This window comes from Triticum urartu, chromosome 7, assembly GCF_003073215.2.
Source record: "Triticum urartu cultivar G1812 chromosome 7, Tu2.1, whole genome shotgun sequence".
Classification (NCBI taxonomy): Eukaryota; Viridiplantae; Streptophyta; class Magnoliopsida; order Poales; family Poaceae; genus Triticum; species Triticum urartu.
In genome coordinates, this window is record NC_053028.1 from 513,730,948 (window position 1) to 513,803,036 (window position 72,089).

General features: G+C 44.6%; 2 protein-coding genes across 10 annotated transcripts; one reads left to right on the plus strand and one right to left on the minus strand.

Annotated features, from left to right (window-relative positions):
* Positions 1 to 12,825: 12,825 nt before the first annotated feature.
* On the minus strand, positions 12,826 to 17,118 carry LOC125524758 (amino acid permease 1-like). The gene is made up of 5 exons (XM_048689787.1): positions 16,812 to 17,118; positions 14,298 to 14,531; positions 14,132 to 14,225; positions 13,690 to 14,047; positions 12,826 to 13,597 (listed from the first exon to the last, which is right to left on the minus strand). The coding sequence occupies exons 1-5, from the start codon at positions 16,879 to 16,881 to the stop codon at positions 12,986 to 12,988; spliced, it is 1,368 nt and encodes a 455-aa protein (XP_048545744.1). The 5' UTR covers positions 16,882 to 17,118; the 3' UTR covers positions 12,826 to 12,985.
* Positions 17,119 to 37,624: 20,506 nt separating this feature from the next.
* LOC125522564 lies at positions 37,625 to 54,278 on the plus strand. Of its 9 annotated transcripts, none has more exons than XR_007289829.1 (6): positions 37,626 to 38,168; positions 38,821 to 38,956; positions 39,618 to 39,675; positions 53,185 to 53,317; positions 53,400 to 53,505; positions 53,578 to 54,278. XR_007289829.1 is itself a non-coding variant. In XM_048687616.1 (5 exons), exons 2-5 carry the CDS (start codon positions 39,248 to 39,250, stop codon positions 53,830 to 53,832), a joined length of 636 nt encoding a protein of 211 aa, XP_048543573.1. In that variant the 5' UTR covers positions 37,625 to 38,168; positions 38,821 to 39,247; the 3' UTR covers positions 53,833 to 54,278. The 9 variants fall into 9 exon arrangements, 3 of the variants coding, with proteins under 3 accessions (XP_048543573.1, XP_048543571.1, XP_048543572.1); XR_007289828.1 differs by having other exon boundaries at positions 37,627 to 38,168; positions 39,655 to 39,675; XR_007289827.1 differs by having other exon boundaries at positions 37,625 to 38,168; positions 38,821 to 39,675.
* The last annotated feature ends 17,811 nt before the right edge of the window (positions 54,279 to 72,089 follow it).

Here is a 72,089-nt window from a genome sequence, read left to right on the forward strand (position 1 = left end):
TGAAGCGACGCTTGATGTGCCTTGTCTTCTTGTGAAACCTGGGCTCTTTGGCAAGTGCAATAGCTCTAGTGTTTTCACAGAAGTGTTTGATTGGCCCCGACGCATTGGGTATGACTCCTAGGTCGGTGATGAACTCCTTCACCCATATTGCTTCATGTGCTGCCTCCGAGGCTGCCATGTACTCCGCTTCACATGTAGATCCCGCCATGACGCTCTGCTTGCAACTGCACCAGCTTACTGCCCCACCATTCAAAATATACACGTATCCGGTCTGTGACTTAGAGTCATCCAGATCTATGTCGAAGCTAGCGTCGACGTAACCCTTTACGACGAGCTCTTCGTCACCTCCATAAACGAGAAACATTTCCTTAGTCCTTTTCAGGTACTTCAGGACATTCTTGACCGCTGTCCAGTGTTCCTTGCCGGGATTACTTTGGTACCTTCCTACCAAACTTACGACAAGGTTTACATCAGGTCTGGTACACAGCATGGCATACATAATAGAACCTATGGCTGAGGCATAGGGGATGACGCTCATCTCTTCTATATCTTCTGTCGTGGTCGGACATTGAGCTGAGCTCAATTTCACACCTTGCAACACAGGCAAGAACCCCTTCTTAGACTGATCCATATTGAACTTCTTCAATATCTTATCAAGGTATGTGCTTTGTGAAAGACCTATGAGGCATCTTGATCTATCTCTATAGATCTTGATGCCTAATATATAAGCAGCTTCTCCGAGGTCCTTCATTGAAAAACTCTTATTCAAGTAGGCCTTAATGCTATCCAAGAGTTCTATATCATTTCCCATCAAAAGTATGTCATCTACATATAGTATGAGAAATGCTACAGAGCTCCCACTCACTTTCTTGTAAACGCAGGCTTCTCCATAAGTCTGCGTAAACCCAAACGCTTTGATCATCTCATCAAAGCGAATGTTCCAACTCCGAGATGCTTGCACCAGCCCATAAATCGAGCGTTGGAGCTTGCACACCTTGTTAGCATTCTTAGGATCGACAAAACCTTCCGGCTGCATCATATACAATTCTTCCTTAAGGAAACCATTAAGGAATGCCGTTTTTACGTCCATTTGCCATATCTCATAATCGTAGAATGCGGCAATTGCTAACATGATTCGGACGGACTTTAGCTTCGCTACCGGTGAGAAAGTCTCATCGTAGTCAACCCCTTGAACTTGTCGATAACCCTTAGCGACAAGCCGAGCTTTATAGATGGTCACATTACCATCCGCGTCTATCTTCTTCTTAAAGATCCATTTATTTTCTATGGCTCGCCGTTCAACGGGCAAGTCAGTCAAAGTCCATCGCTTCTTCATAGTTCGAAGGTTCACCGTTGTCTAACAACATGATTTCCAAGACAGGGTTGCCGTACCAGAACGTGTCCTTGTGGAACTTCGAATTTTAGTAGGAGCTTGATCAGAAGTATCTTGATCATTATCATTAACTTCCTCTCTAGTCGGTGCAGGCACCTCAGGAACATTTTCTTGAGTTGCGCCATTTTCCGGTTCAAGAGGTAATACTTCATCAAGTTCTACTTTCCTCCCACTTACTTCTTTCGAGAGAAACTCCTTCTCTAAAAAGAATCCATTCTTGGCAACAAAGATCTTGCCTTCGGATCTGAGGTAGAAGGTATACCCAACAGTTTCTTTAGGGTATCCTATGAAGACGCATTTTTCTGACTTGGGTTCGAGCTTTTCAGGTTGAAGTTTCTTGACATAAGCATCGCATCCCCAAACTTTTAGAAACGACAACTTAGGTTTCTTACCAAACCATAATTCAAACGGTGTCGTCTCAACGGATTTCGACGGAGCCCTATTTAAAGTGAATGCGGCAGTCTCTAAAGCATAGCCCCAAAAAGATAGCGGTAAATCGGTAAGAGACATCATAGATCATACCATATCTAATAGAGTGCGATTACGACGTTCGGACACACCATTACGCTGAGGTGTTCCAGGCGGCGTGAGTTGTGAAACTATTCCACATTTTCTTAAGTGTGTGCCAAATTCGTGACTCAAGTATTCTCCTCCACGATCTGATCGTAGAAACTTGATTTTCCTGTCAAGTTGATTCTCAACCTCACTCTGAAATTCCTTGAACTTTTCAAAGGTTTCAGACTTGTGTTTCATTAAGTAGATATACCCATATCTACTCAAATCATCAGTGAGGGTGAGAACATAACGATAGCCACCGCGAGCCTCAACACTCATTGGACCGCACACATCAGTATGTTTGATTTCCAATAAGTTGGTTGCTCGCTCCATTGTTCCTGAGAACGGAGTCTTGGTCATCTTACCCATGAGGCATGGTTCGCACGTGTCAAATGATTCGTAATCAAGAGACTCTAAAAGTCCATCTGCATGGAGCTTCTTCATGCGTTTGACACCTATGTGACCAAGGCGGCAGTGCCACAAGTATGTGGAACTATCATTATCAACTTTACATCTTTTGGTACTCACACTATGAATATGTGTAGCATTACGCTCAAGATTCATTAAGAATAAACCATTCACCATAGGAGCATGACCATAAAACATATCTCTCATATAAATAGAACAACCATTATTCTCGGATTTAAATGAGTAGCCATATCGAATTAAACGAGATCCCGATACAATGTTCATGCTCAAAGCTGGCACTAAATAACAATTATTAAGGTTTAAAACTAATCCCGAAGGTAAATACAGAGGTAGCGTGCCGACGGCGATCACATTGACCTTGGAACCATTCCCGACGCGCATCGTCACCTCGTCCTTTGCCAGTCTCCGCTTATACCGCAGCCCCTGCTTTGAGTTACAAATGTGAGCAACTGCACCGGTATCAAATACCCAGGAGCTACTACGGGTACTAGTAAGGTACACATCAATTACATGTATATCATATATACCTTTTGTTTTGCCGGCCTTCTTGTCTGCTAAGTATTTGGGGCAGTTCCGCTTCCAGTGACCACTTCCCTTGCAATAAAAGCACTCAGTCTCGGGCTTGGGTCCATTCTTTGGCTTCTTCCCAGCAGCTTGCTTGCTGGGCGCGGCAACTCCTTTGCCGTCCTTCTTGAAGTTCTTTTTGCCCTTGCCCTTCTTGAACTTAGTGGTTTTATTGACCATCATGTTCCTTCTTGACTTCTACCTCTGCTGATTTCAGCATAGCAAATACTTCAGGAATGGTCTTTTCCATCCCCTGCATATTGAAGTTCATCACAAAGCTCTTGTAGCTTGGTGGAAGCGACTGGAGGATTCTGTCAATGACCGCATCATCCGGGAGATTAACTCCCAGCTGAGTCAAGCGGTTATGTAACCCAGACATAGTGAGTATGTGCTCACTGACAGAACTATTTTCCTCCATCTTACAGCTGAAGAATTTGTCGGAGACTTCATATCTCTCGACCCGGGCATGAGCTTGGAAAACCATTTTCAGCTCTTCGAACATCTCATATGCTCCATGTCTCTCAAAACGCTTTTGGAGCCCCGGCTCTAGGCTGTAAAGCATGCCGCACTGAACGAGGGAGTAGTCATCGGCACGTGTCTGCCAAGCGTTCATAACGTCTTGGTTCTGTGGGACGGGTGGATCACCTAGCGGTGCTTGTAGGACATAATCTTTCTTGGCAGCTATGAGGATGATCCTCAGGTTCCGGACCCAGTCCGTATAGTTGCTGCCATCGTCCTTCAGCTTGGTTTTCTCTAGGAACGCGTTGAAGTTGAGGACTACGTTGGCCATTTGATCTACAAGACATATTGTAAAGACTTTAGACTAAGTTCATGATAATTAAGTTCATCTAATCAAATTATTCAATGAACTCCCACTTAGATAGACATCCCTCTTCTAGTCATCTAAGTATAACATGATCCGAGTCAACTAGGCCGTGTCCGATCATCACGTGAGACAGACTAGTCAACGTCGGTGAACATCTTCATGTTGATCGTATCTTCTATACGACTCATGCTCGACCTTTCGGTCTTCTATGTTCCGAGGCCATGTCTATACACATGCTAGGCTCGTCAAGTCAACCTAAGTGTTTGCATGTGTAAATCTGTCTTACACCCGTTGTATGTGAACATTTTGAATCAAACACCCGATCATCACGTGGTGCATTGAAACAACGAACTGTCGCAACGGTGCACAGTTAGGGGGGACACTTTCTTGAAATTATTATGAGGGATCATCTTATTTACTACCGTCGTTCTAAGTAAACAAGATGCAAAACATGATAAACATCAAATGCAATCAAATAATAATAGTGACATGATATGGCCAATATCACATAGCTCCTTTGATCTCCATCTTGGGGCTCCATGATCATTTTGTCACTGGCTTGACACCATGATCTCCATCATCATGATCCCCATCATCGTGTCTCCATGAAGTTGCTCGCCAACTATTACTTCTACTACTATGGCTAACGCGTTTAGCAATAAAGTAAAGTAATTTACATGGCGTTTCTCAATGACACGCAGGTCATACAAAAAATAAAGACAACTCCTATGGCTCCCGCCGGTTGTCATACTCATCGACATGCAAGTCGTGATTCCTATTACAATAGCATGAACATCTCATACATCACATATAGATCATTCATCATTCATCACAACTTTGGCCATATCATATCACAAAGCACTTGCTGCAAAAACAAGTTAGACGTCCTCTAATTGTTGTTGCAAGTTTTACGTGGCTGAAGTAGGGTTCTAGCAAGAACGTTTTCTTACCTACGTGAAAGCCACAACGTGATTTGTCAACTTCTATTTACCCTTCATAAGGACCCTTTTCATCGAATCCGCTCCAACTAAAGTAGGAGAGACAGACACCCGCCAGACACCTTATGCAACTAGTGCATGTTAGTCGGTGGAACCGGTCTCACGTAAGCGTACGTGTAAGGTTGGTCCGGGCCGCTTCATCCCACAATACTGTTGAAGCAAGATAAGACTAGTAACGGCAAGAAAGTTGACAACATCTACGCCCACAACAAATTGTGTTCTACTCGCGCAAGAAGAACTACGCATAGACCTAGCTCATGATGCCACTGTTGGGTAACGTGCAGAAAACAAAAATTTTCCTACGGTTTCACCCAAGATCCATCTAGGAGTTCCATCTAGCAACGAGTGATTAGATGCATCTACGTACCTTGTAGATCGGCGAGCGGGAGCGTTTCAAAGAACGTGGATGAGGGAGTCGTACTCGACGTGATTCGAATCACCGAAGATCCTAGCACCGACGGACGGCACCTCCGCGTTAACACACGTACGGAACAGCACGTCTCCTCTTCTTTGATTCCAGCAAGGGGAAGGAGAGGTTGAGGGAGATGGCACCAGCAGGCAGCACGACGGCGTGGTGATGATGGAGCTGCAGTACTCCGGCAGGGCTTCGCCAAGCACTATGGAGGAGGAGGAGGTGTTGGAGAGGGAGAAGGAGGCAACCAAAGGCATGTGATTGAAATCCCTCCTTCCCCCACTATATATAGGAGGGCCAAGGGGGGGGCGCCGGCCCTAGGAGATCCAATCTCCTAGGGGGGTGCGGCCAAGGGGGAGGAATCCTTCCTCCCCAAGGCACCTAGGAGGTGCCTTCCCCTCCTAGGACTCTTCCTCCTTGAAACCCTAGGCGCATGGCCTCTTGGGGCTGGCCTTGGCCCATGTAGCCCCCCCGGGACAGGTGGCCCCACCCGGTGGACCCCCGGGACCCTTCCGGTGGTCCCGGTACAATACCGATGACCCCGAAACTTGTCCCGATGGCTGAAACAGGACTTCCCATATATAAATCTTTACCTCCGGACCATTCCGGAACTCCTCATGACGTCCGGGATCTCATCCGGGACTCCGAACAACATTCGGGTTACTGCATATACATATCCCTACAACCTTAGCGTCACCGAACCTTAAGTGTGTAGACCCTACGGGTTCGGGAGACATGCAGACATGACCGAGACGACTCTCCGGTCAATAACCAACAGCGGGATCTGGATACCCATGTTGGCTCCCACATACTCCACGATGATCTCATCGGATGAACCACGATGTCGAGGATTCAAGCAACCCCGTATGCAATTCCCTTTGTCAATCGATATGTTACTTGCCCGAGATTCGATCGTCGGTATCCCCATACCTCGTTCAATCTCGTTACCGGCAAGTCACTTTACTCGTACCGTAATGCATGATCCCGTGACCAGACACTTGGTCACTCTGAGCTCATTATGATGATGCATTACCGAGTGGGCCCAATGATACCTCTCCGTCATACGGAGTGACAAATCCCAGTCTTGATCCGTGTCAACCCAACAGACACTTTCGGAGATACCCGTAGTATACCTTTATAGTCCCAGTTACGTTGTGACGTTTGGTATACCCAAAGCACTCCTACGGTATCTGGGAGTTACACGATCTCATGGTCTAAGGAAAGGATACTTGACATTTGAAAACTCTAGCAAACGAACTATACGATCTTATGCTATGTTTAGGATTGGGTCTTGTCCATCACATCATTCTCCTAATGATGTGATCTCGTTATCAATGACATCCAATGTCCATAGTCAGGAAACCATGACTATCTGTTGATCAACGAGCTAGTCAACTAGAGGCTTACTAGGGACATGTTGGTGTCTGTTATTCACACATGTATTACGATTTCCGGATAACACAATTATAGCATGAATAAAGACAATTATCATGAACAAGGAAATATAATAATAATGCTTTTATTATTGCCTCTAGGGCATATTTCCAACAAGTTCTTCCCGGGATGTGTCCCTGCCATGAAGACTCCGGCCCAATTCGGCGGCTCAAGAGGGTCCGGAATACTGCTGCCATCGGAACAGCCCCCGAGCATGTCGTCTTGCAGCTGGTACAAAGAGTCCGTCTCGCCCGTTGATGATGCAGTGTCAGAACAGACGGCCGTCTCACCGCACTCCACCGATCCTTCAGAGTATTCACCGTCATGGACACAGCCTACGAAGGCATGCTTCACGACAGATTGAACACGGGTGGTCCTTGCGCGCTAAGCCGTTTCGATGAGGTTGGTGTGGACGTCCGGCTCAGGGCCTGACTCGCCGAAGGGGACCCGGTACCCGTACTCAATTGAGCCGGCCTCGGGGCCCCAACCTTCATCGTCGATGTAGAGCTTGCCGCGACGATTCTTGGTCATCCGGCCCACAGCATATCCCTTGAGCCCTTCGAAGTTACCCTTCAAGAACTCAAATCCAACGTGCGCTAGCCCCACGGTGGGCACCAACTGTCATGGAATTGTCACGACAGATGTCCTAGAGAAAGGACTTAGTCGTAGGGCCATCGCAACTAGGAAGCTTAAAGGAGTTAATCGGGACAAAGGACACGAGAGGTTTTATACTAGTTCGGCCCCTTACAATGAAGGTAAAAGCCTACATCGAGTTGTGTTGGTATTGCTGGGGGTTTTGATCACCAAGAGGCCTAACTCGCCGGCTTGATTATCGATCTCTTGTTTCTTGCCCTAAGCTGCCACCGCGTCGTCCCCTGGTGGCCTACAGAGTCTCGGCCGGCTCATAATCGTATCCGGCTCGGTGACTTCCTTTACATGCCTTTCCTTACAAGTCTTACATACGGCGGTTCATAATATCAGTCCTTAAGCCGCCTCCAGGCCTTTGGGCCTTCTATAAGATTTAATAAACTATCATCTTGAATGTTTACTAGGCTTCTTATGTAACCCGCCATTGGGGCTGACCCGGCCCCTTCTGGGCGGGTCATAACTGATAGTTATATCCCCAACACCATCAGTTACTGCAGTTTGAAGGAGACGAAGAGGAAAGGAATTTACCCACAGATAGTGGAGGAGACCAAGAGGAAGGAATAATGGAGGAGATGAATAGACCGTGGTGCTTGGGATAGGAAGGCGAGACAACACCGTCGGGGAAGGTAATTAGATTTTCTCTGCGTCGCTCGGCAGAACAAAAATAAAAATTAAATTGGAAAATGCATGATGACGAAGCTTGGCTGCATGATGTGGACCAATCAGAAGCTTGCTGATGTGTATAACTTGCATGTGTAGAGAAATAGGTTAGTGGGGATCATCTATTTAGTTATTATAGATAGGTTAGTCCCAAAAATAATATAAAATAGCATATTAATGCATATAAAGCATCCAAAACAGATAATATAATAGCATGGAAAAATAAAAAATTATAGATACATTGGAGACGTATCAGGGACCAACCAGCCCGGAGGGCCACATGGACCCTTAGTGGCGCCCTAGGCCTACATGGGCCAGGATGGCCACACCCCACCAGGACCATGCGGCCAGGGTGGGGGCATCCGCCCCTGGCTTGGAGGAGGGGCATCCGCTCCCTTGGCTTGGAAGGGGGGGGGGCTGATGTCTACTACACAACCTTCTTCTTGTAGACGTTGTTGGGCCTCCAAGTGCAGAGGTTGTAGGACAGTAGCAAATTTCCCTCAAGTGGATGACCTAAGATTTATCAATCCGTGGGAGGCGTATGATGGAGATGATCTGTCTCAAACAACCCTGCAACCAAATAACAAAGAGTCTCTTGTGTCCCCAACACACCCAATACAATGGTAAATTGTATAGGTGCACTAGTTCGGCGAAGGGATGGTGATATAAGTGCAATATGGATGGTAGATATAGGTTTTTGTAATCTGAAAATATAAAAACAGCAAGGGAACTAGTAGTAAAAGTGAGCAAAAACAGCATTGCAATACTTGGAAACAAGGCCTAGGGTTCATACTTTCACTAGTGCAAGTTCTCTCAACAATGATAACATAATTAGATCATATAACAATCCCTCAACATGCAACAAAGAGTCACTCTAAAGTCACTAATAGCGGGAAGAGATTATTGTAGGGTACGAAACCACCTCAAAGTTTTTCTTTCTGATCGATCTATTGGGCTATTCCTATAAGTGTCACAAACAACCCTAGAGTTCGTACTAAAATAACACCTTAAGACACACATCAACCAAAACCCTAATGTCACCGAGATACTCCAATGTCACCATAAGTATTCGCGGGTTTGATTATACTATTTGCATCACACAATCTCATATTCATCTATTCAAACCAACACAAAAAACTTCAAAGAGTGCCCCAAAGTTTCTACCGAAGAGTCAAGACGAAAACGTGTGCCAACCCCTATGCATAAGTTCACAAGGTCACAGAACCCGCAAGTTGATCACCAAAACATAAATCAAGTAGATCACGTGAATATCCCATTGTCACCACATATAAATACATGCAAGACATACATCAAGTGTTCCCAAATCCTTAAAGACTCAATCCGATAAGATAACTTCAAAGGGAAAACTCAATCCATTACAAGAAGGTAGAGGGGAGAAACATCATAAGTTCCAACTATAATAGCAAAGCTCGCGGTACATCAAGATCGTGCCAAATCAAGAACACGAGAGAGAGAGAGAGAGAGAGAGAGAGAGAGATCAAACACATAGCTACTAGTATATACCATCAACCCTGAGGGTGAACTACTCCCTCCTCGTCATGGAGAGCGCCGGAATGATGAAGATGGCCACCGGTGATGGTTTCCCTCTCCGGCAGGGTGCCGAAACAGGGTCCCGATTGGTTTTTGGTGGCTACAGAGGCTTGCGGCGGCGGAACTCCCGATCTAGGCTTATTTCTGGGGGTTTCTATATTAATAGGAATTTTTGGCGTCGGGACCAAGTCAGGGGGTCCACGAGGCGACGACAAGGACGAAGGGCGCGCCCTCCACCCTTGTGGAGGCCTTATGGCTCTTCTGGCCCAACTCTTTTGCTTCGAGGGCTTCTTCTGGTCCATAAAAAATCACCGTAAATTTTCAGCTCAATTTGAGTCCATTTGATATTTCTTTTCCGCGACACTCAAAAACAAGAAAAAAACATAAACTGACACTGGGCTCTAGGTTAATAGGTTAGTCCCCAAAATCATATAAAATAGCATATAAATGCATATAAACATCCAAGATAGATAATATAATAGCATTGGACAATAAAAAATTATAGATACGTTGGAGACATATCACCGCCCCTGGCTTGGAGGGAGGCATCCCGATACACCCCTATATAAAGAGGGAAGGGGCGCAGGGGGCAGACACACTAAACCCCTTCCCTAGCGCAGCCCCTCCTCGTCTCTCCCATCACCTAGTCCCGCTTTGGCTTGGCGAAGCCCTGCCAGTGCTCCACCACCACCATCACCACCACGCCATCGTGCTGGTTGAGATTCCATCTACTTCTCCCCTTTTGCTTGCTGGATCAAGTAGGAGGAGACGCCATCGAGCCGCATGTGTGCTAAACTCGGAGTGTCGTCCGTTCGGCACTAGATCGGTTGGATTGTGATTGGATCGTGAAGAGTAAGACTACATCGACCGTGTTTTATATGCTTACGCTTTTGGTCTACAAGGGTACCTAGACACACTCTCCTTTCGTTGCTATGCATCTCCTAGATTAGATCTTAGGTGTTTGTAGGATTTTTTTTTATTTTCATGCTTCGCTCCCCATCAGTAACGTAATGGCTAATTGCGCTTCACTCCATCGGAAAGACCCGGGTTCGAATCCTGGGATCTCCTTATGTTCTTCTCTTTTTTCGTTAAATGTGCGCTGACAGGCCGGCCCATTACTTAGACGCCTTCAACGAGAGTTACTATTGTCTCGCTTAATGCGAGATATAGGTCTCGCACAGATTCAGTACCAGTCTTTACTAAATTCCTGTCGGGCTGGGTCGGCCATGACCAGTTTGGCCAGTCGTAGCTCCTCCACACACCGTGGGAAGGGGCTTGCCACACTTATAGCAACACGGAGCATTATATTTTTATACACAAAAGTATACAATGTGTATGGAAAATTAGCTATCAACACTTTATTTGGAAGAAAAAATTTATCAGTATTTTAAATATGTAGGCATATATAAAAAGGTTTTGATGTGCACGAAAAATTTGTAATGTGTATGAAAAACTTAGAAATCAAAACATATATTTCAAAAATAATATTAAATGTATATAAAAAAGCTAATGTATATGAAAAGTGTACCATCTGTATGAACAAAGTAGACGTGTGCTGAAAAAAATAGAAAATATATTAAAAATTAAGAAAAACATCGAAACCCGTTGAAAGCAGACACATAAACTCAAATGAAAGAAAAAAGGAAAAAGAACAGAATAAAACTGGAAAAACCGATAAAAGGAAAAACAAAACCGTTGGAAGCCTCTATAACATGTCCAAATTGCTCGAAAGCTATGTCTCGCTCGTATCGAGACTAGCACCCGTCTCGCCTGAAGATTTTCTTCAGTGCGCAGGCATATGGGCCGGGTCAATAGCGTGTTACTTGTTCGTTCGGTTGTTGGTCTGTGTTCATTGATGCGTTTCGTCCAATTTTTTTGCTTTTTGTTTGATTTTCTTATTTTTTGGGTTTCTTTATTTTTTTTGGCCATCACACTTCGGTTTTTCTTGTTTTTTATTTCGCTTTTATTCGGTGCCTCTTTTTCTTTCTTTCATAGTTTTCTTTGTTTTTTCTTTTCTTTCTCATTTTCTTTATTTTTTCCTTTTGGGTTTCAACAGTTTCCTTTTGTTTTTTTCTCTATTTCTTTATCAGTTTTGGCCGTTATTCATTCTTTTGCACTTTTTTCTTCAGTTTTCTTTTTCTCTTTTGTGTCCATTTAAGGTTTGAATGGTTTTTAGTTTTTCTTTGTTTCTTTTGGTTTTTATTCTACATTTTTTGTATATGTCAAAAATATTTTTCTAATACATGTTTAACATTTTTAATATAAGTTTAATATTTTCGGAGTACACGGTCAACATTCTTTCTATAAACATTTTTTGCATTTTCCGAATTATATCTAACATTTTTTAAATACAAGATTAACATTTGTTAATATATGGTAAATATTTTTTTCTATATATATTTTAAGTTTTTCAAATGATTGATTAATATGTTTCAAATACACATTAACAACTTTTGAATACATGGTCAAAGAACATTCCATACGCATTTTGCATTTTTAAATGCTTGATTAATGTTTCCTAAAACTGTTTTAACGAGCCGGCCCACTGAAAAGGAACGAGGCCTCACGTTAGAGGCGAGAAATAGCACAGTCTGGTATTGCGTCCCCGTCCAGCAACAGAAGGAAGCAAACAACCCCCTTCAAAAAAGAGAGAGAAGGAAACAAACATGGTTCTTCTTTGTTGTGCTTCGTGCTTTGTTTTATCCTCAGATGAGACGCATATATATTGGCCTATCACTCACTTCCTCTTCATCAGCAAATTCGAGCGCACTCTCACCAGTAATAACAATGGTGTAATAAACCCACTGTAGACAATCTGAAATTTGTCCATTACCACTACAATCGAAGTGTTCAAGTGTATCGCGTTATCTACGACCGAACCTTTTCTTATACTCTAATAAGGGCATGTCCAACGCAGGCGCTTAGCCCAAGCGCCAGGGTCTTTTTTCCTGCCGTTTCGTACGATTCCTAGTCAATCTCAGGGTTTCGCGTGGCATCGATGTCGAGTGAGTCGTTGGCTGCCACAACTTGTTTTTTTTCCACACGAGCTCTTTTATCAGCAGGGGACACCAGCAGCAAAGGCCTTTTGCGGTTGAAATTGACCTGTGACTACCGCACACCCGCTACTTTTGCGTCTGGTACTCATAATTTGTTTGGTGCAAAAAAAAAAGGGATTGTCAATGTTTGGCCTTGTGCCAAATATTGACTACTAATTGGTTGATTACCAAGTATACTGTAATAAACCACTGTAAACAGTCTCAAATCTCTGCATGGAGCACCAGTACTAGCGTTACCACTAGGATCGAACTGTATCGCACTGTCTACGATCGAACCACTCCTTACCCTAAGCCATCGCTTACTGGTGAGACAGCGCTGCATCATTCACTCAAAGGCGGAAAAGAGCAGGCAGATTTTTACCACACGGCTAAAGTTATTCCTCGTTCAATCCCGGACTAGTACAAGGCGAGAAAGATGAACACGGTACGGGGCAGCGACAGCATGCAGCATGCAGGCCTTCACGACTTGGTGGTGAAGGGCGTGTAGGTCTTGAGCGAGTCGCGGACGCCCTGGATGGAGGCGGCGCAGGCGGCGACGGTGACGAGGAAGCAGACGAAGCTGAGGCTCTGCAGCGCCACCCACTTGGTGCCGAACCGCGGGATCTGCCGCTGCCGGATGTACATCTCCACGGGGAAGAAGACGGTGAGCGGCCAGAAGGCGATGCTGCCCAGGAAGCCCAGGATGCTGTTGAAGAAGGGCATCAGCATGGCCAGCAGCGTGATCAACCCCACGAACGCCGTCCGCCACACCAGCCGGAACACCACCGCGTGCTTCCGGCCCAGCTCCGGGTACCGCCGCGCCGCGCCGCCCTCCACCGCCGCGAACAGCGGCTGGCAGAAGACCTGGAAGCCGCCCACCAGGTGGAGCACGATGCAGACGTTGGCGAAGTCCACCAGCCAGTAGGGCTCGTAGAAGCCGAACCCCGTCAGGATGTTGCCGTTGGCGTCGTTGCCGAAGGCCGAGTAGCCCAGGCAGCCGCACAGCATGTAGAAGGCCGTCGTCGTCGAGATGCCCATCAGCGTCGCCTTCCGCATCGTCTTGTTCTCGCCCGGAGGTGACCGCAGCGTGTCCTGCGCACATCGTCGTTTGTTCGCCAGCTAGTTAGTCATCACACAATTCATCATCACCTTGCTCTGCTCGAGCTCGAGAGTTATATATATACCTGGATCTCGATGAGGATTATGGAGTAGGAGTAGGCGAAGGCGACGTTGCCGAGGGCCTGGAACGTCATCCAGACCTTCTGCGAGGCGTCGACGTCCACCCCGACCTCCGTGCCGGTCAGCGACGTCCTCCCCCTGGGCCCCGAGATGGTCTGCGCCAGCGAGAGGCCGACGGCGATGGTGGCGTAGGAGAAGGACATGATGGCGGCGACGATGGAGAGCCACGAGAGCTTGTGGAAGTTGGGCACCTGGCAGAAGATGACCTGCACCACCCCGAAGGCGATGATGTAGGCGCTCAGGTACTGGCTGCAGTCCGCCTTGTGCCCGTGCCAGTGGAAGCAGTTGGACTTCTTCAAGGCCCTGCATGCAAAACACACACTCAGACCTTACTGCCATACATTTCCAGGTGGAAGTGGAATGAAATTGGGCTTCGATGGGGCTTACGCGGCGCTGGTGGAGGCGGTGATGGTGTAGCCGATGCCGGTGCCGAACATGTTGACGTACTGGCAGAAGCCGCAGAACCAGACGTGCCACCCGCCTGAACACATGCACATCATCTCAGGTTGCATTTTGATGAGTAAAAACGGGCGAGCTTGAGGCGAGCACGTACCTAGGTAGGCCTGGACGGCCTCGGTGTAGGTGTAGTTGCGCTTGCCCGTGACGGGGTCGCCGACGCGGTAGCAGTCGGCGAGGAGGCCGCAGGTGTAGAAGGTGATGATGGCGAAGAGCACCAGGGTGAGCGGCCCGGCCACCCAGCCCAGCTGCGCCATGGCCCAGGCCAGCGACAGCACGCCGGACCCGATCACCGCCGTTATGATGTGCGCCGCCGCCGTCCATACCGTCCCTGGCGGTACACACAAACACAAACACACAACAAAAACGAGCTGTGAAATCCATCAAAGGAAGATGCGAATCAATTAATTTCCACAAAATTAATACTCCCGTCTCAGTTTGAAATCCTGACATATAGCACGTTGTCTTCCTCTCCCTTTTCCTTGGGCAATTATATTGATTTGCTTGGCGCAAAGTTCTTACAAAAATCTCCTCAAACTGATGTGTTCCAGTAAAGCTCTAATTAAACGAGTTGTCTGAAATTCATGTCCGACGACTCATGTGCAGACAAAGACGTCGATGCCCCGTTTGACGCGTACAGCAAACCGACGGCAGAGAACCAAGGTGAGGAGATGAGACAACTTTCGGCGGTCGCCATGCAGTTGGCAACATATTCGCACTCGATCGGCGGCACTAGCGTCTACAGGGAAAGAAAGCTACGGGAAACCATCGATCGGACGTATGGCACCGCTGCTGGATTTGGCAACATGTCATTCAATTCAAGGCGCATTCTCTCTACCTCGGTGGCCTACGCTGCCATGGCAGCCGTTCTTTTCTCGGTGGCCTCTTTGACCCGTGCCTGTCTCGTCAGGGCCCGTCTAGGACGACGTGCCGGTTTTATGGAGAGAGCCCCAACCAACTGGTTGGGTACGTTGGTAGGGAAAAGATACTACCATCGTGCTAGCTAGCTAGCGCCGAAATATATCTCGAATCAACCTGGCTTCCTTATAGGCAAAAAAGCCTCCCAAAACCTCCACACTACCCATCACACAATCATATATGCTCCCTCGGCCCGGGTTTAAAAGATAATAAGGCATTCGGCGAAGACTCTAATACGAAGTGCGTCTCAAAAACTGCCCGGAAAAGAAAGTAAAATACCCACTCTTTCTGCCTGCCCAAAATATTCGTGCTCAATGTCAAGGAATATTTCCATTTGCAGGGTCATACTATACGTTTTAGCCGCATTTAACTCAACATGGTATCAAAGGTGGATTGGCATAATGTAAAATTGAAAAGGTTCCGTGTTTAGCCTGAATGAGCCACAAATTAGCAGTTATTGAACGACTTTATGGCCCACCCTATCCTGTTGGATTGTATTTTTTGGAAGCACTTGACACTGCTCTAAAGAATGTTCGATACGTGTACTAGCTAGTGGGGAGGGGATGCATCTTCTAAACCTCTCAACAATCAATGGGGTTTTCTACGGCTGCGTTGGAGTGGCCGACATGTAGGCCAACCAACAAGCTGGTCCATATGGCAGCCATCCAAAAGTTCGCTGACTTACGTCCGAGAATATGCGCCCCTGTTCCATGGCGGAGCTCAAATACCAGGCCATCACCAAAGCGGATTACTATTTAGTTTCTACTGTAGTAGATATTCACGCATCACGTCCGTCAACGACACATAATGTGCCTACAATTCTTCAAACTCAACGGCCCGAGACAAACGATGGCGCGCTTGCCCAATTATACTAGGAAGAATTAATACTTATTGTAGTAGTGGTGTTCTGAAAATGCAAAGCTTCTAGAGTACGTTCCAAACATAAGCAGAACAGGTAATTGTTGATTGAATCTGCGAAACAGATCTAGGAAATAGTTGGAGAGTAGCGTGTGCCGGGGCCAACCCAATCGCAAAGAGACCCAGCGATAGTAGTAACCCAGAGATTCGAAGTTGGATACGACATGAATCTGCGCTGGGATCCGCCGATTCGAATCATAAATGGGAACCCTGGCACTACATAGGTTTAGTCACACGCGCCGCAGAGATCCCAGGCGCGCGGTAATTAATGGTTTACAAAAACGCGGGTAAGCAAGCAGCAGCCGAAACTGGAAAGCGATCAATCTTTGATAGCCAGCCAGCCCGGCCCCGGCGTGCGGGACGGAGAGAACTTCGCCGGCAAGCATCCAAAACAAGACGGCGGCCTAGCTACGTGCTACGTGCTACGGCCTACGGGGCCGCCATACTAGGAAGGATCCATATGCATGCATTGTACTACGTATACGTCGGAGTTAATTCCGTGGGAATTCGCGTCGGGCATTAATGCCGTGTACGCCGGCCAGCTACACGTGGCCGGCCGCGCACGGCCCCTGCCCGCGGTTGCTCCCCGGTTCACGAAGCGCGCGCGTGACGGCCTCGGTTTCCCCTTTCCTTTCTTCATTCAATTCAGGGACGGTGAAAATCCAACCGCCGTCCGTCCGCCGGCCGGACGGCCGGAGAACGGGATCGATCGATCTATCTACGGAGAGGCGAATGAATCGCTAAGCAAGAATGGTCGGACGGACGACGGACGTACCTGTTCTCCTCTCCCTGCCGTCGTCGTCGACGTCGCCGTGGGTGCGGGGAAGGTGGCCGTCGACGTCCATGGCCCCGCCTCCGCCGCCGCCGCTCTCGCCGCCTCCCTCCGCCTCGATCAATCTCCTCCTCCCCGGCCTCCCTCCCTCTCTCCCTCTCTCTCTCTCTCTCTCTATACAAGTGATCTGGTGTGTCTCGTGTGTGGGCTATGTATGTGGGAGTGATAGACAGAGGGTTGTTTGCGGTGGTTCCCTCTCCCCCCTCGCAGCTTTGCTCCTCCGGTGGTGGAAGGAAGGAGAAGTGGTGGTGGTGTGGTCAGGAGAGGGAATAGGAGAGGCCAATGAATTGCCATATATATAGGGGCGGGGGCGGGGGCGGGAGGGAGGGCCGGCCCGGCTGCCTGCTCGCTCGCTCGAGTGTGTGCCATACGTGGAAAGAAACCGAGCAACGCCCAGTGGAAACGGTGGTTCGCGCCGGACAGGATGAGTTGATGCTATTCCCTTTTTTTCCTCTCTGGTTCGGGCGCGGGAGGACGGGTTTTTCGTGGGCCTGCTATCTAGCGCGACCGCTGCCGGACCGGTGGCACCGACGTAGGCTGTGACGTCAGATTCAGCAGAGCTAGGAATTTTTTTTTACCTGAGCTAGTAGTTTTTTTTGTGGGATGGTCTGAGCTAGTAGTATCGGTTATGCACGGTAGCCGTGGTGAGCAGCAGTAACAGTATCCACAGTTCGGTCTGCTTGAGAAACGGGGGAAGGCGTTGTGCTGACGTCATGTATGACGCCAGCAGCCCAATGAATATTTTCTTATTTTTGCGGGAATACTAACCGGATAAGAAAGACAACCCCGTTTTTACATATTACTAAACACGGGTAAGAAAAATAGGAAATAAGTAATTTTTTTTTCATGCAAACACGTGGGGTTGCTTTGATGAGAGGGACGTACTGAACGCGGTCCGTGTAAGCTAGGAAAACGGCCTTACTATACAAAATCTTGTTTGGCTCCTCTAACATGGATATAGGAAACTCGTTTCTCAAAAACTCGGAATTCCCGGTATGTGGGAACAAATGCGATTAACAAATACAGATCGCAACAGCCCATCTCCGCACCCCGCCCCCATCGAACCCTTGTTTTATATGGTATCCGTTTAGGTCGATCTACAACTTGCATCCGCCGCCCGATCGCATCCATGACATCGTCGACCGCTGCTACCACCTCTTCCTCCATGGCTCCCTCCTTGTCACATCCCAGATTTTTCTCAAATTTGGTATGTTGAAAAAATTCATGGGGAATTAAAAAAATTCTAAGAAATACCCCAGATTCCGTAGGTTTGAATGTGATTCACATTGATTTGCTTGATTTATTGCCTAGAAGGGATATAAAATCCCAATGCAACTAGTTCAAACCCTATCTAGCCTTGATAGGAACCCAAGCCATTTGAAATATTGTTGGGAAAAAGTATTCTTAATAAGTACCAAGAATATCCAAGCCAAATTAATTCTCCCTAAAAAAGATTTGAGTTGGATTTATTTTGAAATCAATTCAAACCCAAAGGGGAATTATTTTAAAAGGCTTTGCATTTTATTTATTGCAGGAAAGTGAATTCCACAAGCCCAAATAATGACCTAGACCCTCTGCCAATTTTCTAAAATGAACTTGATACATAGTTGGTTCTGAAACCAAATTCAAATTCAAAGGGAAAATATAAGTTGCAGAAAATATATGTCCAAAATGCCCAAGAAAAAAGTGCACAAAGTCACAAATATTCCATTTGAAATTTAGAAAATATTTATGTTGGAAATTCAAAGCCTATTTGAATTTGCAAAGCAAAATAGAAAAGGAAAAAGAAGAAAATGGAAAGAAACCCAAAAGAAATAAAAGAAAAAGAAAAGGCCCACCCGAGCCAGCTAGCCAGGTCGAAGTCCAACTAGCCAGCCCAGCTAGCCCCGCGCGCGTTCTCTCTCCCACCCACTAACGTGCGGCCCCCGCATGTTAGCTCCTTCTTCTCCAACCGCCCACATCACTTGCCCACGCCCCCGTGCATGACCACATGCGTGCACGATCTCCACTCGCCCACTCCGGCCACCCCGAGCCCCACAGCCATGCCCCTTAAAAGCCATCACCCTCCTCTCCATTTTTCCCAATGCCGCGATGCCCAAGCGCCGCCAGGCTGCCCACGCCGAACCCTGATGACCCACAAGTATAGGGGTCAATAGTCCTTTCAATAAGTGAGAGTGTCGAACCCAACGAGGGGCTGAAGGAAACGACAACCGGTTTTCAGCAAGGTATTCTCTGCAAGTGTTGTAAGTAATAGTGATAAATAGTTTTGTAGTAATATAATTCGTAATAAGTAACAAGTAGCAATAGTAACAAAGGTGCAGCAAGATGGACCAATCCTTTTTATAGCAAAGGACAAGCTTGAAAGTTCTCTTACATAAAGCAAAACATTCTCGAGGACACATGGGAACTGTCATCTAGTCACTTTCATCATGTTTAGTTGATTCACGTTTGCTACTTTGATAATTTGATATGTGGGTGTACCGGTGCATGGGTGTTGTTCTTACTTGAACAAGCAACCCACTTATAATTACCCCCTCTCGCAAGCATCCGCAACTACGAAAGAAGAATTAAGATAAATCTAATCATAGCATGAAACATATGGATCCAAATCAGTCCCTTACGGAATAACGTATAAACTAGGGTTTAAAATTTTGTCACTCTAGCAACTCATCATCTACTTATTACTCCACAGTGCCTTCCCTTAGGCCTAGTTATGGTGAAGTGTCATGTAGTCGATGTTCACATGACACCACTAAAGGAATCAGCAACATACATATCATCAAAATATCGAATGAATGCCAACTCCACATGATTACTTATAACAAGACTTCTCCCATGTCCTCAAAAACAAAAGTAACTACTCACAAATCATATTCATGTTCAAGATCAGAGATGTATTGAATGTGCTTGAGAGTCTGAACATTTAATCTTCCACCAAATAAACCAACTAGCATCAACTACAAGGTGTAATCAACACTAGTAACCCACAGGCAGGGGCGAAGCCAGCATGGTGGCGTTGTGTTCACCTAAACCCAACATTTTTCCGTAGCACGTACATGTTTATAGGTCTTCTCGTGTATGAACCCAATGAAAAGCTAATGTTGCACCCATCAGAAGTTGGAATGGACACTTAAAAGCCTTTTAGTCCGTCTAAATCTTTAGTGTGAGAAGCCCAACTAAAGGTCCACAAGTATATTGCTACTTTCTTCGTACCTGCCTCCAGATCCATGAGGCTGTAGGCTCTTGTTTCCCCAGGGCCTCACCACGGTCTTTCATCCCTCTCCCATATCCCATTCGCCCATCGCGGCATCGGCGCACTACCTGGCCGCCAACGGCAAGCCAACAAGGCAATAACAACAGCTCGACATGCAGTCCAAACTCAAGGCAAGTGAGCTCACATCACCATATTTTCTTTCTCCTATGCATATTCTGTAATTCCCTTTGCCCTAATTTTCTGATTGTTTTTCCTGAACTTTGATTGATTTAGACTAGAGATTATGATGTAGACACTTCAAAGCCACATGTTAGATGTAATCAAAGTGCATTTAACATGTTCCCTAAGTAGTCTCCCAAAGCCATCTATACTGAGAAAAAACAATTTGGATGATTTCCCTTACGATCCAGTCAATCAGAAGAATTCTAGAGTACACTAGAAAATCTTAAGTCAAGATATCTAACCAGGGGTCCTTACATGTCACAACATATATTAAAAAAACAGGTCAGAACATATAATTTTATTACCCACAAAGGATCATTTGAAATGAGCCATAAGATTTAATACAAAATAAAATGGTTTAAGGAATATGCTGGTTGGCTTGAATACAGTGGCAAGGTGCATAAGACCTTTTGTTTGTAAAACTACATTGTCACATATTACAAACAAGGGACAAACTTAAGTTGGGTTATAATGTCTGGAATGATCGAAAGAGGAAACTCTAAAATGTGAGTGAATGTACTTGATTGTTTGTTTCGATTAATGGTGCTATAAACTTGTCATTTTTCTAGTGTTTTCAGGAAGAGAGATTTCACCAGAAGCGATGAAGTTATTTTGATACTGCTTTATTAGGTAAACGAATGATTTGATAATTTCATCAAACAAGTATGTCTTGCACTATTTTATTTTAGTATGTACACATATATAAATAATAGGTGATGCTATATTTCTACTTATTATGTTGTATGTTAGTGTGAAACTGGACAGTAGACTTAGTTAGTTGATACTAGACCTCACAAGTCGACGAGTAAACCCATTAACTTAATTTTCTAGCTCTGCCCCTGCTCACATGTACCAATCTGAAGAGTTGAGACAAAGGTTGAGATGAGATTGTGCTGGTGAAGATGTTGTTGAAAATTGGTCCTCCCATGATGAGAGGGTCATTGATGATGTCGATGGCTTCGATCCCTCCTCCCAGAGGGAAGTATCCCCAACGGAATCGCTCCGACATAGAGCAAAAGTGCTCATACCCAGGTTTCGCCTCGAGATGGCGGTGCTTCGCCCTAAAAGTCTTCCTCTTATTTTTTTCTAGGTCAAAACCCCTCAGCCAGCTGTGGGACCCATAAGACATCAGGGCGCACCTGGGGGGTGACGGTGTCCCGGACTAGGGGGTACTCACCACGTCGTCTCCCGACCAGTTGGATCAGGCCGAGGACCCCCATGGAGGTTCACTCATGGGCCACTTCGGGCAGCCCATGCCGCACACGAGGAAGATTTCACAAGACTTGATGATCAAGACAAGGACTCCTCTCCACCAACGTATTCAACTAGGACTCTTGTTATCCTAGGCCTCCGGTACATTATATGAGCCGAGGCCAGGATAGTCGCTAGATTATTATGACATTATTCATCATACCCTCGGGTTTTAGACCACAACATATGATCTCGAGGTAGATCAACTCTGTACTTGATACTCCATCAATATAAACAAGAGCAGGGCGTAGGGTTTTACCTCCATCAAGAGGGTCGGAACCTGGGTAAAACATCGTCTCCTTCGTTCCTGTTACTATTGATCCGAGAATCCATAGCTCGGGACCCCCAACCCCGAGATCTGCCGGTTTTGACACCGACAATGGTGCTGTCATTGAGAGTTCCGCTATGAGATCGACAAAGGATCAATGGCTCGCCTACAGATCAACTGCGACATCGGCGTCTTCGTCGCCGGCTCGACTAGTCACCTTGGCTTGATCAAGGACTATGCCCTGCCTCCAATCTTCATTTTTGGACGAGGGCCTTCATCAAACATCAACTCCGATCTCTATCATGATCATGGAGAAATCATCCTTGGAGCTTAGGGGCTCAACGTCAACATTGCCCTCGGGCGACCGTGCTGTTCTTCCGGACAACAAACTTGTATCCGCTGCCACCACCTCCTCGAGCATCGCTTTGATGATTCCTTCGGTGAAATTGTGCGGAATTGAGTCTACAACAACCCTATAAAATTTCGTCGTGTTCCGATGGACCAATCTCCGCCGATCTCCGATATACGGGAGCCCTGTCGAGTTTGGATGGGAATCAGGATGAGTTTAGAGAGTGGTCTCCAGAGCCTAGGTCGGATGTTATTTGGAAGATCCAACCGTTCATCTGCTGCAGAATTTCCATATCTACCACCTCTCAAAATTTCAGCTCGATCCGACCGTTCAAACTCCGAAAACCTTCCGATTAGTGCATCACTTTTCGGATCTGTTTTCTGCTCGAATATGAATCCGATCTGAGATCATCTCTCTTCATGAATGAGATATTGGACAACCTTTTTGGAAGAATATCTTTCTAGGGTATTGTGTTTTGTTTCCGAACACATGCTCATGAATTTTGCTGTTTTTCGAAGGTAATCTTCACCGTCATGCTGGTGTCAAACCAGTCCGGTAATATTGCTTCACGGCTGCCGACCTGCACTAGACACGTCGTCGCTTTGTTGAGCCGAGCTCAACTTCTTCGGATTATCATCTCGGCAAGCCGAACAAAGAGTTCGGAATCGCAAAGGATAAATCATCACCAACATCGCCACCCTACGGATCACACGGAGCGGGCACACCGGCATCGCCGCATGGTCACTTCATCAAGCCGGCATTGACCGCGTCACAAGTTACGACCTGCGTCGGCATGGCCACACTGTTGTTTCTTCAAGCCGATGTCCATCACGCCGAACTGCTTCAACACCTTGGCTGACACGGTAGCTGCAACGTCTCCTTACCGACCCGCTCCGTCACCTCGGCTGGACCGGGTGCTTCACCATATCTTCATCAAACCTACTCTGGTGACTTCGGCGTCACCAGCCGACCTGCTTCGACTCATCAGCTGACATGAAGGCTTCGACACCTCGGCTGGATCGGGGACTTTGCTATTTTTTCATCAACATCCTCCGATGACTCCGGCATCACCAGCCGACCAGCTTCGTCACGTTAGCTGGACCCGGGGCTTTGCCTCGGCAGCCAACCTTTGCCAGCGTCGCCATGCCATCGCTTTATTTCCCATCAGGCAATAGGTGTGCGGATCGAGTCCCAATTTTGGGAGTCACCTTTCTTTGGATTGCTACAACAAATAAACCAAGTGCTATTAATCCTAATAATTTTTGCTTGCTTGGGTTTATTTTTCCCGAGGAATTATTACTCTGGTTTGTTCCATTATCTGTACACAGGTCTATCAAATGGTGGCCGCATTAATGACGATCGCGCGATGGTTCGGCTTTGCCACGCCTTTACCGCATCACGCCGACGCCCTGCGTCGACATTGACTTCGGCGCCAGGCCACATATCTTTAAATAAATTATTTTACGTAAATTAATTACACGAGGATTTTTTGTATATTTATATTATTATTGTTGGACTACACTTACATGTGTAGGTAATCGACTTCGACTGCGTCACGCCATCACTTCGGCAAGCTGACGTCATCGTCCCAATTGGCCTAAATCGGCTCGTGTGATCACCTTGTTGGTCGAATTGCCATACCGACATGTTCGGCTGCATCGGGACTTCGGCATCGCTGAGGGAGCTCTACCTCATCGAGTGTTCGGCACGCATGCCATATTTCTTTTATTACTCACTTTGCATAAATTATTAATCATGCATCCTTTTAAAAAAATATTATTATTATTACTATTATCTCCGGCTTGCACTATCTTCTATGCACAAGTAAATGATCCGGATTGGGCAGCGCTATCACCTCGGCGTATCGACATACCACGTCACCTCGGCTGGACCGGGGGCTTCGTCATCACTTCATTAACCCACGCTGGGTACTTCGATGTCACACTGCCGGCCTGCATCGGCCGTGCTATGTCGCCACTTTAGAGCGTCGAGCTCTTTGCTCTGCCACCTCAGGACCGACTTGGGGGCTGGGAGCTCATCCAGCCGTAAGCTCAGACGGCGTCATCAATACCGAGCACATTAACCAGCTAAGTCGCTTTCATGCTAAAAAACTTTTAGTTTTTAATTTTGTTCGGTTCGACCAAGCATTATACTTTTTTGGCAAAAAGTTATTTGTGAAAAGCCTCCTTGTCAAAACTTTTTTTGTGACACACAAATTCAAATACCCTATTTACTTGGGGGCTTCCTTTATGAAGCCTTTCCTCTTGCATATGATTATACTTGTATGGCTTCGTTACTTGTTCGTGTATTACGCCACAATATGCACCATGTTGACTTAAGTGTTCCGCAAGCTGGGTTGCCTTGCTCCTGTGTTTACCCCTACGTTCCCGATTGTTCGGCTAGGGAGTAAAGGGAGCACCTCTGCGATTGTCACGATTGGGTCATCCGAACTCGGACCTCAAACTGGGTGAAGTCGAAAGCTAGCGCTCTTATTGTTTTCAATCATGGTCGGCACACAATGGAACTCATGAGTACAAAGATATATTGCACAAGTCTCATAGTAACAATGAACAACTGAAAGTGCAACTATCCCTAGGTGGTTTTGGTAATCCCTAACAACATATAGCTCGTTGAGCTAATGCTATTTCAAGATTAATATTTCAGGAAAGCTCAATGATTGGCATGGCATGGATGAGAAAAGTGGACCCCTCAAAATGCTAAGGACAAAAGGATTGGCTCAAGCTCAAAGCTCAAGACTCTACATTTTCTATTTTAGTGATCCAAGATCACATTGAGTCTATAGGAAAAGCCAATACTATGAAGGAGGGATGAGGTGTTGCTTAATGAGGCTCTTGCTCAAAATGCTTAGTGATATGCTCCAAAGCCCTCAACTACTTTCTCACACCCACATATGACCTAAACCAAAAGTCAAACTCGGCCCCATTGATTCTTTCTATCCGGCGCCACCGAGTTCAGATGTCATAGCCACTGCCACAAACCCTAGGCAAATCGGTCTCACCGATAGGGATCTCGGTCTCATCGAGATGGGATTGTAATCTCTCTGTTTCCCTTCGTAACGTTTCGGTCCCACCGAGATGAGCGATCGGTCCCACCGAGATTGCAATGAAAATTCTCTGTTTCCCTTTCGTAACATTTCCATCTCACCGAAATGAGCGAATCGGTCCCAACGAGTTTACCTGACCAACTCTCTAGTTAGCTTATTACCAAAATCGGTCTCACCAAGTTTGTGTAATCGGTCTCACCGAGTTTGTGTAATCGGTCTCACCGAGATTACGTTATGCCCTAACCCTAACCATATCGGTCCCACCAAAAATCCTAACGGTCACTAGATTTGCTGAATTGGTCCAACCGAGTTTATCAATTCGGTCCCACCGAGATTGGCAAGTTGTGTGTAACGGTTAGATTTTGTGTGGAGGCTATATATACCCCTCCACCTCCTCTTCATTTGTGGAGAGAGCCATCAGAATGAACCTACACTTCCAACTTACCTTTTCTGAGAGAGAACCACCTACACTTGTGTTGAGGCCAAGATATTCCATTCTTATCATATGAATCTTGATCTCTAGCCTTCCCAAGTTGCTTTCCACTCAAATCTTCTTTCCACCAAATCCATATCCTGTGAGAGAGAGTTGAGTGCTGGGGAGACTATCATTTGAAGCACAAGAGCAAGGAGTTCGTCATCAACACACCATTTGTTACTTCTTGGAGAGTGGTGTCTCCTAGATTGGCTAGGTGTCACTTGGGAGCCTCCGACAAGATTGTGGAGTTGAACCAAGGAGTTTGTAAGGGCAAGGAGATCGCCTACTTCGTGAAGATCTACCGCTAGTAAGGCAAGTCCTTCGTGGGCGACGGCCATGGTGGGATAGACAAGGTTGCTTCTTCATGGACCCTTCGTGGGTGGAGCCCTCCGTGGAGTCGCGCAGCCGTTACCCTTCGTGGGTTGAAGTCTCCATCAACGTGGATGTACAATAGCACCACCTATCGGAACCACGACAAAAACATCCGTGTCTCCTATTGTGTTTGAATCCTCCAAACCCTTCCCTTTACATTCTTGCAAGTTGCATGCTTTACTTTCCGTTGCTCATATACTCTTTGCATGCTTGCTTGAATTGTGTTAAGATTGCTTGACTTGTCCAAAGTTGCTAAAATCTGCCAAGAACTAAAATTGGGAAAAAGGATAAGTTTTATTTGGTCAAGTAGTCTAATCACCCCCTCTAGACATACTTTCGATCCTACAAGTGGTATCAGAGCTTTGGTCTCCATTTGCTTTGATTTCCATAGCTTTTGGTAGTCATAGCCTTGGTTTCACAACCTAGGAGAGTATGGCGTCTAGCGAGGAAAATTACCACCGTAGAGGTCCTTACTTTGATGGTACTAATTTTGCTAGTTGGAAGCATAAGATGAAAATGCATATTCTTGGACATAACCCCGCCGTATGGGCTATTGTGTGTATTGTCTTGCAAGGTGAATTCTTTGGTGGGAGAGAACCGAACCATGAAGCTACCGCGGAAGAGTTGAAGATGCTGCAATACAATGCTCAAGCTTGTGATATCATCTTCAACGGATTGTGCCCCGAAAAATTCAACAAAATCAGCTGTCTTGAGAATGCAAAGGAAATTTGGGATACTTTGATTGATATGCATGAAGGTACAGATTTCGTCAAGGAATCCAAGTTGGATGTGCTTCAAAGTCAGCTTGACAAGTTCAAAATGAAGGATGGTGAAGGTGTCGCTGAAATGTACTCTAGGCTTGCTCTTATCACAAATGAGATCGCTGGCTTAGGAAGTGAAGAGATGACCGACAAATTCATCATCAAGAAGACCCTAAGAGCTTTGGACGGAAAATATGATACCGTATGCACATTGATCCAAATGATGCCCAATTACAAAGATCTCAAGCCAACGGAAGTCATTGGAAGAATTGTTGCTCATGAGATGTCACTCAAGGATAAGGAGGAGCTCCATAACAAGTCAAGTGGTGCTTACAAAGCCTCATGTGAAGATCCCACATCATCAAGTGAGAAACAAACCTTCAATGAAGAATTGAGCCTAATGGAGAAGAACTTCAACAAGTTCTACAAGAGTAGAAGCAAAGAGAGAAGTTCCAAGTCAATGTCCTACAATGACAAAAGATCTTCTAGCCGAGAGCGAAATTGCTACAATTGTGGAAGACCTGGACACTATTCCAATGAGTGTACGGCACCCTACAAGAGAAGAGAAGATTCTCCAAAAAGAAGAAGTATAAGAGAAGAATCACCATCAAGAGAGAGAAGGAGTAGAGATGATCGTTATGAACGAAGAACATCTCGGAGAAGCAAGGATTCAGAAAGAAAGGACAAGTCATCAAGGAGCTACACAAAACAAAGACATCAAGCTCATGTTGGTGAATGGGTATCCGGCTCTGACTCTGACAATCACTTCGAGAGAAGTTATCACTCCGACTCCGAATATACTCAAGATGAAGGTGTTACCGGTCTAGCACTTGTGTCAACCAACTCCTACGACATATTTGATTCACCAAATGAAGGACTTGGAAGATGCTTCATGGCTAAAGGCCCAAAGGTATCACACCCCGAGTATGTTGATTTCAATAGTGATGAAGATGACTTGTTAGGTGATGATGATTTACTTGTTGACAACTCTAGTGATGAATACTATGATGAAACGTCAATTAATCATGCTAATCAAGATAAAACGAATGACAATGATAAGGAGAAGATTGAGTTTCTAACTAAAGAACTAAACACTCTTAAGTTAGCTCATGAAACTATCTTAGGAGATCATCGAGAACTTTTAAGGACTCATGATAAATTACGTTTTGAAAAGCTTAACCTTGAGCAAGAGCATGAGTTCTTAAAAGCAATCAATGATGATCTTCGCAAGAAAAGTTCTTCTTACATTGCCAAGCGTTTACTCTTATCCACTTACTTGCCTCAAGTCAAGTCTAGTAACAAGAACAAGAAAGATTCTTCCTCTAGTAGTAACAATAATCATGCTAAATCCAATGTTGTTGCTTCTAGTAGTTCTCTTGATTCCACTAATGATTCTCTTAGCCAAGTTACACTTGAGCAAGAAAAGGGAATTATAGAGAAATGTGTTTACAAGAGCCTTGCCGGGAGTAAGCAATTCGAGAAAATTGTACGCAAGCAAGGAAGGCACCGGAAGAACCAAGGTGTTGGTTTTGAACGAAAGTTCAATGCCAATGGAGTTGAGTGGGAAGAAGATCAATACCCCAAGATGAAGTTTGTTCCTCAACAAAAGAAGTATGATCCTACTTCCTTCAAAGGGACACAAGCTCAAGATGATCTTCCACCACAAGACCACAAGCAAAAAGGCAAGGATAAGCTTCAAGAGGAGATTAATGCATTTGAAGAAGCTTCTAAGGCCTTGGTCAAGTGGGTTCCCAAGACTACATCAAGTTCTACTTCATCAAGTACGACTACAACTCCAAGGATTCCCATCAAGATGATGTGAATCCCGAAGAAGAAGAAGAACTAAAGAGTTCTTGAGGGTGACTCCGCCAACATACTTCACTCTTATCATTTTGGCAAGAACAAGTGCAATCAACTTCCACATCTTGCACTAGTTCAAGGAGTCACAAACCCTCTTGTTGGTAAGACAAGGGACAAGGTAACCTAATGCTATCATAGACATCATCTTGTGTGTGCATCACTCTATGTCTATGGATATCCTTGTTTGTTCCTTGTGGGACTAACCCGTGTAGGTATTGAAAGTGCAACTCACTCCAAAGGATTGCTCCAAATGATCTACATCAACATTGAGCATCCACATCTTCAACACCTACATGAAGTAATCATCGACAAAACCCAAGGTTAGTTCATCCCTCTTAGGGGGGATCTCACATCTAGGGGGAGCTTTACTCTAAGAATTGAGCTAAAGCAACTCTAATGGTGTGAACACAACAACGCTTCATGTAAAAGTGGTAACCCCACTTGTGCTTAAACAATGAGTATGACCTATGATCAAATGTTCTCATTTGACTCCTAAGTCAATATACTCATATATAGATGACCTAGTCATCGCCAATTGCTTGATAGATGCTAGAATTGGTTGTGCATGCTTTGCCACATATTTCATTTGCCATTTTATTGTGTGAGCATGTTGGTTGCATAATTTACTCATTCGAGGACATCCACTTGTTGTTTTGATTGTTTGGTTCATTTTTCTTTTGCCAAGTGGATGGACAAGAATGCCTAAGAACCTTCTCTAGCTATCTATGCTTTTCTTGTCTCAAACTCTATTCATGCTACATCACAAAGTTTGATCAAGTCAGATTCGAACCACTCAGTGTGAGGAGCACTCGGAGTCCCCGATTCGTCATAGACTTAAACTTCCAAAACTTCTTTGTGCGTTTCGGTCTGACCGATTTATCCATTTCGGTTATACTGAGATCACTAAGTCGATCTAGGTTTTCAATCTGGGTGCAGCTAATTTGAACTTTTCGGTCACACCGAGTTGCAGTAACTGCTTGCAGTTATGCATCTCGGTGCCACCGAGTTGTTCCACTCGGTCACACCGACAGGGTCAGGCTATATATATCCCCGGGCCAAAATTTGGAAAATTCTCCGAACCCCTTCGCCCGCGCTCAGTCTGCTCTGCCTCCCTGGGTCTCCGGATTGTCCTCCTCGTCGCCAGCTGCCTCCCGCCGCTGGTCTCCGCCGCCGTCAACGGAAATCGTCTCCGCCGTTGCCGCTGTAGCAGGTCCATCGCCGCACTTAGGGTATGGACTTGATCCTTGTGCTAATCTCACTCCGATTCCTAGCACATTGTTTTGCCATGTATCTTGCCACGATTGAGATCACTCTATCCAGCGAAATCACTCCGTAGTTTAGTTGTGGTTTGAAAATTTAGGGTTAGGTTTCCGCCGAAATCATCTCGGACCAACCGAGTTGTTGAAATCGGTTCCACCGATTTGGCTAAGGCCAGTGCACATGTGATTCTCGGTCTGACCGAGAATTGCAAATCGGTGTGACCGAGTTCAATTCTTTGTGAAACCCTAGCAGTCTCGATGCCACCAAACTGTGACTCGGTTTGACCGAGTTCACTAGTTTAGTTTCCAAAAGCTGCTTCGGTATCATCGAGTTTTCAAATCGGTAGATCCGAAATGCTTTCTATGGAAAACTAAAACTAAGTTTTTGACTCATTCTTTTGCAAAAACCTCTGGACTTTATTATGCGCATCCAATCTATCTCATCTATATCTATCACAGGGTCTGCTGTCAGTGTTTGCATCATGTCAGATCAGAGTGACAGTCAGAACAAGTCTGAGGAGCAAGTTCACATGAGTGAGGGCACTAGTCCCTCTAGCAGCTATGATGATGGAAGCAGGAGTACACCCAGCAACTTGCCTAAGGCAGCCACCAGGACCAGAAAGAAGATAACCTCAGATTCTGAGGATGAGGACTATGTGGCTGTTGAGGAAGAGGCCACCTCAAAGAGGAAAGTTCTGAAAAAGGAATATGGCACAGCTGCTGCAACTAAGCCAGGTCTGAAGACTAAGATGCCAGCAAGAAGAGAACCCATGTCTAAGGCAAGGAAAGTTGCCACAGGAGAAACAATGGAGTTCACTCTTGAACCCAAGGAAATTGGAGATGGTAAGAAGAGGAAAGAAAGGGTCAAGAAGACCATTGCCAGAGTAATTAGGAAGCCCTCAATGATGGAAGATGAAGAGGAAGAGGTTGCTGCACCAGCACCTAAAGCTCAAAAGCTTATGGGTGATGCTATAAGATCAGGGGCTGCTCCATCTAAGCCCAAAGAAGCTCCCAAGGCAGCTGCTCCAAAACCCAAAGCTGCACCCAAGAGGAGTACAAGGAATATTCCAGCTGCAGAGAAGAACAAGGCCCCAGTGCCTAAAGCTGCTATAGAAGAAGAAGATGATGAGTCACATGTCTTGAGGAAGTTGAATCCCAAAATTCCAGATCACAATGATGCTCATCCAGTAGCTGAGGACATGAAGCTCAGGAAGGATGCAGGACTCAGATAGTGGAGATTGACTGATCCCTATGCAGTCAGGAGAAGAACTGCTGTGGACTAGAGGTTCCATACAAAGGAACAACAGGACTTCTATGAGACAGTGTTGCTTGACAAGAAGCCTATAGTCTGTGATATGAGATGGGTGGACTGGGAGTACATCAGGGAAAATGAAGAACACTATCCCGGAGTCTATGATAGTTTCAAGTCTTGTGGAGTAGAGGACTTTGTTGGGCAGAAGCTCACAAAGTGGAATGATGAGCTTATTATGCAGTTCTACTCCACAGCTCACTTCTACCCAGATGGAAGGATTGTTTGGATGTATGAAGGTACTAGGTACCAGTCAACAGTTGAAGAATGGGCAAAATTGATCAATGCTCCTAAGGAGAATGAAGATGACTTGGATGTTTATGCCAAGAAGAAGAAGGATCACAACACCATGGCACATATGTACAGAGAGATCCCAGATGCTGCTCTTGAGACACACAAATTTGGATCAGTACATTACCTTCTGTCAGGTTTGCCAACAATCAACTAGATCCTCAGGCACACTATTGCCAAAGTCAGGTGATCACAAGATGATCAGAGGCCATGCAATTAACCTGCTTCACATATTTGATGTGCCTCAAAAGTTCAAAGTCATGAGCCTAATTGTGGAAACTATAAAGAGAACAACTGCAGATCAGAAGAGAAGTTGTGGGTATGCCCCCACAGATCCATGAGCTAATCAACTCCAAGATGGGCACTGCCACATATCTCTTGGACAAGGATCATATGCCCATCTACCCAGACTTTGAGGACAACACTGTGGTGATGGATGAGAATGAACCATCTTCTGTGCAAGCACAAGCAAAGAGGGAGAAGGCAAGGACTGAAAAGGCTGCAAAGATGCCAACCATTGATGAGGCATCTCAGTATCTTCTGAAGAGCAAGCAAGATCAGCTTGGCTACTTGATTGCCTACACTCTGAGGATTGAGAAGGGATTGGCCACCCTGACTCAAAACCAGGAGAGCTTGGAGAGGATCATGGAGCAAAAGTTCTATGATTTAGATGTGAAGGTCACAGAGATACAGTCAGTTGTTGAGCAACTTCAGGATGAAGTGCATGAGAAGAAGGGCAAGTCTACCACTAATGCTTTTGCTAGAGTGCCCAGAGGACAGAGATCTGCTGCAGTGCCAGTTACAGACACCAGAGCAACTTCATCTGCACCAGCTACAGCTTCAGTGCCACCAACTCCAGCACCCACTCCACCAGCTCCATCTACATCAACTGATGCCTTCGTCTTTGGAGTTTTATCTACACCGCCACCTAAAGACCAAGCCTAAGAGTCGACCTAGCACTATGCATTTTTATGAACTTTTTGGTAACTTAATGCCAAAGGGGGAGAAAATGTATAGATCATAGGCTTCGAGAGAGATTGTTGCTCTTTGTTCTCTCTTGTTGTTTGGTGGTTGAACTTTGTTATTTGCTTGTTTGAGATACTTTATGCTTTTGTGTCATACTTGGATGATCATGTGTTTGATCATATGCTACCTTAATGCTTGTTGGATGACATTATCCTTTTATATCCCCATATGATCATTCACTTTGCTTGGTGATGAGTGCATGTATTTAATTATTATCATTTTGAGCGCTCCACCAAGATGTATGTGATATGGAAGAGTAACCCATGATCCTAACTCATTATGCATTTGCAGTCCAAAGCAAATCTTAAACTATGCACAAATTTAAGGGGAGCTCTTGCTTTTCACATACTTCTCAAAGCGACAATGTTTTTCACTCTTATTATCATTTGTCGAAGCTTTGATCTATATGTTGTTATCAATTACCAAAAAGGGGGAGATTGAAAGTGCAACTATCCCTAGGTGGTTTTGGTAATTCCTAACAACATATAGCTCATTGAGCTAATGCTATTTCAAGATTAATATTTCAGGAAAGCTCAATGATTGGCATGGCATGGATGAGAAAAGTGGACCCCTCAAAATGCTAAGGACAAAAGGATTGGCTCAAGCTCAAAGCTCAAGACTCTACATTTTCTATTTTAGTGATCCAAGATCACATTGAGTCTATAGGAAAAGCCAATACTATGAAGGAGGGATGAGGTGTTGCTTAATGAGGCTCTTGCTCAAAATGTTTAGTGATATGCTCCAAAGCCCTCAACTACTTTCTCACATCCACATATGACCTAAACCAAAAGTCAAACTCGGCCCCACCGATTCTTTCTATCCGGCGCCACCGAGTTCATATGTCATAGCCACTGCCACAAACCTTAGGCAAATCGGTCTCACCGATAGGGATCTCGGTCTCATCGAGATGGGATTGTAATATCTCTGTTTCCCTTCGTAATGTTTCGGTCCCACCGAGATGAGCGATCGATCCCACCGAGATTGCAATGTAAACTCTCTGTTTCCCTTTCGTAACATTTCTGTCTCACCGAAATGAGCGAATCGGTCCCACCGAGTTTACCTGACCAACTCTCTGGTTAGCTTATTACCAAAATCGGTCTCACCGAGTTTGTGTAATCGGTCTCATCGAGATTATGTTATGCCCTAACCCTAACCATATCGGTCCTATCGAGTTGCATGTCGGTCCCACCGAAAATCCTAACGGTCACTAGATTTGCTGAATCGGTCCGACCGAGTTTATCAATTCGGTCCCACCGAGATTGGCAAGTTGTGTGTAACGGTTAGATTTTTTGTGGATGCTATATATACCCCTCCACCTCCTCTTCATTCGTGGAGAGAGCCATCAGAACGAACCTACACTTCCAACTTATCTTTTCTGAGAGAGAACCACCTACACTTGTGTTGAGGCCAAGATATCCCATTCTTACATATGAATCTTGATCTCTAGCCTTCCCAAGTTGCTTTCCACTCAAATCTTCTTTCCACCAAATCCATATCATGTGAGAGAGAGTTGAGTGTTGGGGAGACTATCATTTGAAGCACAAGAGCAAGGAGTTCATCATCAACACACCATTTGTTACTTCTTGAAGAGTGGTGTCTCCTAGATTGGCTATCTGTCACTTGGGAGCCTCCGACAAGATTGTGGAGTTGAACCAAGGAGTTTGTAAGGGCAAGGAGATCGCCTACTTCGTGAAGATCTACCGCTAGTGAGGCAAGTCATTCGTGGGCGATGGCCATGGTGGGATAGACAAGGTTGCTTCTTCGTGGACCCTTCGTGGGTGGAGCCCTCCGTGGACTCGCGCAGCCGTTACCCTTCGTGGGTTGAAGTCTCCATCAACGTGGATGTACAACCTTATGGTCTGATTGCCTGGTTATCGAAAGCACCGTCGATATTATTGACAGGTGGAGTACATAACACTTTTTGGCCCTTGACAAAAGAGGGAGAAGCCGATGGTCGGTTAAGACGCGTTTAAAAGTTCGGGTGAACACATATATGATATAAGTACTTCGGTACATACAATCATTATACATAGAATTCTTTTACCCAAGTTTACTAGGGGCTCTTAAATTTATATGAGCCGTTTTATAGTAAATGTGTTTTCTTCCTAGTCGTTGCAAAATCTTTTTCTATCACTCCTTTTTCGACGCGATTGTGTGGTCAATAGCCGGATAGCCCATTTTCTCTCTAGTGACCGCTCGAGTTTAGTTCGCTAAACTGGTCTAACGAGCAGTACTCCGCCTTCGGGATAGGAGGTTGCAGCAGTAGGTTGACCCACTTGAAGTCTTGAGATTGGATGTGTCATATTAATGCACGACAGAAGCCCAAAAGTAAGACCAATTTTCGGATTGGCACCAAATGACTTGATTTAGTTCGGGCGTAAAGTTTTTACTGAAGTTTTTTAGTTTTTCAAGCCTATGGCACATTTAAACTATTTGTTTGTTTCTAGCATAAGTCTCGTAGTGCAGCACTGGACACTTTTAGAGATTCGACACAAAAATTCTCGGATATTGCTATATATGCATCGGTTTCAAATTGTGTCTTTGGTCAATAGTTGGGTTGCCCGGCTCCTGTGCTTGCCTCCTACGTTCCGCTTTGTTCGGATAGGTGTGCCAAGGGAGAACCACTGCGATTGTGCTTCCAGCTCGAATGGTTAAGCACCTCAGTGGAGAAAGCCGAAAACTGGCTGTCACAATGGGCGTAAACTGGTCAGCGATCCGATGATGGTATCAAACTACATATCGAAACCGATTACCCCATGTTAAACGATGGGCCTTTCATAACATTGGCCGAAGTGATAATGGCTAGACTTCGGTCGGTGCCGAACACTAACCGGGGGCTCGTAGCTAGCTTCCCCAGTTTAAAGCTCCTATGACTAAGTGAAAGTTATAAAGCCCGCATATCTGATTGCCTCGTTTCTGCTAACACAACTGCCTTTGGGCACCGAGATGTCGGCTAAGGGTTATCTTGTTATTGCGGAAACACCCTGCGTAGCATCTACAAGGGGGTGGAAGCCGACAATGGTCCACTTTAAAGTGATAAACGGTCGCAACGGAGTCAAAATAAATATATTATCGGTGTTCGTATTTTATATACGAGGGCTACCTTCCGTAATGATCGTTATAAAGCCATAAATATGCATCCATTTGACTTAGGATTTTGGCCAAGCTGGGTTGCCTACACTATAACAAAAACACCAGGTATGGTTGCTTTTTCTGGGGCGCTTTTTTATTGATCTCTACGCTCATGAACACTGGCGACCTAAAGACGCTTCTTAAGACGTTTAGAAAGCGTCACAAAATTTTGATTTTAATTAGGCTAAAAAATAAGTATTTTAGTTTTAATTAACTTTAAGAGACGATCCGTGAGACGCTTTATGTGCGCCTCTGCTCTTCGAGAAGATTTGTGAAACGTCTTAATGTGCGACTCTGTTCTTATCATAGATTTAAGAAAACTTTGAATAATTATTTTTTCAACCCAGATATCTATGAAAATTAGCTGTACTAAACTTTGGATAATGCTACTTTGTTATTTGATTGTGACTTTAAACATCCCCTCTGTAATGTGCTTCTATGTCCCTGCAAAAAAAAGTTGTTCGTCTATGTATATTTGTGAATTGGTGTACGTACGAGGAAAGCCCATTGAATTTTCATATGAAGCCATCTCAAAAATATTTTGCATGATAATGTATGTTTCATTCATATCATAAAGATTAAAATACAAGTCACATAAAGATCACCAAGACAAAAGTGAAAAGACAGCAGAACGTCTCTGAGCTTAACACCAACGTTCGTCACCTGTCTCCAGCACCATCATATCAGCCACCGAAAGAAAAAAAAATGACGGATCACCTTCTCACCTGAGATCGACGCGACTACATCGTTGATATGCAGCTTTGCAGACCTTCAAGGTGGCTCGCCATAGACGAAACCATTACCGTTGAATGAATCAGACCGGGGCAACACCCCGGACACGCCATCGAACTCCAGATCTGGCACCCACATGACTAAGACGTCGGAGGAGGAAACCATACCTGCCATCCACGAACCACGGGCCCAGCACACGTTCCATCTTTCAGATGCCGTTGTTGCAGACCGCAATCTACATCCGCTCCTCGACTACCTCCCAAGCTCCGCGCCGACGTTGGAGCATACGCCGGCGCAACGACGGAGCACGAGGATACATGTCCACCACAAGGATGCCGCCGCCGCCACGACATCCCCGCTTGAACAGACCGATTCCCAAATCCTTCACTGACAATAGAGATGATTGCCTCGCCGAAGAAGAATCCGGAGCTTCTTTATTCAGCATCATCGTCGCCACCGCTGAAGGCAAGACGTCGCACGATTTAAAACCCTAAACTTTTTGGGCCCTAAAACCTAAAGGTAAAACAATCCACACGTGCGGGTTCAGGTGACCCCCTCACCACCGACGACCAAAAAGTCGTCAGCAGAGAAGAGCCCCCCAGAAGACGGCGCAGGAAGGAGTGGCTCTCGTGTGGCGGCAGTTAGGCCTCGCTACATGAGGAAAACTTTCCAGACTCCATCAAGGACTGAGATACGATTCAGAAAGCCATCCCAATCACCCAGCGAATGCAATGGACGGCTGCTATGCCAGGTCGTACACAATTCGTAAAAGAACAGTCGTAGATGTAGCAGGGCTGATGTATATTATTTGATTGAAAAAAAGGGGCTGATGTATATTATACTACCTACTTTTTTAGGAGGAATATATTATACTACCTCTGTAATACGCAACTCCTTAAAATGATACTCCCTTCGTTCTTTGATATAAGGTGTATAGATTTTTTAGAAAAAGTTCGAAATATAAGGTGTCTTGTATTGCACCACTTGTTTGAATAAATTTTTTTAGGGATTTGATTACATTTATTTATATTAGACAAACTTCTCTATTTTCTCATGTCAATTTAGTCAGGTCTAATCTTGTCCAAAACTTGTGAAATTTTCACTCCACGTGCGTTCTTTAATTTTCGTGCCAAAAACTATACACACTATATTTAGGAACGGAGGGAGTAAAAGAAATCAGCAGTTAGGGCCGCCGCCGCTCGGCGCCTCGACAACAGCAGTCGATCTCCCGCCGCCGTTTGGCCCAGCCAGAGCCATCATCGTCGCTCGCCCCCTCTACCATAGATCTCACGCCGTCGCGCTCCCCCGGCCAATGATCTGACGCCGCCGCAACTCGCCCCTAGCCCGAACTCCGGCGTCGCCCGACTCTGATCCCCCGCCGGCCCTCCGGCCAGAGCTCCACCGCCGCTCGACCACTCCTCCCAGACAAGTTCCCCCGCCGCTCGACGCTGTTCGCCTCCCTACAGCACAAGCTCCTCTGCTACCTGACGCCGGTCTGCCCCAGGCCAAGCTCCCCGATCCCCTGACGCCGGTTGCAGCCCGACATCGCTCCCCCCAACGCCAGGCTCCGCCGGTTGCAGCCCGACACCGCTCCCCCCAACGCCAGGCTCCGCCGGCCGCAGAATACTCTACCCGGACGACTCCTCTCTCGCTTTGCTGCCGACCTTGGCAATGAGCTCGCCGACACACCTCTGCTGCTAGGAGCTTGTCCGCAGGTTGTTCTTCTCATTTTTCTATCTCCATATCATGTGAAATATAGCTCAAATTCTGATATGTCACCTCTGTTTTCCCTTTCTGTCTTTGAAGTGATACACTGTATTGGTGAAATTTGACAAATGTTGATAAAATCAGTGAATACTTTTTGGTGATTGGATGAGAATTGTTGTTAAAAACAGTGGGGACTGTTGATTGGATGGCAATTGTTGATGACATGATATTTTTGAAGTTGATCTGGTTAGGGGGAGCTGCATATGTCATGCCACACAAGAGTATTTTTCTTGTTTTAGCAAGAGAAACCACTGGATATTACTTAGATTTTTAGTAACTGGTTATACCAGCTAGCCTTCTGTTCTGCTGTTTGTCAAGCATTGGGGAATATACATCCATATTTGTCATTTATGATATTTTCTTTATGTATATCACATAAATTCTATCACTCTAGTAAAGACACATCTCCACTTATGTTTTCCAGTGTAAGATGAAAGATTGGGTAGATCCTATTATACAATTTGAACCTTAGTATCTATTGCACAGTTTAAAATATTCATATATACCTATGTTTAATGTACAAGAGCATATGGAAATTACAAACTGATCGATTTTGCTTTCATTACTATGAGTGGCAGCTCAGCTTTGAGAATGTTGCAGGGCAGAGTGTTTCTCTTAGGACAAAAGGTTGTTGTGGCAAAGAAAGGGAAAGGGAAAAAGAAGGGCAAAGACAGTGAAAAAGCAACTGAAGGTCCTGAAAAACAAAAGCGTAAAAGAGCGCCTAACAAGAAATCAGGTAACGTCGCACGTAAACCTGAGAAGAAGCCTGAGGATTGTTTCAAAAAGAAGTCAATATTCTTTGATTTGGAATACTGGGAGTACAACAAGTTAAGGCAAAATCTAGATGTAATGCATATTGAGAAAAAACATCTGTCAAAATTTAATTGGAACCTTACTGGATATTGATTCTAAAACAAAGGATGGCCTTAATGCACGACTTGACTTGGGAGAAATTAGAATTCGATCTAGCCTTCAACCTGATGAAGGTGATAAGGATAAAACTAAATTGCCGCATTCACCTTTTAATATGTATAAAGAAAAGAAGGAGATTCTTTGTACAGTGATTAAGAATTGTAGGACACCTGATGGTTATGCATCAAACTTTTCGAGGTGTGTGAACATGAAAGAATTAACATTGACTGGCCACAAAATCCACGACTGTCATGTTATTCTAGAAGACATCCTTCCTGTGGCACTTTTAAACTGTTATCCCAGTAAAGATGTCATGATAATAGTTGTTGAGCTGGCTAATTTCTTCAAGAAGCTATGCTCCAAAGTGTTAGATGTCTCTGAGCTTGACAAACTGCAAGAGAGTATTGTGAAAACACTTTGTAATATGGAAAAAGTTTTTCTTCCATCGTTTTTTACTGTCATGGTACATTTGATGGTGCATTTAGTTGAAGAAGCTAAACTTGGTGGCCCGGTGCATTACAGGTGGATGTACCCTCTAAAGAGGTATGCTACTTTCATTTTATTTGTTATTTTCCACGGTGCATCTAAGTATATGATTTGATTTATTGTTTCCCGTGATCATATAACCTTGTTGTTTTATGATGTTCAGATCATTTGTTTGGCTAAAGTCACTTGTGCGCAATAGAACTTATCCTGAAGGTTCTATTGCTGAAGGATATATTGTTGAAGAATGCTTGACCTTTTGTTTAAGATTTCTAGAAGGAACCACACGTTTCACGAGAACATCTAGGAACCCTGATCCTTCAGATAATACAAAGGGCATGTACATGTTTGATAGTCACTAGTAGAAAAAGGGCCTTTAGTCCTGGTTCATAAGGGCCTTTAGTCCCGATTCTGGAACCGGGACTAAAGGGTCGGTACTAAAGCCTCCCCCTTTAGTCCCGGTTCTAACTGGAACCGGGACTAAAGGCCCTCCACGTGGCCGTTGCCTAGAGGTCCACCTTTAGTCCCGGTTGGTAACAACAACCGGTACTAAAGGATATCTTATGAATTTTTTGATTTTTTTTTGAATTTTTTTGAATTTTTTTTGAATTTCAAATTTCTGAATTATTTTAACCTCTAATCTCTAATCACCCCTCATCACTGCTCAATTTAACCTTTAATCTCTAATCACCCCTCATCATTCCAAATCATCTAACTTCCCGAACGGTCATCCATCCTCTCACTACTCCAGCTTGAGCACGCTTAACTTCCGGGTTCTATTCTCCCTCGTTTCCAAGTCTGCACTTGTTGTTTTCCTGACAATAGTAAGATGGCAATCCTATTAACCCTCAGGAATTTAGCTTGAGCATGAAGTCACACATTTCACTGTTTGAGTTTGAAACTATTGTTCTAAAAATCAATAATTATTTAGTAACACTAATATTTCTTGAATAAGTAGTTTGACCACAGTTTGACCATAGTTGACCAAAATTTAAAAAAACTGAAATAATTATTTAGTAACACTAATACTTCTTGAATAAGTAGTTTGACCATAGTTTGACCAAATTTAACAAAAATTCAAAAAAAAACTGAAATTTGAGCATAACTTTTTTTCCTTTTAGAATTTGAGGATTCTAAAAATTTGCAAACAGGCCGTAGGCCGTCTCCATCGGATGCGGATCTTCGTTCCGAACATTTTGATATATTATACGTTTTTTTTCTGACATCGTATGCAAAAGTTATAGCCGTTTTACATTTTCTTTACATTTTTTGCAAAACATGTCCAAATTTAAGTTTTTAAATTTTCCTAACTAGTAGATGTAGTAACATAACTACCTCTCGAAGGATTTTAAATTTTGAAGTTTCTATCATTTTCTTTTGCTTTCTACAAAACTGAAAAGGTGATGCAACGGGGGGGGGGGGGGGGGGGGGGGGGGGGGGGGGGGGGGTAGGATTTGAAAATTGCACCACGAACCGGTACTAATGGGCATCGCACCCTTTAGTACCGGTTCGTGCCATGAACCGGGACTAAAGGTCCCATTTGAACTGGGAGTAATGCATGTATGGTGCCCTCGCCGCTTGAACCGGGACTAATGCTCTGTGACGCCCCCGATTTGACCGTACACTAATCATGCACGCAAATGTGTACGATCAAGATCAAGGACTCACGGGAAGATATCACAACACAACTCTACAAATAAAATAAGTCATACAAGCATCATATTACAAGCCAGGGGCCTTGAGGGCTCGAATACAAGAGCTCGATCATAGACGAGTCAGCGGAAGCATCAATATTTGAGTACAGACATAAGTTAAACAAGTTTGCCTTAAGAAGGCTAGCACAAACTGGGATACAGATCGAAAGAGGCGCAGGCCTCCTGCCTGGGATCCTCCTAACTACTCCTGGTCGTCGTCAGCGGGCATCACGTAGTAGTAGGCACCTCCGGTGTAGGAGTCGTCGTCGACGGTGGCGTCTGGCTCCTGGGCTCCAACATCTGGTTGCGACAACCAGGAAGAAAGGAAAGGGGGAAAAAGGGGGAGAAAGCAACCGTGAGTACTCATCCAAAGTACTCGCAAGCAAGGAGCTACACTACATATGTATGCATTGGTATCAACTGGAATAAGGCTATTATATGTGGGCTGGACTGCAGAAAGCCGGAATAAGAGGGGGATAGCTAGTCCTTTCGAAGACTACGCTTCTGGCAGCCTCCGTCTTGCAGCATGTAGAAGAGAGTAGACTGAAGTCCTCCAAGCAGCATCGTATAGCATAATCCTAACCGATGATCCTCCCCTCGTCGCCCTGTGAGAGAGCGACCACCGGTTGTATCTGGCACTTGGAAGGGTGTGTTTTATTAAGTATCCGGTTCTAGTTGTCATAAGGTCAAGGTACAACTCCAAATCGTCCTGTTACCGAAGATCACGGCTATTCGAATAGATTAACTTCCCTGCAGGGGTGCACCACATACCCCAACACGCTCGATCCCATTTGGCCGGACACACTTTCCTGGGTCATGCCCGGCCTCGGAAGATCAACACGTCGCAGCCCCACCTAGACCAACAGAGAGGTCAGCACGCCGGTCTAAACCTAAGCGCCCAGGGGTCTGGGCCCATCGCCCTTAGCACACCTGCACGTTGCGAACGCGGCCGAAAGCAGACCTAGCCTAGTGGCCTTCCAGTCCAATCCGGCGCGCGCCACTCAGTCGCTGACGTCACGAAGGCTTCGGCTGATACCACGACGCCGGGATACCCATAACTACTCCCGCGTAGATGGTTAGTGCGTATAGACCAAATGGCCAAACTCAGATCAAATACCCAGATCTCGTTAAGCGTGTTAAGTATCCGCGAACGTCGACCAGGGCCAGGCCCACCTCTCTCCTAGGTGGTCGGAACCTGCCCTGTCGCTCCGCCTCAAAGATCCACTCGCGGGTGCTCCTCAAGCCGACCCGTCTTTAGTCACCACATGTATCATGTATAAAGTATATAGTATATACCCGTGATCAACTCCCGAGTGATCACGACCCATTAGTACAGCATGGCAGACGGACAAGGATGTAGGGCCACTGATGATAAACTAGCATCCTATACTAAGCATTAGGATTGCAGGTAAAGGTAACAACAGTAGTAGCAAGGACAGGCTATGCATCAGTATAGGATTAACGGGAAGCAGTAACATGCTACGCTACTCTAATGCAAGCAGTATAAAGAAGAGTAGGCGATATCTGGTGATCAAAGGGGGGGCTTGCCTGGTTGCTCTGGCAAGAGAGAGGGATCGTCAACTCCGTAGTCATACTGGGTAGCAGCGGCGTCGGTCCCGGTGTCTAGCGAGAGAAGAGGGGGGAGAAATAATAAATATTTAAGCAAACAGATGCATAGCGATGCATGACATGACAAGTATCGGTGCTAAGGGTGCCCTATCGCGGTATGAGGTGATACCGGTGAAGGGGGGAAACATCCGGGAAAGTATCCCCGGTGTTTCGCGTTTTCGGACAGATGAAACAGAGGGGGAAAGTTGCGTGTTCGCTATGCTAGGGATGCGTGGCGGATAAACGGGTTGCGTATCCGAATTCGTCTCGTCGTTCTGAGCAACTTTCATGTACAAAGTATTTCCATCTGAGCTACGGTTTATTTTCTATTAATTTTAAAAGATTTAAATCATTTTCAGGATTTATTTAATTATTTTAATACAACATTATCCAGAACAGTGCTTGCTGACGTCATCATGACGTCAGCATGACGTCAGCAGTCAACAGAGCTGTTGACTGGTCAACTGACGTGTGGGACCCACTGGTCATTGACTGTTTAGTCTAATTAGGGTTTAATTAAACTATCTACTTAATTAGTTTAATTAAACATGGTTAATTAACTTAATTAATTCATTAACTATTTCAATTATTAATCAATTAATTTTTAATTAATTAATTAATTATATATTTATTTTTATTTCGTTTTTTTATTAAAACGTTCTGGGGCTGGGGCCCCCATGTCATTGGCCCCAGGGGGCCTTGCGGTTTTCGGGCGCATGGCCGCGCGGTTGTCGCCCGAACGGGCGCGGGCGCAACGGTGCCCAGCACCCGCTCTTTCGGGCGCACCACAGGGGCGGGCGGAGCCGGCAGATCGCCGGAGCAGGGGGGGTTGGTGACCACGGCGGGGCTCGCCGGGCGCCAACCGGGCGGAGGACGGGGATTGCGACGGTGCACGGAACAGGGGCGGACGGAGGGAGGAGCGGGCTCGGCAGGGGCGCCGCTTCGACTGGAGCAGCGGCAGCGGCCAAGGGACGGCGCCGGCGCGGCCTGGCGCGGCGAAGCTGAGGTGGGAGGCGAGGCTACAGGGGGAGGCGCGGCGCGACGGGGTGGGTGCGCGTAGGCGAGCGGGCGAGCGGGATGGTGGGGCACGCGGCCCAGGCACGGCGCGGGGAAGGAGGTCGCGGCCCCGGGATGGCAGCGGGGCGCTGGGCGCGCGAGCGCGCGGTCGGGGGAGAGCCGCGGTCGGCGTGGTGGCGGGGGCGCGCGCGCGGAGGCGCGGCCAGATCTGTTGACGGGAGAGAGGGGAGGGGCGCAGCTCACAGGGGGATGTAGGGGGCGGGGCAATGGGGCTCGGGGAGGATGCCAGGGACGTCGTCGGCGTGGAGGCAGACCGGTGGGGGGGCGTGGTCGAGGCGGAGCGATCCGGCGAGGGAGGTCCGGCGGGGTGGCCGCGAGGTCCAGCGGTGGGGATCGATCCCGCGAGGGAGAGGTGCGGGAGGTTTGGCGGCGGCAGCGGGCATCCGGGCGACGGCGAGGTGCGGCAGGGTGGCGCGTCGCATCGGTGTCGGCGAGGTCGCGGCGAGGGGGGGGGGTGCGGGATCGGGGCGATCCCGATCTAGATCGAGGAGGAGAGGGCGATGGGGGGGCAAGTGGGTGCGTGGGGGCTAGGGTTTCAGGGACATGGGGGGTTAAGTGAGCGGTGGTGGGCCTTGGCCCAGTTGGGCCTATGGCCGGCCTGGCTAGCTGGGCCGAATGGCCCAGGGGGAGGTTCTGTTTCTTTTTTATTTTTTTCGTATTTATTTGTTTTCTGTTTATTAGTCTTCTATTTTATTTTCCTATATATTCTGCTTTATAAAATATACAAGTAGTACCTAAATTAGTGTTTACAAAATACCCCAATGCAACAAAATGTTTGATGACAAAATAAAATAGTTTAGTAATTTATTAATTGTAAAAAGCATTTAATTAATTGTTTTTGCTATTGTTTAAATCCTTATAGTTCATTTAAGCATTTAAAAAAAGGCTTGGTTTCTCCACCATAATTGCTTACGATTTATTTGAAACAACCCGAACATTTTAGTTTTAAATTTTTGAAAACTTTTGTTGTTTGTTTTTCTTTTGAATTTGAATTTGAATCGGTTTCGAACTAACGCGAGATTAGCAACGGTAACCGCGGTGACGCGGCATCATTAACGGAGGTTTACTGTAGCTTAATTATCCGGGCGTCACAATTCTCCTCCACTACAAGAAATCTCGTCCCGAGATTTAAGAGGTTCGGTAAGGGGGGAAGTTTTGGTTACGAGTTTCTAACGAATCGTCTCGGTCTTGGTTGCTCTTCTCGAAGAGGTCGATCCATTATGTTGATGTCTTCATTTCTCTGCTCCAGTTCATCATGATGAAGTTGTCGTCCTTCCTTCAGGATGTTCACCGTACTTACGAATGGGGTGAGAAGGGAAAACCCTATAAGGACGGATTCTAACAAGACTGAGCATCAGACGGTTAACTAAGGGGAAGAAGCATAACTATCTCTCGAATTGACACTTAAGAAAGTATCGAGAGCAAAGTAAGAAGGTGCAAAATAGAAGTTTCAAGCGCATAGGCAATCGTTCGTTGCGTGAAACGAAGTGTTGAAAGGATTTAGAGCAATGTGAATAAGCATTGCATCAGATACCAGAATAGATCACTAGGCAGGTGGCCCATGAATTACTTACAAAGTCAAGCGCGAGGAATAATTTTGACAACAGGGTGTGCAGGAGAGTCAGGTTTCGATCCTGTTGAACTGTGGGTTATGGGCCCACCATGTGGTTAAAAGTAGGAAGGGCGTTGACATCTTGCACGGTCATGATGGCAAGACATGTCAGAGGGTAGCCTATCAGTTATGTCGGCAACAATGTCGGTACCAAGGGCGAGGGACGAAGAGAACCATTTTCCTGCTCGTTGAACGAGGCGGACCAATAGGCAAGGTTCCCGTCCATCGGTGGTTTCCGAAATGTCATCAACAATAGTAACAGAGTCTGACTGATAAGGTGGTACACCGAGGTGTTTTCGTAAGCAGGAAAATATTACTGCTTAGATCATATAAACCTCAAGAAGGTTAAACAGAACAATGGAAAGGAAAATGTGATCATCAGATCAAACAGAAGAATGGAAAGGAATGTGTGTTTGACACATAAACCAAGGGTATTTCCTTCGCAACGACAAGCAGAGCAAGATATCCATGACAGGATATAAAGTAGAAAATCATTTAGGTAAGGGGAGATAAATTCAATGACATTACCCATACCACAGTGTTTGGATAACTGAGCAAGAAACATTTAGCATTGGGCTTCAAATGTTCTTGTTGAAAATCAGAGTACCACAGACATGCTTCGAGATAGCATTGACATAGTCTTCAAGCAAAGGTCGTACTTTGGATACACCAAGGATTCATCAGGAACAACTTATAGAATAAGTCTTGCAATTTCCTCATGGAAGAATGGATAACCTTGCTAATAAGAAAACTATAACAGTAGGTCCAACCGGCCAGGTGTGCTAGGCACGACATCACCTTACCGGGTCATATGAGGATCAATGTTATAACTCTTGAAAGTATGTTCCAACCATCATATCTGATCGAGATTCCGATCTGATCGGTGTTAGGAAACCTCAGACTCAAGATGCCTGAGAAGAAAAGGTGCAAGACAAATTGACGAGACGACATTGTAAGATTCTCGGGAATTGAACTATGGAAGCGAGTTCCGAAACAAGAGTTCTCCACTAATCCAAGGAGAGATGAGGAGGTGGCTGATGGATTCAGCAACATTTTGTCAAGATTTCCAAAAAATGAATTTCCACAATCAGGTGAACAAAGAGATATCATTTGTCGGATCAAATGATATAATGATGTATGCTTGAGGAAAACATACACAGTTAAAGGTGCACCCGAAATATGGGCTTACGTAGAATGATCAATGTTAGAATGGTGGTTCAAAAACCAGTAGTCTAAGAATGAACGGCCGACCATTAACTTCAAAGCAATAGGGTTGCTAGAAGGAAAGAATCCAAACAACACCGTTCACTTGTTGGAATCAACACGGGGACCAAGAAAGAATGGTGATGGTGAGAAGTATCACTATACCAAGAATTCTTAAGAGGTGGAGTAATCCTTGTGACATTCTTGTCATAAAAGATGGTAATACTCCAAGGTAAAGAAGAACAAATGCTGGATAGCAATGAACTCAAGGTACAACACAGAACACGGACAAGTTTGTGTTGGAGGGAAGGCAATAAAGTGGTCGATGACAAAACAACTCATCGAGGGCAAGGATGGTATTTCTCATCATGAATTCAATTGATATCCTGGAAGAACTCGGAATGCTGATGATGATCACGACACATTTGTCGAGAGATTTCATGAGGATGTAATCGATCAGCGATGACATCAAGTCAAAGGAATGATGAAGCAAGAGGTCAATGGAAGCATAGATACGACACAACTCGAAATCAAGCTTGCTTTTCAAGGTGAATTGATATGACAAGGAAAATCGACGTAAGCTTAGCTCATCGTCGAAGTGGTGCTCCGAGAATAAGGTCCAGGTAGCACAGTTAAAATCACCACGACAATGATATAGCCATACAAGCTAGGAATGGCGTGGTCGGATACAAACTCGTACTTAAAGAAGATTATCAAGTGTCGTTGAACCGTTCTGCAGACTCGGTTCAGTTATCGGTGTTTTTGAGTGTTTATTGACTCAGAGCCCGTGGAAATTGGATCAGTGCGAATGTAGCACTTGATGAAGAACTCATAAGAAGTTATGTAGTTCCATGATAATCTCGAGATACCAGGGGGTAATACTCGAAGACGGATCAAAGTAGAGGTTGGATTGGGGTATTGCTCTACAGAAGACAAGTGCTTAAACTTGCACGAGAAATGGTATTTAAAGGAGAACATGGTCGGAACCACAATTGCAAAAGGCCAGATCCCAGATATACGATGAATTTATACCAAAGGAATAATTAACTTAAGAGAAGCTTTAATGATAATATCTACATCGTGTCCATGGGCATGAACACAAGGTTTAAGGTCGACTCCCACTTCTCCAATGCATAACCTTTCATTCACTTCTCGCTTTGATAAAGGCATTAGTGTTGAAAGTTTTACCTGGTGAAATACTAGATGAGTATGAATCGTGAAAACTTCCGAGTTCACACATATAAGGGAAGGCATAGGTTCAACCCGTCAGGGTATCGTGGAATCATATACCACAAATTTCAAGAATAATAACACAAGCTCGATAGTAGAGCATGCTTGAGAAAGCAGAGGATACAATTTACCAAAGGCAGGATATATCCGAGGAAAAGCTCACAGGCTTATTGAATATGAAGGATGTTGTCGGATAAAATGCAACAAAGGATCTGGTGGTCCACAAGGGATCTGATGTGAGCATCGGTACTCAACTACAGGAAGAAGAATGCAAGGATATCGGATTATAGAAACATCTGACTAACTCATAGCTCAAATACAAAGGAATTATGATTTCCAAATGAAGGGATCAGAAGCAAACGCTCTGATTAAGGATGGATAAGCTGAGCAGGCTTAGGGGTACAATCGATGGCGATTTGATTGGTCGAGAACCAGCTCACGTTTTAAATGACATCTGAGCTGGAAGGATGAATTCTACGATCCGAGTGAGGATTGCGAGAATTCGCAACATATTGAGTCAATGGACTCAAAATGATATTGACAAAGGTAGCCAATAAGATTACTATACTTATGGGATTAACCATAATGCAAGCAAGCAAGAATTTCAGGAGCAATAGGTTGCTCAGGATTTTCGGAAGACCGAATGGTATTTCGAAGAATTTTGTGAACTGCATGAATATCTGGGGATGAGCGGATACTCGATAAATGCGAGTAATTATCCGTAGTGGTATGCATGTGGCAAAGAACTGCAAGGCAGTAGGCACAAAGTATTCTCGGGGTATCTTATAATAACAAGATCGACTGGGAATAAAAGTAAGCACGTCAGGTCTAAATACTTATCCATAGGGATATTTCGGTGGTAGGGACTTGCAAAAGCAACGACATAAGGTTTCAACAGAATATCGGAGAGTATCTTCGAAATCCTCTAGTGCAGCCGACGATCGTCTGGACTGAAGGGGGTTCTCCGGGAGAAAGTATTTCAAGAACCTAAGTTAGATTTTTAGTAAATTTATTAAACCCGAATAGAAGAGAGATCAGAGTCCCACAGTAAGGTTCGAGGAGTAAAAGATCCTAATACCACCCAGATGGCGACGTGGGCCCATGGGCCGCACAGCCATGTTAGAAAAAACAGTTTTCATCGACTAGACTCAACTTCGGCCAAGGAGTTGGAAAGGGGATTCCTACAGGCAGTTGGCTCTGATACCAACTTGTGACGCCCCCGATTTGACCGTACACTAATCATGCACGCAAATGTGTACGATCAAGATCAAGGACTCACGGGAAGATATCACAACACAACTCTACAAATAAAATAAGTCATACAAGCATCATATTACAAGCCAGGGGCCTTGAGGGCTCGAATACAAGAGCTCGATCATAGACGAGTCAGCGGAAGCATCAATATTTGAGTACAGACATAAGTTAAACAAGTTTGCCTTAAGAAGGCTAGCACAAACTGGGATACAGATCGAAAGAGGCGCAGGCCTCCTGCCTGGGATCCTCCTAAACTACTCCTGGTCGTCGTCAGCGGGCATCACGTAGTAGTAGGCACCTCCGGTGTAGGAGTCGTCGTCGACGGTGGCGTCTGGCTCCTGGGCTCCAACATCTGGTTGCGACAACCAGGAAGAAAGGAAAGGGGGAAAAAGGGGGAGAAAGCAACCGTGAGTACTCATCCAAAGTACTCGCAAGCAAGGAGCTACACTACATATGTATGCATTGGTATCAACTGGAATAAGGCTATTATATGTGGGCTGGACTGCAGAAAGCCGGAATAAGAGGGGGATAGCTAGTCCTTTCGAAGACTACGCTTCTGGCAGCCTCCGTCTTGCAGCATGTAGAAGAGAGTAGACTGAAGTCCTCCAAGCAGCATCGTATAGCATAATCCTAACCGATGATCCTCCCCTCGTCGCCCTGTGAGAGAGCGACCACCGGTTGTATCTGGCACTTGGAAGGGTGTGTTTTATTAAGTATCCGGTTCTAGTTGTCATAAGGTCAAGGTACAACTCCAAATCGTCCTGTTACCGAAGATCACGGCTATTCGAATAGATTAACTTCCCTGCAGGGGTGCACCACATACCCCAACACGCTCGATCCCATTTGGCCGGACACACTTTCCTGGGTCATGCCCGGCCTCGGAAGATCAACACGTCGCAGCCCCACCTAGACCAACAGAGAGGTCAACACGCCGGTCTAAACCTAAGCGCCCAGGGGTCTGGGCCCATCGCCCTTAGCACACCTGCACGTTGCGAACGCGGCCGAAAGCAGACCTAGCCTAGTGGCCTTCCAGTCCAATCCGGCGCGCGCCACTCAGTCGCTGACGTCACGAAGGCTTCGGCTGATACCACGACGCCGGGATACCCATAACTACTCCCGCGTAGATGGTTAGTGCGTATAGACCAAATGGCCAGACTCAGATCAAATACCCAGATTCGTTAAGCGTGTTAAGTATCCGCGAACGTCGACCAGGGCCAGGCCCACCTCTCTCCTAGGTGGTCGGAACCTGCCCTGTCGCTCCGCCTCAAAGATCCACTCGCGGGTGCTCCTCAAGCCGACCCGTCTTTAGTCACCACATGTATCATGTATAAAGTATATAGTATATACCCGTGATCAACTCCCGAGTGATCACGGCCCGATAGTATAGCATGGCAGACGGACAAGGATGTAGGGCCACTGATGATAAACTAGCATCCTATACTAAGCATTAGGATTGCAGGTAAAGGTAACAACAGTAGTAGCAAGGACAGGCTATGCATCAGTATAGGATTAACGGGAAGCAGTAACATGCTACACTACTCTAATGCAAGCAGTATAGAGAAGAGTAGGCGATATCTGGTGATCAAAGGGGGGGCTTGCCTGGTTGCTCTGGCAAGAGAGAGGGATCGTCAACTCCGTAGTCGTACTGGGTAGCAGCGGCGTCGGTCTCGGTGTCTAGCGAGAGAAGAGGGGGGAGAAACAATAAATATTTAAGCAAACAGATGCATAGCGATGCATGACATGACAAGTATCGGTGCTAGGGGTGCCCTATCGCGGTATGAGGTGATACCGGTGAAGGGGGGAAACATCCGGGAAATATCCCCGGTGTTTCGCGTTTTCGGACAGATGAAACAGAGGGGGAAAGTTGCGTGTTCGCTATGCTAGGGATGCGTGGCGGATAAACGGGTTGCGTATCAATTCGTCTCGTCGTTCTGAGCAACTTTCATGTACAAAGTTTTTCCATCCGAGCTACGGTTTATTTTATATTAATTTTAAAAGATTTAAATCATTTTAGGATTTATTTAATTATTTTAATACAACATTATCCAGAACAGTGCTTGCTGACGTCATCATGACGTCAGCATGACGTCAGCAGTCAACAGAGTGTTGACTGGTCAACTGACGTGTGGGACCCACTGGTCATTGACTGTTTAGTCTAATTAGGGTTTAATTAAACTATCTACTTAATTAGTTTAATTAAACATGGTTAATTAACTTAATTAATTCATTAACTATTTTAATTATTAATCAATAATTTTTAATTAATTAATTAATTATATATTTATTTTTATTTTTTTTTTTATTAAAACTGTTCTGGGGCTGGGGCCCCCATGTCATTGGCCCCAGGGGGCCTTGCGGTTTTCGGGCGCATGGCCGCGCGGTTGTCGCCCGAACGGGCGCGGGCGCAACGGTGCCCAGCACCCGCTCTTTCGGGCGCACCACAGGGGCGGGCGGAGCCGGCAGATCGCCGGAGCAGGGGGGGTTGGTGACCACGGCGGGGCTCGCCGGGCGCCAACCGGGCGGAGGACGGGGATTGCGACGGCGCACGGAACAGGGGCGGACGGAGGGAGGAGCGGGCTCGGCAGGGGCGCCGCTTCGACTGGAGCAGCGGCAGCGGCCAAGGGACGGCGCCGGCGCGGCCTGGCGCGGCGAAGCTGAGGTGGGAGGCGAGGCTACAGGGGGAGGCGCGGCGCGACGGGGTGGGTGCGCGTAGGCGAGCGGGCGAGCGGGATGGTGGGGCACGCGGCCCAGGCACGGCGCGGGGAAGGAGGTCGCGGCCCCGGGATGGCAGCGGGGCGCTGGGCGCGCGAGCGCGCGGTCGGGGGAGAGCCGCGGTCGGCGTGGTGGCGGGGGCGCGCGCGCGGAGGCGCGGCCAGATCTGTTGACGGGAGAGAGGGGAGGGGCGCAGCTCACAGGGGGATGTAGGGGGCGGGGCAATGGGGCTCGGGGAGGATGCCAGGGACGTCGTCGGCGTGGAGGCAGACCGGTGGGGGGGGGGCGTGGTCGAGGCGGAGCGATCCGGCGAGGGAGGTCCGGCGGGGTGGCCGCGAGGTCCAGCGGTGGGGATCGATCCCGCGAGGGAGAGGTGAGGGAGGTTTGGCGGCGGCAGCGGGCATCCGGGCGACGGCGAGGTGCGGCAGGGTGGCGCGTCGCATCGGCGTCGGCGAGGTCGCGGCGGGGGGGGGGGGGGCGGGATCGGGGCGATCCCGATCTAGATCAAGGAGGAGAGGGCGATGGGGGGGCGAGTGGGTGCGTGGGGGCTAGGGTTTCAGGGGCATGGGGGGTTAAGTGAGCGGTGGTGGGCCTTGGCCCAGTTGGGCCTATGACCGGCCTTGCTAGCTGGGCCGAATGGCCCAGGGGGAGGTTCTGTTTCTTTTTTATTTTTTTCGTATTTATTTGTTTTCTGTTTATTAGTCTTCTATTTTATTTTTCTATATATTCTGCTTTATAAAATATACAAGTAGTACCTAAATTAGTGTTTACAAAATACCCCAATGCCACAAAATGTTTGATGACAAAATAAAATAGTTTAGTAATTTATTAATTGTAAAAAGCATTTAATTAATTGTTTTTGCTATTGTTTAAATCCTTATAATTCATTTAAGCATTTAAAAAAAAGGCTTGGTTTCTCCACCATAATTGTTTACGATTTATTTGAAACAACCCGAACATTTTAGTTTTAAATTTTTGAAAACTTTTGTTGTTTGTTTTTCTTTTGAATTTGAATTTGAATCGGTTTCGAACTAACGCGAGATTAGCAACGGTAACCACGGTGACGCGGCATCATTAACGGAGGTTTACTGTAGCTTAATTATCCGGGCATCACATGCTCACATTAGTCCCGATTCGTAATGCAACCGGGATTAATGCTCTTTTCTGGCTGGACCAAAGCCCCTTTTTCTACTAGTGAGTGTTGGTGAGCCAATTGGAAAGGCTGTCACTGTAGGCCAGTTGGACGATCAGCTTCTAGTTCAAGCACATCGATATGTCTTGCGACACTGTGATGAGCTGATGATCTCCGTAGGTGTGCTTCAGTGCTATCTTCTATTTCTGTTGTTTTTCACAAGTTGGAAAACATCATGATGTTATTTTTCTTATTATTACAGAGAATTTGTGGATCAAGGGAAGAGGAAGCCGGGTAACTTAAATTTGACGGATGATGACAATGAGGATTTGATTAGTAGACACTTTGCTGACTGGTTGGAACAAAAGGTATAATTTTCCTTCAGCATGTTCCTTCACTTTAGTTTCATATGAACTCAATGTAACCACTCTTACATACAGGTTATACTAGATGATGGACCGGATATTACAGAAAAGATAAGAGCATTAGCCGCAAAACCAAGCAAATGCGGGGTGCGCTATAGTGGCTATATAATTAATGGCTTCTAGTTTCATAATATCAGTCGCGAGACAGGACGCGTGACACAAAATAGTGGTGTCGTGAACCTTGCTGAAAATGGTGTCCTATTATGGCCGGTTATCTGACATCTTCGAATTGTCATACAGAGATTACAAGGTGATGCTCTTCAAATGTGATTGGTATGATGTTCATCACAAAGTTGGTATTTAAGAGATGAGTTTGGATTCACTCATGTGAACCTTCCCCCGCAAAATACATACATGGGAGAAGTTAGAGGATGATCCTTTTGTATTTTCTTCCCAAGTGGACCAGGTATTTTATATCCAACATCCGAGAAGTGAGAATTGGAATACCATGGTGAAATTCGAACCTCGTGATATTTTTGACATGGGTGGAGAACCATCTTCTGATGAAACAGATTAGTCTTTGTGCTTTCAGCTTGTTATCGGCAGCTAAGATATAGGTTGAGCACTTGTCATCCATGCTCCTAGGTAGAGTTGCTCCAATATAACTATTCCAGCTGGGCGGATCTTCTTCAGAATATATTGTTCCCTGTGTTACTCTGTAATGAACGAGTCCATGGTCTTTTTAAATGCATATTTTCCCTTTTGTTATGAATGAATTTATGGCTATCCGTTCAGTTCTTTGAATAGTTTTTAAATTGTTTTTTAACTTTCACATGACAATAGTACTGCTAAATTTTGGAACGTTCTGATGAAGTGTGCTTCAGGTTCACTTCCTGATTGGATGCTTCTTTGTGCTAGTTTATAGGAACGAAAGTAGTCTAGTCAATATTTCAATAATATTTTGCAAGTGCATGACATCGACTTTGCACGATTGACATCCCAGTCATAAAAATCAAAAGCAATAAGGGATATTTGGTAAAATCAGTTAAGTGTTGCAGTAACTAGTACAATACATTTTTTTGTTAGTCGTAAATCCTGGGAACCGCCATATGTGGCCGTTGACTTTTGTAAAAGGTTCAAAACTTTGGGGGTAATCAAATTTGAAAATGTTCACAACCTTGATAAAAACATGAATTTCAAAACGTTCACAGCTTCTGAAAATGTTCATGAATTTGAAAAAAAGTTCACGAATTCAAAGAAATATATTGACAAACTAAAAAAAGACTTTAAAAATGTTCATGACCTCGAAAAAAGTTCAAGCATATGAAAAAGTTTCGTGAATTTGAAAAAGGTGTATGGGTTCAAAACTTTTTTTGCAACAAATTGGAAAAGTACATGAATTAGGGAACAATTCACAAATTCAAGAAATGTTCGCAGACTTGAATTTACTGTGAATTTGAAAAACGTTCACTGTTTGAAGAAAAATATTCATAAATTAAAAAAGTTTGGGAATTTAAAACAATTAAAAAATTTGGAAGAACTTCAAGAATTTGAAAAAAATAGAAAGAAAAGGGAAATAATAAATAAATAAAATTCTAAAAAAGAAAAAACAATAAAAAAGAAAGGGTAAAACCAGGGAAACAAAGTAAAACTTGGCCAAAATGAACCTAAACAAGATAAAGATAACCCGACCTAAAAACCTAGCAAGCTTTCGGATGCTTCCTAAAACCCGACCATGGAAGCTTTTGGCGCCTCCAAAATCAGGAGTAGGAGGGAGGTTCGCGTTTGTGCCTTGGTTGGCCCGGTCTTTTTTTAACATAACATAGACGCAGACGCTCATACATACACTCATTCGTATGAACGCATACACGCACGCACGTCCTACCCCTCCCACGAGACTCCGAGAGACTGATCCAACACATCATCTTAAGATTGACGAAGTCGTCACAGACTCCTTTGTAGTTGACAGAAACGTCTTCTACCACGCACATGGTCGGAATGCCTGAAATAAATCTGGAAAAATGCAAACACCAATGTCAAATTCAAGACTTGCACTCTGATGGGCATGGGATACCAATGTCCTCCTAACCATCCAACCAAAGGTTGGTTTGCAGGCCGACCATTTATAACATATCGAGGGGAGGGTGTGTGCACAGTTTTTCCAAAACCAAAGGAAGCTACGGGAGCGCCTCACGTTAACAAAAACACTGTGGCGCGAGATGCTGCAAGTGCGCATGCAGGGAGCTGGAAATGGCGACGACGGCCATGCTGGACGCTCGCACCAGCCACACAATTTGTTGGAACCAATGCGACAAGTTTATTTTGAAGTCCGTGAAGGAAGAGGAGCCCTCCCATGTGCCTCCTCCATTACCTCGTTGTGGAGACGACACATCATCACACAATACCTTGATGACGACCGAGAGGGCGGCGCAAGAGGAGCAGCGACGCAATGTCAGGCCACGTTCGCCACATCTAAAACTTTTTCAAGACCAAGGTAATCTATGACACCTTGGATACAGTCCAACGTTGGAGCTCGGATACATTCTGGTGTTGAAGCTCGGAAGCGGTCTGGCATTGGTGCTCAGCTGCAAAAGATACCTCGAATGCAGTCCGGCTTTGGAGCTCGGACGCGAGAGGACACCACCGCACGGGAAACACTTCAAACCCGAGGTGGGCATAAAAATTACAAAGCATTGATAACAACTGATAACTTAAAGGGGCTCCTCAAGATACCCGACGTGTAAACTCTTCGGATTTACTTCGGTGATCCTCAAGATCGAAGATAAGAAGATTTTTTGAACCACTTTTCAAGACTGACAACCGAAGATGAAGAACAATTCGGAAGAATCGAGGAGCGTCCCCAACTTGAAGACCGGTTCAGGGGGCTACTGACGGTGTCCCGGACTAGGGGGTACTCACCATGTCGTCTCCCGACCAGCTGGATCGGGACGAGGACCCCCATGGCGGTTCACTCATGGGCCACTTCGGGCAGCCCATGCCGCACAGGAGGAAGATTACACAAGACTTGATGATCAAGACAAGGACTCCTCTCCACCAACGTATTCGACTAGGACTCTTGTTATCCTAGGCCTCTGGTACATTATATAAGCCGAGGTCAGGATAGTCGCTAGATTATTATGACATTATTGATCATACCCTCAAGTTTTAGACCACAACATATGATCTCGAGGTAGATCAACTCTGTACTTGATACTCCATCAATATAAACAAGAGCAGGACATAGGATTTTACCTCCATCAAGAGGGCCCGAACCTGGGTAAAACATCATCTCCTTCGTTCCTGTTACCATTGATCCGAGAATCCACAGCTCGGGACCCCCAACCCCGAGATCTGTCAGTTTTGACACTGACACCGTGATCCCGGCCTCCTACCCCCGTCCTTCGCCGGAGCTCCTTTACCGGGGTTGTGATCCTCGCGTCCCACCTCCCCCTCGCCGGAGCTCCTTCGACGGGGCCGTGATCCCCGCCTCCCGCCTCCCCCTCGTCGGAGCTCCTTCGACGGATCTGTGATCTCCGCCACCAGCCTCCCCCTCACCGGAGCTCCTTCGACGGATCCGTGATCTCCACCACTGATAACCCACAAGTATAGGGGATCGCAATAGTTTTCGAGGGTAGAGTATTCAACCCAAATTTATTGATTCGACACAAGGGGAGCCAAAGAATATTCTCAAGTATTAGCAGCTGAGTTGTCAATTCAACCACACCTGGAAACTTAATATCTGCAGCAAAGTATTTAGTAGTAAAGTAATATGATAGTAGTGGTAACGGTGGCAAAAGTAATGGTAGTAGTTTTGGTTTTATAGTGATTGTAACAGTAGCAACGGAAGAGTAAATAAGCGAAGAACAATATGTGAAAAGCTCGTAGGCAATGGACCAGTGATGGATAATTATGTCGGATGCGATTCTTCATGCAATAGTTATAACATAGGGTGACACAGAACTTGCTCCAGTTCATCAATGTAATGTAGGCATGTATTCCGAATATAGTCATACGTGCTTATGGGAAAGAACTTGCATGACATCTTTTGTCCTACCCTCCCGTGGCAGCAGGGTCCTACTGGAAACTAAGGGATATTAAGGCCTCCTTTTAATAGAGTACCGGACCAAAGCATTAACACATAGTGAATACATGAACTCCTCAAACTACAGTCATCACCGGTAAGTATCCCGATTATTATCACTTCGGGGTTAATGGATCATAACACATAATAGGTGACTATAGACTTGCAAGATAGGATCAAGAACTCACATATATTCATGAAAACATAATAGGTTCAGATCTGAAATCATGGCACTCGGGCCCTAGTGACAAGCATTAAGCATAGCAAAGTCATAACAACATCAATCTCAGAACATAGTGGATACTAGGGATCAAACCCTAATATAACTAACTCGATTACATGATAAATATCATCCAACCCATCACCGTCCAGCAAGTCTACGATGGAATTACTCACGCACGGCGGTGAGCATCATGAAATTGGTGATGGAGGAAGGTTGATGATGACGATGGCGACGGATTCCCCTCTCCGGAGCCCCGAACGGACTCCAGACCAGCCCTCCCGAGAGAGATTAGGGCTTGGCGGCGGCTCCGTATCATAAAACGCGATGAATCCTTCTCTCCTATTTTTTCTCCCCGAACACAAATATATAGAGTTGGAGTTGAGGTCGGAGGAGCACCACGGGGCCCACAAGGCAGGGGGCGTGCCCCCACCCTCGTGGACAGGGTGTGGGCCCCTTGGCCTTGATTCTTTCACCAGTATTTTTTTATATATTCCGAAACTATTCTCCGTTGATTTTCAGGTCATTCCGAGAACTTTTATTTCTGCACAAAAATAACACCATGGCAATTCTGCTGAAAACAGCGTCAGTCCGGGTTAGTTCCATTCAAATCATGCAAGTTAGGGTCCAAAACAAGGGCAAAAGTGTTTGCAAAAGTAGATACGTTGGAGACGTATCAACTCCCCCAAGCTTAAACCTTTGCTTGTCCTCAAGCAATTCAGTTGACAAACTAAAAGTGATAAAGAAAAACTTTTACAAACTCTGTTTGCTCTTGTTGTTGTAAATATGTAAAGCCAACATTCAAGTTTTCAGCAAAGATTATGAACTAACCATATTCACAATAACATTTAGGTCTCATGTTTACTCATATCAATGGCATAATCAACTAGAGAGCAATAATAATAAATCTTGGATGACAACACTTTCTCAAAACAATCATAATATGATATAACAAGATGGTATCTCGCTAGCCCTTTCTGAGACCGCAAAACATAAGTGCAGAGCACCCCTGAAGATCAAGGGCTGACTGGAAATTATAATTCATGGTAAAAGAGATCTAGTCAAGTCATACTCAATGTATACTAATAATAATACATGCAAATGACAACGGTGCTCTCCAACTGGTGCTTTTTAATAAGAGGATGATGACTCAACATAAAAGTAAATGGATAAACCCTTCACAGAGGGAAGCATGGATTTGTAGAGGTGCCAGAGCTCGGTTTTGAAATAGAGATGAATAATATTTTGAGCGGTATACTTTCATTTTCAACATAACAACCGAGAGATCTCAATATCTTCCATGCTACACACATTATAGGCAGTTCCCAAGCAGAATGGTAAAGTTTATACTCCCCCACCACCAACAAGCATCAATCCATGGCTTGCCCGAAACAACGGGTGCCTCCAACTAACAACAATCTCGGGGAGTTTTGTTTGCAATTATTTTGATTTGATTTGAGCATGGGACTGGGCATCCCGGTGACCAGCCATTTTCTCATGAGTGAGGAGCGGAGTCCACTCTTGAGAATAACCCGCCTAGCATGGAAGATACATACACCCCTAGTTGATACATGAGCTATTAGAGCATACAAAACAGAATTTTCATTTGAAGGTTAAGAGTTTGGCACATACAAATTTACTTGGAACGGCATGTAGATACCGCATATAGGAAGGTATGGTGGACTCATATGGAATAACTTTTGGGGTTTATGGAGTTGGATGCACAAGCAGTATTCCCGTTTAGTACAAGTGAAGGCTAGAAAGAGACTGGGAAGCGACCAGCTAGAGAGCGACAACAGTCATGAACATGTATTAAAATTAATCAACACCGAATGCAAGCATGAGTAGGATATAATTCACCATGAACATAAATATCGTGGAGGCTTTGTTGATTTTGTTTCAACTACATGCGTGAACATGTGACAAGTCAAGCCACTCGAATCGTTCAAAGGAGGATACCACCCTATCATACCACATCACAACCATTTTAATAGCATGTTGGCACGCAAGGTAAACCATTATAAACTCCTAGCAAATTAAGCATGGCATGAGCAACTATACTCTCTAATTGTCATTGCAAACATGTTTCATTCATAATAGGCTGAATCAGGAACGATGAACTAGTCATATTTACAAAAAACAAGAGAGGTCGAGTTCATACCAGCTTCTCTCATCTCAATCAGTCCATCATATATCGTCATTATTGCCTTTCACTTGCACAACCGAATAGTGTGGATAATAATAATAGTGCACGTGCATTGGACTAAGCTGGAATCTGCAAGCATTCAATTCAAGGGAGAATACAAGGCAATATGGGCTCTTTGTTAGATCAACAATAATGCATATGAGAGCCACTCAACATTTTCATTATGGTCTTCTCCCCTCGACCCCATAGAAAAAGAACAGAAACAAAACTATTTACACGGGAAAGCTCCCAACAAGCAAAAGAAGAACGAGAAATCTTTTTGGGTTTTATTTTTAATTACTACTACTACAAGCATGGAAAATAAACTAGCTAAAAGCTACAACTAATTTTTTTGGTTTTTCTTAAGGTTTTTCAAACACACAAGAAGAAAGCTTAAAAAAGAAAATAAACTAGCATGGATGATACAATGAAAAGTATGAGCACTGACAACTGGCATGAGTGTGTCAACATGAATGTAATGTCGGTGAGAAACACGTACTCCCCCAAGCTTAGGCTTTTGGCCTAAGTTGGTCTATGGCCACGGATCAAAACTGCCCTCTCCGGTGTACCGAGGAGGGTCTCTGGGGTGCCACTAGTTGGCGATCTCCTCCGGATCCCACTGATAAACAGATTGACGGTGAGGATCAGATAGTGGCTCCGGCTCTGGAGCTGATGTCAGGTCTGGTATGCCTGAACGGCCTCCGGCAAAACAAGGTACGTGCCTGAAAATATGTTGAACAAAGAGGGAGCAGGAAAGGTAATAGTCTCAAAGTGATTCTTATTAAATATCAGTATATAGTTAAGCATCTTCTTATTCTTAACAATAAAATCATGTGCTCCCATGCTCTTATAATCTAGAAAAATATGAGGCAGCAACTTTTCCTCTTTCTCATAATGCCTAATAGGTATGTTAAAGTGTGCAGCAAGGCGCGAGGCGAAGATGCCTCCTAAGACGTGACCCTTTGTACGGTTCAGATTTAACCGTTTAGCAACAATAGCGCCTAAACTAAAAGTGGTATCACGAAACAAAGCATGACGCAAAATAACAATATCAGGGGCACTAAGATTTCACAGTTACTGTGACCAATTAAGCATCTACTAGCAAATATTGCAAAGTAACGTAGAGCAGGAAAAATGTATGCTAGTGATTCTTGCTTCGGAAACTTTCCTCGTTTCCCCTACAGCAATAGTATCAATAAATCCCTCCACATCATTACGATGTGGTTCCTCTATGCTACCCTCAAAGGGTATCCTACAAACCCGACAAAAATCATAAAGTGGCATCTCCTTATGCTCAATATATAAATAAAATTCCACCGAAGGTGGTGATCTCCTAGAATGGAAATGAAAATTTTGCACAAAAATATTGGTGAGTAAGAGATACTGTTCGCGCTGGTCGTGGAGGAAGTCGGCGAGGCCTGCATTCTCAGCCAAATAATAAAAATCTTCATAAATCCCGGCTTCTCTCAAGAACTCATCACAAGGCTATTCACACGGCCGAACCTCCGCAGTACGAGGGAGATTATACTTGGGATTCTTATTTTCTTCACTTTGCTTATCCTTAGAGCTTCGGCTCGATGAGCCCCTCAAAAATCTCTTGATCTTTTTCTAAAAATTTCTGAAATTTTTAGTAACTTAAAATAAAAGTGAACCAAACTCAATAAAATTGATAGCAACTACTCCCACATGTGCCTAGAGGCTATATCATGCATTAAAACTACTTTTGACCACATAAATTTGACATGCAAGCTCAAGAACAGGGTCACCTAAGCAGCAAAAAATTGCAATAAATAAAGCACTAGAACAAAAACTAATTGGACCATTGGAGGAGTCACATACCAAAGAACAATTCCGCAAAGCAGTTTTGTGCATGGAGCTTTGAGCAAGGAGATCGAAAATGACAGCAAGATGAGCTAGAACTCGGGTTTGAGCTGGTGGATGATTTTTTTTGGAGGAAGACGAAGTGTGTGGGTGCAAGAATAAGTGGAGGGTACCCACGTGGGGTCCATGAGGCAGGGGGCGCGCCCAGGGGGTGGGCGTGCCCTCCACCCTCGTGGGCACACGATGGGTCCCCCTGATGTGTTCTCAGTGCCAATAAATCTTGAATATTCTAGAAAACAAAACATGTTTCATTTTCAGGGCATTTGGAGAACTTTTATTTTCGGGGTATTTTTTTATTGCAAGGATAATTCAGAAAATAGACAGAAAATGCTATTTTTTTTGCTTTATTAAACTAAATAATAGAAAGTAAAAAGAGGGTACAGAAAGTTGTGCTTTCTAACTTCATCCATCTCATGCTCATCAAAAGGAATCCACTAACTAGGTTGATCAAGTCTTGTTAACAAACTCATTCCGAATCGCATGAAACCGGTGAAATTTCAAATAACACTAGGTAGCTCAATGGGGACATGCACATCCCCAACAATAAGAATATCATATTTCTTCTTGACAGTAGGAAGAGGAAATTCAAAACCTCCAATAGTAATTGTTGAAAATTTTCCAATAGAATTGATACTATGGACTTGTGGTTGTTTTCTCGGAAAATGTACCGTATGCTCATTACCATTAACATGAAAAGTGACATTGCCTTTGTTGCAATCAATAACAGCCCTGCAGTATTCAAAAAGGGTCTTCCAAGAATAATGGACATACTATCGTCCTGGGGAATATCAAGAATAACAAAGTCCGTTAAAATAGTAATGTTTGCAACCACAACAGGCACATCCTCACAAATACCGACAGGTATAGCAGTTTATTTATCAGCCATTTGCAAAGATATTTCAGTAGGTGTCAACTTATTCAAATCAATTCTACGATATAAAGAGAGAGGCATAACACTAACACCGGCCCCAAGATCACATAAAGCAGTTTTAACATAGTTTCTTTTAATGGAGCATGGTATAGTTGGTACTCCTCGATCTCCTAGTTTCTTTGGTATTCCACCTTTAAAAGTATAATTAGCAAGCATGGTGGAAATTTCAGCTTTCGGTATCTTTATTTTATTAGTAACAATATCCTTCATGTACTTAGCATAAGGATTCATTTTAATCACATCAGTCAAATGCATACGCAAAAAGATAGGTCTAACCATTTCAGCTAAGCGCTCAAAATCCTCATCATCCTTTTTCTTGGATGGTTTAGGAGGAAAAGGCATGGGTTTCTGAACCCATGGTTCTCTTTCCTTACCGTGCTTCCTAGCAACAAAGTCTCTCTTATCATAACGTTGATTCTTTGATTGTGGGTTATCAAGATCAATAACAGGTTCAATCTCTACATCATTATGATTGCTAGGTTGAGCATCAACATGAACATCATCATTAACATTGTCACTAGGTTCATGTTCATTACCAGATTGTGTTTCAGCATCATAAATAGAAATATCATTGGGATTCTCAGGTGTGTCAACAACAGGTTCACTAGAAGCATGCAAAGTCCTATCATTTTTCTTCTTCTTCTTCTTCTTCTTCTTAGAAGAACTAGGTGCATCAACATTAGTTCTCTGAGAATCTTGCTCAATTCTCTTAGGGTGACCCTCAGGATACAAAGGTTCCTGAGTCATTTTACCCCCTCTAGTCATAACTCTAACAACATTATCATTTTTCTTATTATTTAATTCATTGAGCAAATCATTCTGAGCTTTAAGTACTTGTTCTACTTGAGTGGTAACCATAGAAGCATGTTTACTAATAAGTTTAAGTTCACCTTTAACTCTAGACATATAATCACTCAAGTGTTCAATCATATAAGCATTACATTTCAATTGTCTACCAACATAAGCATTGAAGTCTTCTTGCTTAACCATAAAGTCATCAAACTCATCCAAGCATTGGCTAGCAAACTTAGTAGATGGGATTTCACATTTATCAAATCTATAGAGAGAATTTACCTTTACTACCTTTGTCGGGTTATCAAGACCATGTATTTCTTCAATAGGTAGTAAATTCTTAACATCTTCAGCTTTAATACCTTTTTCTTTCATAGTTTTCTTTGCCTCTTGCATATCTTCAGGACTAAGAAATAGAATACCCCTTTTCTTCGGGGTTGGCTTAGGAGTTGGTTCAGGAAGTGTCCAATCATTCTCATTACTCAACATATTATTCAATAGCAATTCAACTTGATCAACAGTTCTTTCCCTGAAAACACAACCAGCACAACTATTCAGGTAGTCTCTGGAAGCATCGGTTTGTCCATTATAAAAGATATCAAGTATTTTATTTTTCTTGAGAGGATGATCAGGCAAAGCATTAAGTAATCGGAGAAGCCTCCCCAAGCTTGCAGGAGACTCTCTTCTTCAATTTGCACAAAATTATATATTTCCCTTAAGCCAGCTTGTTTCTTATGACCGGGGAAATATTTAGCAGAGAAGTAATAAATCATATCCTAGGGACTACGCACACAACCAGTATCAAGAGAATTAAACCATGTTTTAGCATGACCCTTTAATGAGAATGGAAACAACTTAAGGATAAAGTAATAGCGAGTTTTCTCATCATGAGTAAACAGGGTGGCTATATCATTTAATTTAGTAAGATGTGCCACAATAGTTTCAGATTCATAGCCATAAAAAGGATCAGATTCAACCAAAATAATTAACTCAGGGTCTACAGAGAAATCATAATCCTTATCGAAAATAAAGATAGGTCAAGTAGCAAAAGCAGGGTCATATTTCATTCTAGCATTCAAAGACTTTTCTTTAAGCTTAACTAATAATTTCTTAAGATCAGATCTATCATTGTAAGCTAAAAAGTCTCTAGCAGTTTCTTCATCCATAACATAACCCTCAAGCACAACAGGCAATTCATATCTAGGGGGAGAATCTTCATCATCACTTTCATCAATATTATCAGTTTCAATAATTTCATTCTCTCTAACCCTAGCAAGTTGTTCATCCAGAAATTCACCTAGTGGCACAATATTATCAAGCATAGAAGTAGTTTCATCATAAGTATCATGCAAAGCAGAAGTGGCATCATCAATAACATGCGACCTATCAGAATCAATAGCATGTGTAGGTGTCGCAAGTTTACTCAAAATAGAAGGTGAATCAAGTGAAGAGCTAGATGGCAGTTCCTTACCTCCCATCGTAGTTGAGGGAAAATCTTGGTTCTTTGATCTTTCAAGTTCTTCATAGTGAACAGTAGATAACAATCCCAAGTGACTCAAAGAATAGAGCTATGCTCCCCGGCAACGGCGCCAGAAAATAGTCTTGATAACCCACAAGTATAGGGGATTGCAAAAAATTTCGAGGGTAACGTATTCAACCCAAATTTATTGATTCAACACAAGGGGAGCCAAAGAATATTCTCAAGTATTAGCAGCTGAGTTGTCAATTCAACCACACCAGGAAACTTAATATCTGCAGCAAAGTATTTAGTAGCAAAGTAATATGATAGTAGTGGTAACGGTGGCAAAAGTAACGATAGCAGTTTTGGTTTTATAGTGATAATAACAGTAGCAACGGAAAAGTAAATAAGCGAAGAACAATATGTGAAAAACTCGTAGGTAATGGATCAGTGATGGATAAATATGTCAGATGCGATTCTTCATGCAATAGTTATAACATAGGGTGACACAGAACTTGCTCCAGTTCATCAATGTAATGTAGGCATGTATTCTGAATATAGTCATACATGCTTATGGAAAAAAACTTGCATGACATCTTTTGTCCTACCCTCCCATGGCAGTGGGGTCCTATTGGAAACTAAGGGATATTAAGGCCTCCTTTTAATAGAGTACCGGACCAAAGCATTAACACATAGTGAATGCATGAACTCCTCAAACTACGGTCATCACCGGTAAGTATCCCGATTATTGTCACTTCGGGGTTAACGAATCATAACACATAATAGGTGACTATAGACTTGCAAGATGGGATCAAGAACTCACATATATTCATGAAAACATAATAGGTTCAGATATGAAATTATGGCACTCGGGCCCTAGTGACAAGCATTAAGCATAGCAAAGTCATAGCAACATCAATCTCAGAACATAGTGGATACTAGGGATCAAACCCTAATAAAACTAATCTGATTACATGATAAATCTCATCCAACCCATCACCGTTCAGCAAGCCTACAATGGAATTACTCACGCACGGTGGTGAGTGATGACCCACAAGTATAGGGGATCTATCGTAGTCCTTTCGATAAGTAAGAGTGTCGAACCCAACGAGGAGCAGAAGGAAATGAAAAGCAGTTTTCAGCAAGATATTCTCTGCAAGCACTAAAATTATAGGTAATAGATTGTTTTGTGATAAGATAATTGGTGACGAGCAACAAGTAACAAAAGTAAATAAAATGCAGCAAGGTGGCCCAATCCTTTTTGTAGCAAAGGACAAGCCTGGACAAACTCTTATATGATGTAAAGCGCTCCCGTGGACACATGGGAATATCGTCAAGCTAGTTTTCATCATGTTCATATGATTCGCGTTCGGTACTTTGATAATTTGGTAAGTGGGTGGACCGGTGCTTGGGTGCTGTCCTTACTTGGACAAGCATCCCACTTATGATTAACCTCTATTGCAAGCATCCGCAACTACAACAAAAGTATTAAGGTAAACCTAACCATAGCATGAAACATGTGGATCCAAATCAGCCCCTTATGAAGCAACGCATAAACTAGGGCAAAAAAAGGGCAAAAGTGTTTGGAAAAGTAGATACGACGGAGACGTATCACCTACTATACCCCCATCCTGGTTTATAAGTAGAATTTAACTAATAAAATATGAATGCATGTCGCCAGAGATTATATCGTTGTATTCGTATTTGAACATAGTTTCCAGTTATACAATTTTTGTAACATGCATTAACATTCTGTTGGTTACATTTAAGGTTATATACCAACAAGAGTTTGGCCGCAACACACATGGCTTATTCCATCACAAACAGCTCGGATGGGTCAACTGTATGCCACGTATCGCACACGCAACTCTAATATGATTCGTGCTTGATGTCTTCGACATCGCTTGCATAGTTCATCTTATTTGCCACGCATCACTGTGCTGGCCTTTGCTCGCGTCCCTCGGCAGCTCTGCTCGCCGTTAGGCGCTGCAGCACGCTGTGCTCACCGTTAGGCGCCATGGAGCGCTCGGCTAGTGGACAACTTTTCATTGCACGCTCAACTGCTATATGCATATACATGCTTGCTTGTTGTTGAGGTGACAGTGGAGCGCTCTGGTCGTGTCCCTCGACGCGCGCTCTACCAGCGGTTGGGCGTGCACACGATCACGTTGGGGGACCCATATGCATGCGGTTGCGCCGCACGCGTTGCCACGCGATGTAGTTACATGCGACACAATGGAGTTACATGCTGCAAATGAGAACCATCATCAGGGCCTGCCGATATTTCAGGCCGTCCGGCTTCCCCTTTAATTCCCGTGGCCATTATAACCTTAGTCTCTTCAACCTTTTGATCGCGCCCCACAACACAACAAGCACACCCACAATGACACATAGAGAGGGGATGTCTAGCGGCGCTCCAATGGAGTTCGGTGAGCATAAAGTGGAGACCCACGCGAGGGAGACGGATCTCTCGGTGGTGTACACCATCGACCCAGCCGTGGTGGACGACTACATCAACACCGTTGAGCAGTTGCTTGCTCGAGACAAGTATAAGGTGGTCAGCATCGACCTCCAGTACACCGCCGGTCGTCCGAACATAGATCAGAAGGTTGCCATCGCCCAGTTGTGCGTGCGCCATCATGTCCTTATCTACCACTACTGCATGGCCACAGAGCCTTGCGACCGTTTCACCAGGTTTGTCAATAGCACCGACTACAAGTTCGCCACGGTGGAAACCACCGACGATGTACAAGTGCTCAGGGTTACGGGCTTGGCCTACCAGAACCTTGTCAAAATCCGTGAGCACCACAGGGTCAGGGGAAGCACGAAGGACTCCCTAGTTGAATTCACCTTGGCCATGCATCGTCGACTCATACTACAAAGAGATGAAGCAGGATGCCAACAGAACACGTCCCGTATCCTAGCACGGGGCCTGCATGCGGAAACTTGATGAACCTCACCACAGGTTCGCGGCCAAGAGCGTGTACACATGCTACGAGATGCACAATCGGATCGTTGACATGATGAAGTGCTTTGTTACGGAGATCGACGAGGCCAGATCGAGCCACAACCAGAGCAAGCGTCACACGAAGTAGATGATGATTAGATGATCGTTTATCCAAGTTAATCATGCATGTAATATGTAGTTTACTTTGGTGTGTAGAAATGTCATGTGTGTAGTAGCCACCTATGTAATTATGCATGTAATAGTTTACTTTGGTGTGTGAAAATGCCATGGTTGTAGTAGCCACCTATGTAAGTGGATGTTTAATTTGGTTATGCAACCATGTCCTTATAAGTGTGTGTTATATATATGTTGTTTTTCTATATGCAATCCCATCGCACAACACACACATCTTATTAGGAGCAATCGTCTGTGTTATTATCGGTCTTCGCACACATTTCTGATTACAGACATGTTTGCCGCGTATCACGCACATCTTGTTATATTGAACCGTTTTTGTTCTCTTGTCTCAACGCAAACAGTTCATCCGAGTGAATTGCATGCCATATATCGCACACACCTTGATCTGCCTGACCGTTTCTTTTGTGTTGCCTAATCACAAACAGTTCATCCGAGTGAACAGTATGCTGTATATTGCACACACTTTCATCCGGCTGCCCGTTTCTTTTGTTCCTCCTCATCGCTAACAGTTAGTTGAACTAAACTGTATGCCCTGCATCGCACACGCAACTAAGATCTGAACCGTGTTTGATGCATCCGTCATCGCAAACACCTTTTTTGACGGGTTTTTTACACCACCGTTTGCGATTATTGCATCGCACATAATTTTGTCGAAGGGTCTCTCATCATAGTGCCGCGTTAGCAGCATCCTCCAGTAGTGACCGGTTCAACCCTGACACACAAGACATAAGCAAACTGGTTTAACCTAACAAGAGCAAACTACAAATTTGAAACAACAAGATAAAAGGCAAGCACAAGCGCAAGCAACACGAAGGCAGACTTTGATGTCTCTTCATCCCACATAGTGGCAATGGTAGTAGGGATCATCTTCCTGCTCTTTTGAAATTTCTAGACCTGTTTTGATGTTGTCGATTATCTTCCATGACATGTAGGTGGCGTACGCATCTATCGTTGCGTACTCGATGAGGTAATTTAGCAGCGGGTTGATCCCCCATACTTTATGGTGTTCCTTCCTATCGATCTTATTCTTCATGTGTTTGTAGAATGGGTGGATGATGATGGCTGCAACATCAGCCAAGGAGTCATACTCTTTTCCGGTGTATGGAACTCTTCGGTTGCGTTGAATGTTGATGTACTTGTTGGGGTTGATCTCCAAACCAGACATCTTCGGCTTCTCTTTGTCACCTTGAATGCTGAAACCGGCAAGGTGAACAACTTCTAATGCTTCAGCATGTTGTTGAGGCACTTGGGCCCGCAAGGGGAGAGACATATTGAAGATTAGTATTATTTTGATGTCTGAATTCTTCAGGGTTTTTTGTTTTACAAGTGATGAATCCATGAAGTAGATGCTTATATAGTATAATTAATGGATGAATGTAGTTCAGAAACTAGTAAACAAAGTTCTGAAATTAAATTCAAGTACACCATGTTATTTTTCTTTTTGGAATATACAGTTTGAGTCAATGATCTATGTGCTGCTTTAGTACTAGTTTAGTTTACTTTTGTTGAATAGAAAAACACATACCAGTGTGATACGTCTCCAACGTATCTATAATTTTTTATTGTTCCATGCTATTATATTATCTGTTTTGGATGTTTAATGGGCTTTAATATGCTATTTTATATTATTTTTGGGACTAACCTATTAACCGTCGGCCTAGTGCCAGTTTTTGTTTTTTTTTTCCTATTTTAGAGTTTCGTAGAAAAGGAATACCAAACGGAATCCAAACGGAATGAAACCTTCGCGATGATCTTTCTTGGACCGAAAGAAAACCAGAAGATTTGGAGTTGAAGTCTGGAATGCCACGAGGCAGGAGGGCGCGCCCCCCACCCTCGTGGGTCCCTCGTAGCTCCACCGACGTACTTATTCTGCCTATATATACTCTTATACCCTAGAACAATCGCAGAGAGCCACAAAACCACTTTTCCACTGCCGCAACCTTCTGTACCCGTGAGATCCCATCTTGGGGCCTTTTCCGGCGATCTGCTGGTGGGGGAATCGATCACGGAGGGCTTCTACATCAACACCATAGCCTCTCTGATGAAGCATGAGTAGTTTACCACAGACCTTTGGGTCCATAGTTATTAGCTAGATGGCTTCTCTCTCTTTGATTCTCAATACAAAGTTCTCCTCGATGTTCTTGGAGATCTATTCGACGTAATACTCTTTTGCGGTGTGTTTGCCGAGATCTGATGAATTGTGGGTTTATGAACAAGATTATCTATGAATATTATTTGGTTCTTCTCTGAATTCTTATATGCATGATTTTATATCTTTGCAAGTCTCTTTGAATTATCGGTTTAGTTTGGCCTACTACATTGATCTTTCTTGCAATGGGAGAAGTGCTTAGCTTTGTGTTCAATCTTGCGGTGTCCTTTCCCAGTGATAGTAGTGGCAGCAAGGCACGTATTGTATTATTGCCATCGAGGATAAAAAGATGAGGTTTATATCATATTGCTTGAGTTTATCCCTCTACATCATGTCATCTTGCTTAAAGCGTTACTCTGTTCTTATGAACTTAATGCTCTAGATGCATGCTAGATAGCAGTCGATGTGTGGAGTAATAGTAGTAGATGCAGAATCGTTTCAATCTACGTGACACGGATGTGATGCCTATATTCATGATCATAGCCTAGATATCCTCATAACTATGCGCTTTTCTATCAATTGCTCGGCAGTAATTTGTTCACCCACTGTAATACATGCTATCTTGAGAGAAGCCACTAGTGAAACCTATGGACCCTGGGTCTCTTTCTTATTATATTGCATCTATTTTATTTACATCGCAGCTTGTTTACTATTTTGCAATCTTTACTTTCCAATCTATACGACAAAAATACCAAAAATATTTACTTTACTATCTTTATCAGATCTCACTTTTGCGAGTGACCGTGAAGGGATTGACAACCCCTTTATAGCGTTGGTTGCAAGGTTCTTGATTGTTTGTGCAGGTACTAGGTGACTTGTGTGTAGTCTCCTACTGGATTGATAGCTTGGTTCTCAAAAACTGAGGTAAATACTTACGCTACTTTACTACATCACCCTTTCCTCTTCAAGGGAAAACCAACACATGCTCAAGAGTTAGCAAGAAGGATTTCTAGCGTCATTGCCAGGGAGATCTGTGCCAAGTCAAGACATACCAAGTAACCATCATAAACTCTTCTCCCTCGCATTACATTATTTGCCATTTGCCTCTCGTTTTCCTCTCCCCCACTTCACAAAAATTTGCCATTTTATTCGCCCTCTTTTTCGTTTGCCTTTTTCTCGTCGGATCTCTTGTTTGTTCGTGTTGCCATGTGCCTTCTATATGCTTGCATATTCGCTTTCTAAAAATCTATTGTTATGGATCCTCATCCGCTTGCCAATCTTTTTAAGAGATCCAATTATGATGAACCAATTGCTAGTGAGTTGAGTGCACTAGATTATCTTTATGGAGTTTTGCTTGAAATCCGTGAATCTGGAAATGGTGATGAAGTGCTTTATAAAGTGATTCACAACAGATCTTTGAATAAAAAGAATGGTTGCAATGATGTTATTATAAATTCTATTAATGTCAATTGTGCTAATAATATGAAAAACCCTAAGCTTGGGGATGCTAATTTTGCTATGTCTACTACTTGTTGCAATGATCATGATTGGGGTGATTCTTCTTATAATCTTGGAAATTTATTTAAGCCCCATGATGAATATGAGATTGCTAATAATGTTTGCAATAATATTGAAGGTGGGTTTGGAAGAGTGTCAACTTTAGATCCCACATATTTGGAGAATGTTCAATATTATGAAATTTTTGATAAAGGTGGGTTTGGAGAGGTCATGACTTTATTTAACGTTAATCCCACTATTTTGGAAGAGTGTCAACTTTGCATGCATGTGGATTGTGTTGAGAATA

Bases quoted from the DNA above. Each gene is read 5' to 3' on its own strand.
- LOC125522564 (XM_048687614.1), top strand. From the start codon at position 39,248: ATGTATAAAGAAAAGAAGGAGATTCTTTGTACAGTGATTAAGAATTGT. The intron at 39,676-53,399 runs GTATGCTACTTT...TTATTATTACAG, and splicing joins TGGATGTACCCTCTAAAGAG to AGAATTTGTGGATCAAGGGA. The intron at 53,506-53,577 runs GTATAATTTTCC...TCTTACATACAG, and splicing joins CTGACTGGTTGGAACAAAAG to GTTATACTAGATGATGGACC.
- LOC125524758 (XM_048689787.1), bottom strand. From the start codon at position 16,881: ATGGACGTCGACGGCCACCTTCCCCGCACCCACGGCGACGTCGACGAC. The intron at 14,532-16,811 runs GTACGTCCGTCG...GTGTACCGCCAG, and splicing joins CGGCAGGGAGAGGAGAACAG to GGACGGTATGGACGGCGGCG. The intron at 14,226-14,297 runs GTACGTGCTCGC...GCATGTGTTCAG, and splicing joins GGCCGTCCAGGCCTACCTAG to GCGGGTGGCACGTCTGGTTC.